Source organism: Cibotium barometz, chromosome 57 (genome assembly GCF_041138505.1).
Source record: "Cibotium barometz isolate CiBa-2024 chromosome 57, ASM4113850v1, whole genome shotgun sequence".
Classification (NCBI taxonomy): Eukaryota; Viridiplantae; Streptophyta; class Polypodiopsida; order Cyatheales; family Cibotiaceae; genus Cibotium; species Cibotium barometz.
This window is the reverse complement of record NC_141102.1, coordinates 9,843,475-9,915,563: the sequence shown is the minus strand read 5'-3', so window position 1 is coordinate 9,915,563 and position 72,089 is coordinate 9,843,475. Positions and strand designations below refer to the sequence as shown.

The window sequence follows — 72,089 nt, the reverse complement described above, 5'->3', positions numbered from 1 at the left end:
GCCATGGGCTTTAAAAGCCCTAACATGCCTTAGGCCAATGGTGCAAGGCGAATTGTTGTACGACATCAACAGCGCAGAAAAACGGACGCCGGCTTGCTCAGTGCTCATCAGTGATGCAGCTCAGAGAGATGAAAACCAGCAATTGCCTGTAGGAATCTGAGCGCCGCTCGGAGGTATTCTTCAACTTCCTAGTTGAAAGCATGCGAAGATACGGCCTCCACAAGCAATTGCCTGTACGAATCTGAGCGCCCGGAGGTATTCTTCAACTTCCTAGTTGAAAGCATGCGAAGATACGGCCTCCACAAGCAGCTGGAGGGCACTCAAAAACCACTTTTTTGACCTAGTCTACACCTTGCAAGTTGCCTAGCCCATAATACCATGTTAGAATTCGTGGTGCTCATGCTAGATTCAAACATGTGGAGGAGAGAAACCCCAAAATACAGAAGAGATCTTGCTTATTAAGTTGCTTAGAAATACAACTTGGATTTTTGCACTCACAAATGCCTTCTAGCTTTGCCTTTAAATAGGTGAGCTAGTGGACCATAAGTCCATTCACACACACACCCTTCTCCTACCCTTTTACATGACCTTAGTCTTTTAATAACATGACCTTTGTCTTTTAATAGTTGGGCGGTTGGCTAACCCATGGGACTAGATGGGGTTAGGCTGGACTGAAGGATCCCTAAAATGAGACTCAGTTCTATTATGGTACGATAGATGAAGTAAATCCTGGACAGTCATTGTTCTATGGAAAAGAATCAATGGCTATGCCTCTCTCGATGAGGAAAAAAGAGTTGGTCGCTATGATCCAAGTGCAAGTCTTTTCTTTGATCTTACCATGTGACTTACGGGTTTGGTCAGATCAGTTTGGTTAGTGATGACCTTAACTACGTTAGAATAAAAATATCCCATGGAGGAATCGCCCGTGCTTTATGGGCGAGGGAAGTTTTTCCAGGTTTGGTTTTGGAAGAACCGAGGGATTAGTTTCTTGTCCGGATATCCGTGGGCGAGGCCCTGAGTGAGAGGCTCTGTCCCGTGCTAGAAGTGCTACTTTTGCTGCTAGCACCCTCGAATTCATTGCGCGGAGGGGGCAAGGATCTTTCAACTGGTAGTATTAGAGTGAATTGGCTAAAGTGGAACAACCGAGAAGCCCAAAATGTCAAAAATTTATGGAGTACCAGTAAAAGATTATAATTGTGTGATGAAATTCATACAAATTGATATTCAGAATGTAGATTCATAAATTTGTAATTGGGTCTTCATATGGAAGTACCGCAATTGTATGGAATCCCTGACTTGCTTGAGGCCCAGACATGATGGTATTTACCTTATAATTCCAAGGATCGTGACTACCTGCATATACCGAGGGTGTAACTGCAGCTCTTTACTGGTAGTAAATACAAGTAAATCTAAGACCTTGAAATTATATGCAAAAATGCTATCGAGATGATGAATTTGAATGTAGATTGATATGATTTTAGAATTTTGGTTGAGAATTGATGAGTTGATTTGGATTCTGATTGAAAGATAATGATTCTTGAATTCTAGTTGAAAGAAGATAAGTTTAACAGACACAATGAGGATAAATGGGACGAATCCTAGTGATGATGATAATAACTGGAATGATGATTGTGACTTCAGCAAATCACTATGAGATCAATGGATTGTGCTGATAAATTGCTACTGTTGACCTTGACCTGTCTAGTTATGGGATGACAAATTGAAAACTTGCATAACTGAAATTCCCCTCGAGGAATGTTCAGATGAAATTCTCGGTCTAATGGACTATTATTGTGTTAAGAATATGAATGAACTATTTTCTGATAATGAGTTCTCTATGTTCTTCTATTAGAAGGGATTATTATCCCAGGATTTTGTGGGGGACTGACTAATCTAAAGAACCCCAGAATCAGTTGGATCTAAAGTCACATTTGAATTATAAATAAAGGGACTTAACAAGAAGTTTTGTATTGATAGGGTCATGGATGAAGGTCGTCGTGGTAGGAATGATAACCCCCAACTGGACGAGGAAGAGCTTGACTTGGATGTTCATAAAACTCTTCATAGATCGCAGCCTGGACCTTTTAAGGGTGAAGGAGAAAACTTGGGGTGAGGCTATGGAGAAGTGGATCGAAGCAATGGAAGAGTGCTTCGATGTCACCGGGTACAATGAAAAGAGCAAAATGGCTCTTGCAAGGCTGAAGATAGTAGAAACAGCCAGAGTGGTGTGGAGAAACCACTGCGAGACAAACCGTCTAGATCGGAATACTCAGACATGGAATGATCTCAAAATTTACCTAAGGAAGAGCTTCTGTCCTCCCAGCTTTTTGGAAACCAAGATGAACAAGTTCTTAGAGTTAACCCAGGGGAGTAGAACTATTGAAGTGTATCACCAAGCGTTTGCTCTTCTCCTCAAATACTCGCCACCCAATAGATGAAGAACAACTGATGGGCCAGGTTCATTTGGGGACTGAACAAACCTTTGAATATCCTAGTGAAGAATGCCAAGGCAGTTTCCATGGCCAAAGCAGTGCGGATGGCAAAGGATTTTGCCAAGGCCTTTGATGTCAAGGTCCCCCTGAAGCCAACACCATCATCTTTCAAAAGATTTCTATCTTAAGAAGGTGATTCCAACCTTCCACCACCTAAGAGACAACAAGGTCAAGCTCAGAATATGGAAAGTTCCAGAATGGAAGAAAGGTTCCTTTCCCGGAACTCAGTCCCCTGGAATTCAACTTTAGAAGTTCCACCCTTGAACAAGGAAGTGAAATGCTATAACTGTCAAGGATTTGGACATCGCAGTATGGATTTCCCAACTCCTTTTGGATCAAGGTTTTCAGGGTGGGAAAATCAGGGACCAAGATTCCAAACTCCAGCTCCTTCCTTCAAGAGTAATCAGGTTCCTTTCCGCCAAAATCAAGGAAATCCTAGAGGTAGATCCTCTAACTAACCCACAATTTCAATCCAAAGTAATGCAAGACCTCCGCCTTAGAATAGGGGAAGTCGAAGAGACATGTTCCCAAATCGGCCATCCACTTCCAAGGCAGTAACATTGGAAGCAATTGAAGAAGAAGAAGAAGATGAAAGAGATTATACTCCACCTGCGAGATGAGGACATCTCACGTTTTTCAAGTGGGAGAGGATGTAAGATTCCTCCTTAGCCTAAATAATGAATAAGCTTTACTTCAATCCCTTGTAATCATTCCCTATTTTTTTGAATACAAGAAAATATTATTTTTCCTTGTTTTTGCCTAGTGAGATAAAAATTTCTAGAGAGTGGTGATTCAATATTGAGATATTTTTGGATATATAAATTTTACAAATATCAAAAAATATTTTTCCCTGAAACATAAAATCAAAATAAATTTTTCAAGATGCATTAGGAATCAATTAAAAATGATTTAAAAGACCTTAGCCTAAGAGTCAAGATTTTCTAAAATTTTTGGATTATGGTCCAATTAAGGTTCCTATGGAGACCAATAAGATTAATCCAAGTGTTGGGATGAGATAAGTCTAATGAATAAAAGAAAATACCCAAAAATGAGTAAATGCCCACATAAGATGAAGAGTTAACTGAGTACAAGATTTATTAGTTAAAAATTATGAAATATTACTAAAAAAATGAGATATTTTGGAGTAATCATACAATTTTGACACCTTGGTAAGGAAAGGGGGAGCCTTCAAGGAGGTGCCTATTTCACACATGTGAATGAGTTTTAAACTCAAAAATATTAAGATATTTTTATCTCTCCTCTCTCTTGGATCAAACCAAATCAAAAAGCGAGCCAAATTGGTCCAAATCTTGTCCAAATTCAGCCAAACTGAAGCTGGAAAATTCTAGAACTTAGTTGGACTCAATTAGTGGGCCTCCCTCACCTATAAATAGACCCTCATTCTTTTGTATTCTCATTTGTGAACTAGACCATGATAGTATTACCTTAAAATAAGTATATTTTCTATTATCCCCTAAAAATCCTCTACATTTTGGAGAGATTGGAACTTCTCTCTCTCTTTAACCTTCCTTCGAGCTTTCCTGAACATACTAACCAATTGATTAGTTGGGGGCCTCTCCTAAGAATAGAGAATCAAGCAAAACAAGAGGTAAGGTGTGACTTTATAGTTTTTTCTTAATCTTCTAAATGTTTTTCACTTCTCAACCCCTCTCAAGCTTGAGAAGTATTCAATTGAATGGTTTTCAATGCAAATGAAGCTCTCTAATGAATTTTCATGATTAATCACATAAAGTTTACATTTATGCTTAATTTAGGATGTTTTTTTATGTATATCTCTCTCTCCCCCAAAGAATGGTCATTCCTATGACCAATTCTCAATTCAAATGATGCTTCTCATGGAGCGATTCCTAATTCTAAAATCAAACTCTATGCTAGTCAAGCTAGAGGCCAAAGAGATGGCTTTTTTTATGCTTTAATGTTACATAAATTATGCTAAACTTAGGAATTAAGTCCATAAATTGGATATTGTCCAAATGATAGTTACTCTATCATAATCCTATTACTAAGTCTTATTCTTTTAGAAAATATTAAAAATTATCAGTAATAGCACAGCGGAGCTATGGAAAATTTTTTAAAAATTAACACATAAATCATTTTTATGCATAATGTAAAAAGAGGACTTCCTACCATATTCTAGGATTAGTCATCCTATGTTAAATGAATAATTCTCGTCCTATCCATGGAAAAACTAATTTTTAATATTTATGTATAAATAGTTAATTAGAGAAAAAGAGAAATTTTTAGTAATTTAATTTTTATGATAAAAGAGGAATTCCCATGCTAATGGAGATCCATGTATTCCAATGGAGAAAGAAAAAAGTTGGAACATTAAAATAATGGATGTTTTATTTAAAAATTAAAGAAGAATTTTAGATAAATTATTTTATGCATGAATAAATTTAAATGATAAAAGAGAAATTTCCATCATATTTGGAATTCAATCATTTAAATGGGAAAAGTGGAATTCTTGTCATATTAGGATTAATGGATATTTTTATTTAATTTTTAAGAGAAATTTTAGTCAAAATTATTTAATGCATGTATAAATTTAAATGATGAAAGATGAATTTCCATCATATTTGGAATTCAATCATTTAAATGGAAAAAGAGGAATTCTTGGTATATTTGGAATATTGAATATTTTTATTAAAGAAAAGAGAAATTTTCGATAAATTTATTTGATGATAAAAGAGGAATTCCCATGACATTTAGATTTCAAGCAATTAAATGTAAAAAGAGGAACTCCCATGATAATTGAGATCCAAGAAATTAAATGTGAAAAAGAGGAATTTTTAGTATAATTTAATTTATGAATATTTATCAAAAGTGAAAATATGGGTAGAATTGATTTTTGTAAATCCCATGAAGTCTTTTATTTAAAAGAGGAATATTGAATATAATTCATTTGAGAAATTAAGAAAGAATATGGAAATAGTCATCGAGAAAAATAACCTTTATCTAAGCCAAACAATTGACAGAAATTTAGAAAAAGTCCCATTATCAGTATCGAAGTAGGAAAAGCTACTAAATGTGAATAAGATATGAATGGGATGCGATAGGATGTGAATGGATGTGATAAGATGTAAATGGGATGCGAATAGATGTGATAAGATGTAAATGGGATGTGATAAGATGTGAATGGGATGCGAATAGATGTGATAAGATGTGAATGGGATGTGAATGGATGTAAATGGGATGCGATAGGATGTGAATAGATGTGATAAGATGTGATAAGATGTAAATGGGATGCGATAGGATGTGAATGGATGTGATAAGATGTGAATGGGATGTGATAGGATGTGGTGTGATGAAAATGAATGTGGATGAGATGTGAAGTAAATGGATGTGGATGTGAATGATGAGATGAGAATGAGATGAGAGGATATGTGAAAGGGTGAGATGGGAAGTAAATGGATGTGGATGTGTATGTGAAAGAATGTGATGTGAATATATGTGGATGTGAAGTGATAGATGTGGATAGTCGTGCATGTGAATGATTGGATGGATGTGGATGAAGGAGATGGGATGTGTATGAATGAGATATGATGTGGATGTGATGTAAAGTGAATGGAATGAATGAGATATGATGTGGATAGATGTGGACGTGATGTAAGGTGGATAGAATGTATGTGATGGAATGGGGATACAATGAATGCGATGAATGTGAATGGATGATATGTGATGTGAGTCGGGATAAGTGTGAATGGGTGAGATTTGATGTGAAATGGATGTGATGTGATATGATGTAAATTGGGATACATACGAATGGATGTGATGTGATGTGATGTGATATGAATCGGGATAGATGTGAATGAATGAGATGTGATGTGAATGGATGAGATGTGAATCAAGATAGATGTGAATGGATGAGATGTGAATCAAGATAGATGTGAATGAATGAGATGTGAGATGTGAATCAGGACAGATGTGAATGAATGAGATGTGAGGTGAAATGGATGTGATGTGATGTGATGTGAAATGGATGAGATGTGAATGAATGTGATGTGATGAGATGTGGATATGGGTAGATGCGAGTGGATGAGATGTGATGAGTATAAATGTGGAAAGATGTGACGAGATGGAAAATGATGTGATTGGATGAGAATGGATCAAGGACGATAGGAATACATATGATTGGACTTGGATTAAGTAATGTGGATTGATGTGGAATAATGTGGAAAGAAGAGAGTTCGTTATAGAAACTGTATTTATGACCTGTTTTTAAATGACTGTTTTATGTCAAGAATGCTGGGGAAGCATTTTGACCGTCTTGTGAATGAGGTTGTGGAGACCTAAGTGATAAAGTTGCAATAGCTGATGGAGAGTCAACAGAGGACGTCTCGCATATCACGGTCAACCGAGGTCTTGACCAGTCTTGGTTTGATTTAAATGGTGAGCTTTCGGTACGGTGGATGAGGGACCAAGGAAGCGGTCTATGAGTGAAGTGCTAGGTGACCTGTGAAGGATCCTAGAGGGTGCTGACCATACGGTGCTCGGGCTTTGGGTCGTCGAAGATACCCACGCGTGCGTCGAGCAAGATATTGGAACAAGGAGTAAGAGTTGTTTTTTAAATTCGTGCATGGATCTAGTTGATTGACCTTGTTGGTCCTCAACAGATGAGTCCATAGCTCTTTTATATGGATCTGTTGGTTGATCTTGCTGATCTTCAACGGAGAGTCCATTTGGATTTTTATAAGAAGTGAATATATTTTCGAGTACTATGAGCTAGGAACTATTGAAAAGGCCCATGAGTGGACAGGTGGTGAGCGTTTTGGTTGCCAATGATTCCATAGGTACCCCGATGAAGGGATGATCGGAAACTAATCCAGTTGATTTCTAGTTTTCGATCATTTCTTCATCGGTGTACCTATTGCATCATTGGCAAACCAGAACGCTCACTACCTGTCCACTCAGGGGCTTTTTCAATAATTCCTAGCTCATAGTACCCGAAAATATATTCACTTATAAAAATCCAAAAGGACTCTCCATTGAAGATCAGCAAGATCAACCAAGAGATCCATATAAAAGAGCCATGGACTCATCCGTTGAGGACCAGCAAGGTCAATCAACCAGATCCATGCCCGAATTCAGAAAACAACTCTTACTCCTTGTTCCAATATCTTCCTCGATGCACACGTGGGTATCTTTGGTGACCCAGAGCCCGAGCACCGTATGGTCAGCACCCTCTAGGATCCTTCGCGCAGGTCACCTAGCGCTTCACTCATAGGCCGCTTCCTTGGTCCCTCATCCACCGTACCGGAAGCTCACCATTTTAATCGAACCAAGGTTAGTCAAGACCTCGGTCGACTTTGCTACACACGAGACGTCCTCCGTTGACTCTCCGTCAGCTCTTGCAACTTTATCACCTAGGTCTCCACACGACCTCATTCACAAGATGATCAAAATGCTTCCCTAGCATTCTTGACATAAAACAGTCATTTAAAAATAGGTCATAAATACAGTTTTTATAACGAACTCTCGTCTTTCCACATTGTTCCACATCAATCCACATTACTTAATCCAAGTCCAATCATATGTATTCCCATCGTCCTTCATCCATTCTCATCCAATCATATCATTTTCCAACTCATCACATCTTTCCACATTTATACTCATCACATCTCATCCACTCTTATCTACCCATATCCACATCTCATCACATCACATTCATTCACATCTCATCCATTCATATCTACCCCGATCCACATCACATCACATCCATTTCACCTCACATCTCATTCATTGACATCTATCCTGATTCACATCCCATCACATCTCATCCATTCACATCACATCTCATTCATTCACATCTATCCCGATTCACATCACATCACATCACATCACATCCATTCATATCACATATCATCCATTCACATCTATCCAATTTACATCATATCACATCACATCACATCAATTTCATATCACATCTCACCCATTCACACTTATCCTAACTCACATCACATATCATCCATTCACATTCATCATCACATTCATTGTATCCCCATTCCATCACATACATTCTATCCACATTACATCACATACATTTTGTCCACATCTATTCACATCATATATTATTCATTCCATTCACTTTACATCACATCCACATCATATCTCATTCATTCACATCCCATCTCATTCATCCACATCCATCGAATCATTCACATACACGACTATCCACATCTATCCATACATTCACATCTATCACTTCACATCCACATATATTCACATCACATTCTTTCACATAAACATCCACATCCATTTACTTCCCATCTCACCCTTTCACATATCCTCTCATCTCATTCTCATCTCATCATTCACATCGACATCCATTTACTTCACATCTCATCCACATTCATTTTCATCACACCACATCCAATCACATCCCATTCACATCCTATCGCATCCCATTTACATCTTCTTTTCATTAACAGTTTGAGTCTGTTCAACAAAGGGGCAAAAATTGTTGGAGCATTATAAATGGCCTCCACATCTTCTCATTCTTACAACACCTTCAAATCAAGATATATTACTTTTTACCTCATCTGTCCACACATGAATATCATAGTTACTTTCAATCCCTTCACCCTTACTCCCATGCAATTTAGGTGGAAGCTCCCATTATATCTAGAGGGAAGCTCATCCACTTGTTGGATTGTAGTGAGCAAATCAAATGCTTTTTGCAGTGAACTCTTACACGAAAATTGTTTTAAGAAAGGCACCACACTTAAGGAAGCCTTAGTAGATTAGTAGATTCCATATCTATTATTGTTTGGGTGTTGCTGGCATGTATCAATCTCACTCCCTCGACAATGAAGGTGTCTCCAAATTGCAATGTATTGTTCTCTCCATGGTATACACTAGGAACTTTAAAAGACACATCATTGTTGCACGAGTGGCCACAAATATAGTGTCAAAGAACTTTTTGAAATACCAAAGGTAGAACATTATTTCTCCTTAGTAATAGTTGCAACTCCATTCGTTGTAGCAAGATACTAATTCTTGTTGTGCGATCTTCATTACTCAAGGTTTCCAATTCCATTACTCCCTTTTGTATGTGGAGAGACAAGGGTGATGGTTCAAATGTTTGAGTAGTTAATATGAAAATGGGTGGAGTGAACGATGGAATAATTTTTGAGTAGGATCTGGATGATTATTTATATATTTAAGTTGTAAATTGGCTAGTATATATTTTCATGATAGATAGTGAAGAGATATGTTTTTATATAACTTAAAATGATTACACTTTATTTAAAAAAAATGTTTGCTTTCAATGAGGATGCATTGTGTGAACAAGACATGCGAGAATTGATTATAAATATTTTTTATGAACATTCTTTAAGAGCATCGATTTTAACATGTTTTAGGTAGCTAATATTATGTATCATTCCAAACATGAGGAGGAGCTCCTTAGGAGGAGCACACACAAGTCTACATAGAGAGCATTGCAAAGGAACATCTGAACAAGGTAAGCTTCCCCCCCCCCCCCTCTCTTAAAACTCCCCCCCTCTTCTTAGCATTTCACTAACAAATTAGGAATTATGAGTAGAATTTTCAATTTCTCGGCAAGCCATAGAACCAGGCCAACTACGTATTTCGTTGGCGAAATACATTTTGGAGCTATACATATGGGAAAAACTACTATTTTTCGCGGGCAAAATATACATTTGAGCAACTACTATTTTTCGTTGTAGAGGAACCCTTTAAAGAGGAGGTTTGGGTGGGGACTCAAGCTAAGTGGTATTCAATTTTGTAGGCAGGAGAGGGCTGGAAAAACCTGTAGTTTTCCTCCTTCCTCACCTACACATATACATATGAGTCATACACCTACATATGAGAGGTAGGTCCCCCACTCTATACATATGAATCATACACATACACCGTCACCACCCTCTTTGTTGCAAAACTATATATTTTGCTCTTGTTGTCACCGCAAGATGTCATCAACAATAATTAATTCATCTCGCCTACACCTGAAACTGAGGCTTAACGTGCAACGAGGCTACATTTGCTGAATCCAGGCTATCATGTGAGAGGTCCAAGACTACTAGATTTCTTGCAAGGTTGCTGAGACTGTGCGGAATGAGGCCCGTTAGCAAATTTTCCAGAAGCATGGAGTACAACAATGTCTGTTAAGAGCCGAGCTCATATAGAGTAGAGCCGATGAGCAAGTTGTTGTCCACCTTGAGACTTACCATCTATTGATCAAAGCAAAGAGTTAATGGTATCTCACCTCAGAACTGTTGGACGAAAGATGGAGGTACTTTAAACCCTTCAAGTTTCCTATCGAAGTCGGGATGGCTATGGTGTGCATGGGTTTACTATACGATGGGGTGTTGTGGCTATGGGGTGTGTGTGTTTTTGTGTGTGTGTTTGGGATCTAGATAGATTTTGGGATGTTGTCCAAAAATTTGGGAGATTTCGGGGCCAAAAATTATGTGTGTGATTCACCTTAACATCATATGAAACCCAAAATCTTTAAGAAGAGAGTAAACAAGTTTGGGGGGGGTACAATGTGCATGTGTGCATAGAATAACAAAAGATTTGGTGGATATGGGGTTGTGTGTGTGTTCAATTAAGGTATACCAAGTTCACAAGAAGATTTGGCTTTGTTGAGAGCATTCAAAACATTTCCCCTCTTGGGTCGGCTATCCCCTCCCCACTATAGTGTTTATGTATTTCGCCGGTGAAATATACATGGAGTGAGAGAGATCAATGAGAAGACTGAGGTGTTGCCTTTTGTGGATTTACCAACATTGTTCAAATTTTTCTCTTGGAACGGCTATCCTTATTAACCTAAATATACTACCGTGCACAAGAGAGGAAGAGAAAGAAACCATGCAAGGGTTGATTTGGAGAATAGCATTTAGCCAAACCTAATGAGGGTTAACTCCCCTATGTGAGGGCTTTAGGGGCTCACTCCACCACCACTTGTGTCACCCAAGTGGAGTTTTACAAGCTAGGTAAAGAGCAAAGAAGAAGGAAGCTATGGAAAGCTCTACCTCCACCCAATGCTAATGTGTATGCAAGGCGGACCTTGATAGAGAGTCAAGAGGAGGGAGAGAAGAAGAGAAGCTAGATTAACATCATCCACTCCATGCATACACAACAATCAAGCAAGCAAGCATATACAACACAAGCATGCGACCATAAGCGCGCGCGCGCACGCGAGAGAGAGAGAGAGAGAGAGAGAGAGAGAGAGAGAGAGAGAGAGAGAGAGAGAGCAAGAATCCATTGAGACAAATGGGATTGTCCCGTTTCATATTCCATAAAATGACTTATATACATGAGCTCACTTTTTACAATGGCCAGCCACCATTTTATAATTGGGGGACCAAAAATTAGCTTTCTAACTCTATGTACATCTAGCTCATTCCTATGACTGGCATTACACAAGCCGTAAGTTTGGTCATCCCATATATCTTTTATTATTAAGCAATTTGCATGGTTACAAAAATATAAGTTACAAGAAGCATGACCACACTTGAAAATTGAGTTAACCAGAGTGGTCAACACACCCCCCTCCCTAATTTAGGTTTGTCCTCAAAGGTGGCAAAGGATCTAATAGTAATAGATTGAATATGTCCAAACAAAGGCGGGAGGAGCAAACCATGGGAAATTGTAAAGGAGTTTTAGGTTCTTAGCATTCTCCTCATGGAAGAGATTCCATGCATCGGTGGGCAGATCGGCAAATACTCGGGGTTGATCCTGAGTTGGCGTTGTGCCTTTTAATATTTGTACCAGATATAAGGTTTGAGAAGGAATGGATGCCGCCAGATTGGCTGCTCGCCCATGAGATCGAACGTGATGGGATGAGTAGCGATGGCACTGGGTGTTCTGTGGTGGTAACCGCCGTCGCATTGTTGAGGTGGGTGGTCGTGTTTCCAACCACGATGCTTGTCGTCGAGATAGGGTCACAAGACATGGAGGTCCATGTGATCAGTGACTTTGGTGATAGGCATGCAAGCAAGATTCATATGGCCTACTGGAACTCTATGCAAATGAGTGGGCCATGCTAATTGAGGGGGTTTAGTAGAGGGTCAATCTCCTCCTACTCTCTTGGTGGTGGTAACAGGATTTCCCCGAGGGGATTTTGGGTGGAAGTTGTGACAAGGGTGGAGGGGTGGCTAATGTCAAGGTGTTCATGGGGCAAGGATTGTGGTAAGTAATGAGCGAGGCCTGGCCAATGTTGAGGGTAAATCGGTGATGGATTTGGCAAGGCCTAAGTTGAGGGTAAAAGTGGTAGGTGAGGGAGGAGTTGGCGAGCTAGGTGGAGTGTGGAGATGGGGGGGTGTAGAGGACCGTGAGGGGAAGAGAGTTAGTGTTGTGGTGATGGGTGGGGGTGGGGGTGGCTGTGTGCTTGTGCTAGGGTGAGAGGAGCTGGGAGGAGGAAGTTGATGTGGGGGAGATGAGGGTGGTCATTGTTGAGGGGGTTGGGTACTTAGGGCTCCTCCTTTGCTGTTGTGGTCGTCGTCCTCATCGAAGGAGGTGTAGTTGGGGACTTTAGAGTGGAAGAATTCCTTGGCATTTGTGGCTTATTTGGGGGTGAACTCCATGGGGAATGCCACTTGTGAGTCATCAAACTGCATGCTGCTGATGGCCTCTATAACCTCCATCTATAGATGGCATTGCTGGTAGAGTATGAGGAGGCCTACGTGCTGAGTATGGTGGGAGCTCATCACACGTCGGAGGGATCTGTAGTAGAGGCAGAGTGCACAATCTCCCAACTTGTGAGATGGAGGTAGTGGAGGGTGTCGATTGTTTGATCGAAGGGGTAGGGGTAATGTGGATTGATGTGGATTAATGTAGATGGATGAGTGGATAATGTGGATTGATGTGGATTAATGTAGATGGATGAGTGGATAATGTGGATTGATGTGTGGGTAATCTGGATTGATGTGGATGGATGTATGGATGATGTGGATTGATGTGTAGGTAATGTGGATTGATGTGAATGGATGTATGGATGATGTGGATTGATGTGTGGATAATGTGGATTGATGTAGATGGATGAGTGGATAATGTGGATTGATGTGGATGGATGTATGGATAATGTGGATTGATGTGCAGGTAATGTGGATTGACGTGAATGGATGTATGGATGATGTGGATTGATGTGTGGATAATGTGGATTGATGTGGATGATGTGGATTGACATGTGGATTGATGTGGATGGATGTATGAAAGATGTGGATGGATGTGTGGATAATGTGGATTGATGTGGATGGATGTATGGATGATGTGTTGGTGTGGATGATGTGGGATGTATGGATGATGTGGATTGATGTGTGGATGATGCGATTGGATGTGATTTGATGTGGGAATGATGTGATGTGATAGGGATCGATGAAGAAAAAAAATGGTAGGAAGATGAGAAAAGATGGGGACTAATGTGAAAGGATCTGGAGTGATGAGAAAAGATGGAAATATTATTGGAACTGTATTTGTATAAGAGATCTGTTTTTAAATGACTGTTTTATGCCAAGAATACTGGGGAAGCATTTTGACCGTCTTGTGAATGAGGTCGTGGAGACCTATCTGTTAAAGTTGCAAGTTGCAACTGCTGAGATGGAGAGTCAATGGAGGATGTCTCGCATAGCAAGGTTGGCCGAGGTATTGACTAGCCTCGGTTTGATTTAAATGGTGAGCTTCCGGTAGTGTGGATGAAGGACCAAGGAAGCGGCCTATGAGTGAAGCGCTAGGTGACCTGTGAAGGATCCTAGAGGGTGCTGACCATACGGTGCTCAGGCTCTGGGTCACCAAAGATACCCACACGTACATTGGGGAAGATATTGGAACAAGGAGTAAGAGTTGTTTTCTGAATTCGGGCATGGATCTGGTTGGTTGACCTTGCTCGTCCTCAACGGATGAGTCCATGGCTCTTTTATATGGGTCCGTTGGTTGATCTTGCTGATCTTCAACGGAGATTCCATTTTGATATGTGATTATATTATCCAAGATGGAGAGGTCTATGGTGTCGATTTGCTTAATGGGCTAGCCAAAGCAGAGGAGATGGGACCAGTTGATCAGGTTAGCTTGGAGGGGATGCCTAGCGAAGTCGAAGAAGACGGTGGGGTGGGTGAATAAAATCTTGCCCTGAAAGAAGAAAAATGCAAGGAGGGTGATGCTATGAAGTGGTAGTTTCATTAGGACATAAGAGTAGGTGGCTTGGGATAGGGGTTCGTCGAGCTATCTATCATGTTGGAGTAAATTAAGGCGTACGGTTTGGAAATGGAGCTTGAGGATTTGCTTTGGGCTCTAGGGAGGAATCGCAAGGAGAGGGAGCTCCGTGGAGATGGTGTGGCTCGTGCATCAGCATCTTCGAGCTGTGCTGTTTTGTGATGGAGAGCCTCCTTTGCGACCTCGTGGTAGTGTTGGAAGTCGACGGTGGTTTGGGTGAGGGCTTCTTCAACTCTTCTTGGCTGCTCTTTGTTGGAGGTCATGTGCTACAGCTTGGATGAGGGAGAGTTCATTAAGGGTCCAATGCTCTGCATCCTGTGTTGCCTGTAGGTAGCTGGCTTTGGAGCTCGGAAAGGGAGGCTAGGGTACTTTCCAGAACTTGCACTTTTTCATTCACAGCTTGTTGGAGGTGGATATTGTTGAGAGTGGTAGCATAGAGATCCTGTACATTTTACCTTTTGTGTGCCTTTGCAAGCAACATTTGTTGCTATGCCACTATTGCGATCTCCTATTGACAATAGATGCATTCTATCATTTGAGTGATAAGTTTGCAGGCCATGTGAGAGAACCCTGGGTGAAGTCTCACACTTCCCCATGTGATGCACGTATGCTCTCAAAGTAGGCTTCATGTGATCTAAAACTTCCAATATGTGTCGAGCAGAGGGTTTCCATAGTATTCTTGTGTGAAGAGGCATGAGAAGAGGGGCTAGCATTTGAGTGATGATGAGGAGGGTATGGAGAGGAGCCAGCCGGTGGTGGGATTTGGTACGGGCATACACTTTTTAATTGGTACGGGCATATGCTTTAAATGGTATGGGTGTGGCATTCGAGGTAGTGGGTGGTTGATACGATCATGGCTTCCTTCGATACGGCCGTGGCAGTGGAGGTAGGTTGGTACGGCCATGACAGTTGAGTTAGAGGTTGGTACAGTTGTGTTTTCTTTTGGTACTGGAAAAGTTAAATGAGAATGGTATGGCCATGGCAACTCCAAGGAATGTGTGTACGCTTCTAAAATGGTACATGCATAGCATTGGAGGTAGAGGTTGGTACGGCCGTGTCTTGTTTTGGTACGATCGTGGAAAAGCTGAATGAGAACGGTATGGCCATGGAAACTCCAAGGAACAAGCATACACTTGTGAAATGGTATGGCCGTGGGAAAGTTGAGGGGCAGAAGGGTACGATTGTGGCAAATTTGGATGAGAATGATATGACTGTGGCAAAGTTGAGGGGCAGAAGGGTATGATTATGGCAAATTCGGATGAGAATGGAGCAACTGTGGTAATTGTTTTTTGGGCACCCTATAAATAAGCTTTGTAACCTTGGGCTATGTAGCCATCACCCCATTGTGGGTTTTGTAATCAGTTTGTGCCTAATTTGCCAAATGGTGAAGACGATTCCAATTGGGTGATAGCGAGGATGGTATCTCCTTACGGAATTCAAAGGCTATTAATGAGGGAGTAGCTTAGAATGGAGAGGTTAAGGGCTGAATGGGAGGACTCCGAGGTAGCCTAATAATGACGGGTGGGGGCGTAGCCAAAGTCGAGGGTATATCCTTGTTATGGACCGTGGGTTTCTGTTGGGGGGACAAGGGGTTCATGAAGTTTTTGCTTCCCTTTCTCTTGTGTAGTATTAGTGGCAGAGGCCACTCGGTTTCCATGGGAGGGTTGGTAATTGTGAAATGACAAGGGTAGGGAGTTTTCACGTTGGTGATTTGGGGAGGCGATTGTCCTCATAGTAATGTTGAGCCTGCTGAAGAACAGGCTTTGGGTGAAAAGATGCACGGGAGAAGAGAGCTTGAGCTCTTGCAAGCACGCACACTCACAAAACCCTAAAAGAGAACACACAAGGTGAGATGTTGAAAATCTTCTTCTTCTTCACACAACAATCAACACACCATATACAAAGATAAGAGTACACACTATATGAAAAGGTACTCAACCAAATACATACTAAGGTTCTCTATAGTGTGAACCCAACTAAATGAGCTGGCGCTATAACTCTGCCAGTCTCTAGAATGGCTGTCACACAGCCTGTCATCCCATTAGCCGCATATCACCCATGATCTCACCAACCATGCAAGTGGTGTAAGTGTGGGGTCTATCCCCCATGCGGGTCATCAGTGTCCACCGCCTCACTAGATGAGCTCGATATCTTAACACCCCCCCAGGGGAACTCCATCTCATGTACACCAAGCGAAGCCCTGAATCTGTGGAGCTTCTTTGTACCCAACGCTTTGGTGAAGATGTCAGCGACCTAATCTTGTGTGCTAACATAAACAAGGTCAATGTCTCCTACCAAAACCTTCTCTCTGACAAAATGGTAGTGGACCTCTATCTGCTTCGTGCAAGCATGAAAAACTGGGTTCCTGGCTAACTGTATACTGCTAATGTTGTCACAGAAAAAGATAACTTCTCTATCCACTGATAGACCCAAATCTACAAGTAGCTTTCTCAACCAAGCTACCTCACATGCTACCACCATAGCAGCACCTCTGTACTCAGCCTCTGTACTGGATAGACCAACCGTTGGGTGCTTCTTGCTGCTCCAAGTCACAGCAGCACTCCCCAAAGAAAACATGAAGCCACTAGTAGATCTTCTATCTGAGATGCTACCAGCCCGGATTCTTGTTTCATTTCTTTGTGGTAATTTTTTCTTTTTTTAAAAAAAATCATGAAAGGCCTTGAGGGTTGTTTTGGTTAGTGGGCCATAGTAGCATTTAATTTTCTACCATTGAAATATCTTGTTCATCGACGTCGTTGAGTGTCTCTATGCACACTGCGCCTTCCGGGTTGATCTCAATGACTCGAAAATGTCCTAAGCCTCTAAACTTGAATTTGTTTTTATGGGTTTTTGTGTAAAAGATGAGGACCATGTCATCCTCGTTCATTTTTTTGTCCTTCAGTTGGTCATTAAACCTTTGTTTATGCCTCAGCTTTTCTACAAGGGTGGTTGCAAGATCAGGGTGCCCAGTTTTGTCCACTCAAGTATCCTGTAAACAGTAAAAAAACAGGCATTGGTTTGCCTTTAATGGCTAATCTCTCCTAGCTAACAAGGGAATTTCCTTTTAAGTTCTTTTGTTGGAACATCACATGCAAAGTTGGCAATATAGTTGCATAATTTGATTAATCATTAGATAGTCCAAAGTCCTCATTTCCTTAGGTACAAAGTCAATGTATACACCCTATCCCAAATTTGGACTGATTCCATAAGGTGCTAATATCTTTTACATATAAACTCATATGAGATTCCCACTTTGCACCTTAGATCTTCACATAATAAAGAGATTAACTTGATTTTTTGAGAAAACTTTAAGCTTATTTTCTATTTTAATTAAATATTTCAAGGTCTTTAAAGTGTTATAATATATACCACTTTTTGTACCCACAATAACTACCACTTAAAATGCCCAATCTTGTAGATCAAAAGAGTGGTAGATAGTGAGACATTAGTAGAATGTGGTGGTTAGTCAAAATTGCAAATCCAATGGTTGGATTTTTAATGATCTCTTTTCCAAAATTCTTCCAAGCTGTCGGAAGGCCTGCAAATATTAATAATCTAATTAGTAAAATTACATTTTTGATGTAAATCATCTAAAACCTATAGGGACTAGTGTACTTGTAATGGTGCATCGATGGAAACATTTAAGTTATATTGGGTTAATTTGAGTGCATGTGTATTTTCTATTAGCTTCTTGATCTCATTTGAAGTACCTGCCCCCCCCCCCCAAATTTACTCTCCAAGCATTGTCCCAGTCCACTAGCATAAACTGGACAAAACTGGACACCCTGATTTTGCAACAATCCACAATCATGTTATAGACAACGAGGAGGTGTGTTTCATCAAGCTTTTCAAGCTCAAATAGGCGATAGCCTAGGACATTTTCCATGAGTTTTTCTTGTACATCACTTCATAAATTACTCGAGACCAAGAACTCCATTGGCATAACCGCTTCAGTACCATAGGTCAAGCTGAAGGGTGTCACATTGGTAGTAGCCTCGTAGGATGTTCGATAGGTCCAGAGTGCTTCCGGCAACTTTTGTTCCCAATCGTTGCAGCTAGCTTCAAAACCATTTTGGTAAAAATGGCACATAGAACTTTATTTGTGCTTTCTACTTGGCCATTAGCTTGGAGCTAATATGTGGAAGATTTCATGTGAGTGATAAGGAATTCTTGTAAGAGGAACCAAATTACCTCCATTAATAAAGTGAGTGCCATTGTCACTCACAATCTCAAGGGGCCATCCAAAGCGTGTGACCTATATAAGAATTTTGCAGTAGATCGCGCATCAGCTTTATGGGTAGCCCTTGATTTTTGACCCATTTCGTACAATAGTCTGACTATGATGATATATCGAGCTTGAGTGTATCTAGCTAGCGAGACTAATGGGTCCAATGAAATTATTGCCCCATTTTTTGAATGGTTGTAAGGACACAACTGGGTTCAGGGGCATACTATCCGTAAAAGTGGGGAATTGATGCTTGTTGTTGGCATTCATCACACCACTTGTTGACATATTCTGCTACGTCGGCCATTAAGGTGGGCCACCATAACCCAGCTCTAAGGACTTTGCATGCAGTGATATCTGCCCGCGAAGTGCCCCCTAGCACAAGCAGATTGAGACTGTTCTAAAAGGAGACACATTCATCTCCTTGGACATAGTGTATGATGATTTTGTCTTTCCCCTGCTTGTAGAGTTTGCCTACAAATTATTAGGGGGGTCGCATGTTTAATGAGGTGCCGTGCACGGTCCTTGTTAAGGAGGGGGTCAACTGGTAAGCCATTTGTATAGAAAGTGTGCAACCTCCTCTCCCCTTTCCAGAATTAAACATAATTGGAACAAGGCAACGTCTGGTAAATCATCATCAACTCCCACCGATCGTCGTTGGGGATGCATGACTTATGGTTTGCGAAGACATGCTATGAGCTCTTCCACACTATGAGAGTGAATTCAAGCAAGATGAACAACCATCTAGTGATTCTTCTTATTGTGTAGAGCTTGTTTACCAGATATAGAAGATATTGATGGTCTATGAAGAAGATACATTTGGTTCTCGCCAAATGATAATGATGAAACTTCATAACTGTGTAAACCATGGCCAACCCTTCCCTCTCAGTTGTGGTGGTATAATTTTGTTCTGCCTCATTTAGTTGGTGGTGATCTTGTGTTCACCAGGTTGGTGGGCCAGTACACACCCAACAACAAAGGCAGTGGTGGTGTCGATGTGCACATGAAAGATAATGTTCTAGTTGGGGGACCTCAGAATAGGATCACTTGCCAAGGCTTTCTTGAGGGTCGTATAAGCATGTTGGCATTCTTCTGTCCACTCAAAGAGGATCAAGAGTTTCTAAATGGGGTGAACTATATTGGCATACATGAAAATGAAATGCAAATAATAGCCAACTTGTCAAATGAAGTGCCAGACTACCTTAAAGTTGGTTGGTGGGGGCAGCTTAAGGATGAGTCGTGAAAAGATGCAGGGGGGAAGAGAGCTTGAGCTCTTGCAAGCACACACACACACTCACAAAACCCTAATAGAGAACACACAAGGTGAGAGGCTGAAAATCTTCTTCTTCTCTACTCAACACTCAACACACCATATACAAGAATAAGAGTACACAATAATATGAAAGGTACTCAACCAAATACATACACGGGTTCTCTATAATGTGAACCCGACTAAATGAGCTGGCGCTATAACTATGCCAGTCTCTAGAGTGGCTGTCACACAGCCTGTCATCCCACTGGCCGCATATCACCCAAGATCTCACCAACCATGCCAGTGGTGTAAGTGTGGGGCCTATCCCCCAGGCGGGTCATCAGTGTCCACCGCCTCACTAGAGCTCGATATCTCAACACTCCCCCTCGAGCTCAACTCCATCTCATGTACACCAAGCAAAGCTCTGAATCTGCGGAGCTTCTCTGTACCCAATGCTTTGGTGAAGATGTCAGCTACCTGATCCTCTGTGCTGACATAAACAAGGTCAAGGTCTCCTGCCAAGACCTTCTCTCTGACGAAGTGGTAGTGGACCTCTATGTGCTTCGTACGAGCATGAAAGACTGGGTTCCTGGCCAACTGTATACTGCTAATGTTGTCACAGAAAATGACAACCGGTCTATCCACTGATAGACCCAAATCTGCAAGTAGCTTTCTCAACCAAGCTACCTCACATGCTGCCATAGCAGCTCCTCTGTACTCGGCCTCTGTACTCGATAGAGCAACCGTAGGCTGCTTCTTGCTGCTCCAAGTCACAGCAGCACTCCCCAAAGAAAACATGAATCCACTGGTAGATCTTCTATCTGAGATACTACCAGCCCAATCAGCATCTGTGTACCCATGTACACATATCTCTGTCCCAGTCTCATAGAATAGTCCACAATGCAAAGTAGACCTCACATACCTCAGTATGCGTCTCACTGCATCCAAATGCGGTTTCCGTGGAACCTGCATAAACTGACTCACCAACCCAACAGCATAGCTCAAATCTGGTCTGGTGATCGTCATGTAGATCAAACTTCCTACTATGCGTCTGTACATAGTAGGATCCTCCAAGATCTCTCCTGAATCTGCACTCAACTTGCCATTCTGATCCAATGGCACAGAAATAGGCTTACAGCCTGTCATACCATACTTGGACAACATGTCCAAGCCATACTGCCTCTGCAGTAATCCAATACCATGTGGTGACCTAATCACCTCAATGCCCAAGAAATATCTGAGCTCCCCCAGATCCTTCATCTCGAACTTCTGTCTAAGCAAGATCTTTACATCAAAGATCTCTGCATCATGGTCCCCCGTAATGATCAAGTCATCTACATAGATGACAACAAGCACAACTCCTCTATCACCATGTCTCACATACAATGAGAAATCTGCATTGGCTACATGAAAGCCAATAGTGACAAGATATTCAGAAATCTTGTCAGACCATGCTCTTGGTGCTTGCTTTAAGCCATACAAGGCTTTCTTCAACCTGCAAACATGCTCGGGGTGACCCACATCCTCATAACCAGGTGGCTGCAACATATACACCTCTTCTTGCAAATCCCCATGCAAGAATGCATTCTTTACATCCATCTGATGTAAAGACCATTGCTTTGATGCAGCCACTGCTATCACAACTCTCACCGTTGCCATCTTGGCAACTGGGCTGAAAGTTTCCTCATAATCAATCCCATATGTCTGCGCATATCCTTTGGCTACCAATCTAGCCTTGTACCTGTTTATGCTCCCATCACTGTTATGTTTAACTTTGTACACCCACTTGCATCCAATGGCTTTCTTGCCTTCTGGCAATTGCACTAAATCCCAAGTTTCATTTCCATATAGTGCATCCATCTCCTCATCCATAGCTTTCTCCCAATTCACATTTCCAACAGCCTCATCAATGCATGTGGGTTCAACAACCTGCACAACCTTTGCCATATATGCATAGTGATGTGCCACATAACCATCATATGTAAATCTCTGCACAGGGTTCTTCACTCTCCCTGATCTTCGCAGCTTTTCATTCATGGCTTCCATAGCCTTCTTTACACCAGGTGTTCTCATAGCTGGGATCCCAAGCTCCTCATCAAGGCTCATATCCGAGCCACTAGACTCTCCATCAACATGAGAATGCCCTGCAGAAATGTCAGGCATACCAAGGGGCTCAACCACTTTCTCTTTTCCTTTACGTGATGTACTAATCACATTTGCAGGACTGGTATTATGACGCAACCTGCCACTCCATGGTCTATCAACAGACCCACTGGATGAGGACTCTCCTGGTCCACTCAAAGATTGTGATTGCTGACCTGCATTCTGTGCAACCACACTTCCACTCACATCAGCCCCAATAGCTTCTTTTCCAGCAGCATACCAGCTGCTCATCTCATCAAAGACAACATCCCTGCTCACCCTCAACTCACGTGTAGCAGGGTTATAACACCTGTATCCCTTTTGCTCAAGGGAATATCCAATAAACACACATTTTTCAGCTTTCGGATCCAGCTTGGTTCTCAGCTCATCTGGCACATGCACATATGCAATGCATCCAAAAACTTTCAGATGAGATAAATCTGGTTTTCTGCCAGTAAACCTCTCCTCTGGAGTTACATCATGTATGGCTGCAGTTGGAGTCCTGTTCATGATGTATACTGCTGTAGAAACAGCCTCAGCCCAATAGCAATGCGGCATATTTTTCTCTTCCATCAATGCCCGCGCAATCTCTGCAATGTGCCTGTTTTTCCGCTCAGCAACTCCATTTTGCTGCGGAGTGTATCTGCATGTATACTGTCTCCGAATACCATTCTTCTTCAAATATTCAGAGAACTCATTGGAGAAGTACTCTCCCCCTCCATCTGACCTTAGGCACTTTACATATTTTCCTGTTTGCTTTTCAACCAAAAACCTGAAATTCTGAAAGTGAGTGAACACCTCACTCTTCTCCTTCATAAAATATACCCACACTTTCCTTGTGTGGTCATCAATGAAAGTTACATAGTACCTGCAGCCTCCCATAGATATGGTCTTCGTAGGGCCCCATACATCTGAATGCACAACATCTAGTGCATTTCTGCTCACATATCTGTTACGTGGAAACACATGCTTTGTTTGTTTCCCAAATTGGCATGCTTCACAGATTTTATGCATACCTTCCACTTTAAATTTTGGCAGCCCTGTCACAATTCCTTTTGTCTGCATAGACTTCAATCTCTGCACATTTACATGTCCTATTCTTTTATGCCATATGTCTGTGTCTGCAACAACTCCTGAACCATTTGCAAACATTGCAGCACTCATTTCAGGCATGTCTACATCCAACGTAAACATTCTGCCCACTCTGTTGCCTTTTGCAACCAACCTGCACTTGTCTTTGAAATCTTCAACATAACACCCATCAGGGTTAAACCGAACCTGCAACCCCTGCTCAATCATCTGGCCAACTGAAACCAGATTCTTTGTTATGTTCGGTACATGAAGTACATCTGCAAGGTACTTCACTTTGCCATCCTGCATAGATAATGGCACATCTCCAACGTGGGCAATTGGATGAGCAGTGTCATCCCCTGTTTCCACAAAACCTGGTCTTTCCGGGTTCTTCATCTCCTTGAACCACTCCCCATGACTCGTCATGTGGTTCGAAGCGCCTGAATCCACATACCATACATTATCCTTTTGTGCTGCATCAACATTTTCAGACATGGCATTTACAACATGCTGCATAACAAACAACCTTTCATTGTCCTCATTATTTCTGCTTGAGGATGCATAGTTGTTTTGCTGTACTTTCCCATTTTGCATGTCAGCCTGCTTCTTATAACATTCTGACTGCACATGTCCTGGCTTACCACAATAGTAGCATTCACGTGCATCATTATATTGCCTTTGCCAATTTCCACGGCCTCTTTGACTCCCCCTGCCTCTGAATTTGCCTCTTCCACCTGCGTGTTGTTGTTGTTGTTGTTGATTCTGGGACTGTTGTTGCTGCTGCTGCTGCTGACCATAATTCTGATTACCTGTTCGGCCACCTCCTTGACCGCGTCCACGGCCTCCTCTACCTCGTCCTCTTCCTGAACTCGTGTAGAAGGCCTGTTGCTCTGAACTGTTCTTGCTTTGTGAAGACTGTTGGTCTTCACCCAAGCTCTTCTCTTCGATAATCAGCATAGACACCAAATCTGTAAAGTTGGGAATGTTTTCCCGAGTCTGAATAGACGTCTTAAACGCCTTGTATTGTGGCCCGAGACCACGTAGACAGACTTCAACCTTGTCATCATCATCTACTGACACACCAATAGATGCAAGGGATTCCACAATACCCTTTATCTTCAGCGCATAGTCATTCACAGACATGCTCTTTTTCTCCACAGTATGAAGTTCATTCTTCAACTGTATCTTACGTGCCTTGGTATTTGTTTCATAAAGCTTTACCAAGGTGTCCCACGCCTCCTTGGGGGACTTGGCATCCTGAATATGTCCAATCATGGTGTCCTGTATACTAATGGATAGCCAATACATTACTTTCCTGGCTCCTTGGTTCCAGTCTTTGAACTCTTTCACATCTGCAGCAGTCGGATTTATATCCGGTATCTCCGGTGCCTCTTCATGCTCACCTTCTATGTAGTCCCAATAGCCTTTTCCCATCAGGAAATTAGTCAACCTGAACCTCCAAGCATGGAAGTTATTCTTGTCCAGCTTCTCAGCCACAATCTGTGTTATGCCATCATTAGACATCTTGCCAAACACACAACTTTACCAGAAACTGCACTCTGGTTTTTCTGCACAAATGCTGTATTTTCTGCACAGCGGTACTGCAGTACTCTCAAATGTCACAACCAGTGACTTTAATGCACATACATACACCCAATGGCAACTGTAGACCTCTTTGCAGCACCCACAGTGTCTGCACAGTCAATCTGTCTTCCTGCAGTTCTTAAAACAGAGTTCTGCAGAGAATCGATGACTTACCCGCAGTGCTCGAAATCGCCTGCTTTCTGAAAAACGGAGGTCCAGACGCGCCCGAAACGCGTTTCCGGCCCGAAAATTGAAGTCCAAAGGACTGTATAGTTGCCCTAGAGCTTCACTCCCGCGAAGAAAGCTCCTCAATCGGAGATCGTTTGCCGGTGCCTCCCGTAGAGCTCCCGACAAGGGTGTAGTCACCAACACAATAGGGAAGAGTAGTTGAAGCTCTTACCCTCGTACCGCTTCCTGTGGTTCTCTTGCTTGCAGCTCAGCCCTTAGCACGAACCAGGCTCTGATACCATGAAAAGATGCAGGGGGGAAGAGAGCTTGAGCTCTTGCAAGCACACACACACACTCACAAAACCCTAATAGAGAACACACAAGGTGAGAGGCTGAAAATCTTCTTCTTCTCTACTCAACACTCAACACACCATATACAAGAATAAGAGTACACAATAATATGAAAGGTACTCAACCAAATACATACACGGGTTCTCTATAATGTGAACCCGACTAAATGAGCTGGCGCTATAACTATGCCAGTCTCTAGAGTGGCTGTCACACAGCCTGTCATCCCACTGGCCGCATATCACCCAAGATCTCACCAACCATGCCAGTGGTGTAAGTGTGGGGCCTATCCCCCAGGCGGGTCATCAGTGTCCACCGCCTCACTAGAGCTCGATATCTCAACAAGTCGCACCTTGTTATCGTTAGTTGTGAGATTCCTTGTTTGGAGACAATGTGTCCCAGGATAACTCCATGCCTAATCCAAAATTGGCATTTGAGAGGGTTTAATGAAATACACTACAGCCCGCACCTTTCTAGCACCTTTTGTAAACATTCAAGGTGTGCTTTCCACATGGAATTGCCACAGAGGTCATCCATAAAGACCTCAAGGAATTTTTGAAGATGCTCGTTGTAGGCCATCATTGCACATCAGACACTGGAAGGTGCTACAAGCATTGGTCAGGCATGATGCAGTATGCATAAGTTCTCCATTCAGTAGGCAAAGGCCATTTTGTGTTGATCCTTGGGGTCGATTAATACCTCATTGTAGTAGCCAGAGAATCCATCTAGGGAGCTGTAGCCTTTCTTTCCTCTGACTCATTAGAGCATGTGCTCTGTGAAGGGTAAGGGATAGTGGTCTCATATGGTGACAGCTTGACCTTTTTGAGGTCAATGCACACACGTACCTTCCCGTTGTTTTTGTGTATTATCACTATGGGTGATACGCATTCTCTGTGCTCACTTTCATAGATGAATCCGATGTCAATGAGTTAATCGATTTCTTCCCGAAACATATTTGCATGCTTTGGATTCATAGGGTAAGCTCTTTGCTTGACCGGTATGACTCCATTGACATTAGGAATGGCGTGTTTGACTACTTCAAGAGGTACACCCTTCATACCTGTGTACTTCAAGAGGTACACCCTTCATACATATGTACTTTGAGGTGAAGCAATCCTCCGACTCATTAGAGCATGTGCTCTGTGAAGGGTAAGGGATAGTGGTCTCATATGGTGGCAGCTTGGCCTTTTTGAGGTCAATGCACACGCGTACCTTCCCATTGTTTTTGTGTATTATCACTATGGGTGATACGCATTCTTTGTGCTCAATTTCATAGATGAATCCGATGTCGATGAGTTAATCGATTTCTTCCGGGAACATATTTGCGTACTTTGGATTCATAGGGTAAGCTCTTTGCTTGACCGGTATGACTCCATTGACATTAGGAATGGCGTGTTTGACTACTTCAAGAGGTACACCCTTCATATCTATGTACTTCGAGGTGAAGCAATCCTCCGACTCATTAGAGCATGTGCTCTATGTAGGGTAAGGGATAGTGGTCTCATATGGTGGTAGCTTGGCCTTTTTGAGGTCAATGCACACGCATACCTTCCCATTGTTTTTGTGTATTACCACTATGGGTGATACACATTCTCTGTGCTCAATTTCATAGATGAATCCGACATCAATGAGTTAATCGATTTCTTCCCAGAACATATTTACGTACTTTGGATTCATAGGGTAAGCTCTTTGCTTGTCCAGTATGACTCCATTGACATTAGGAATGGCGTGTTTGACTACTTCAAGAGGTACACCCTTCATATCTGTGTACTTCGAGGTGAAGCAATCCTAGAATCTAGTGAGTAGAGCGATGATTTTGTTATCTTCCTCGGTGGGGAGGTCATCCCCAATTTATATTGGTCTCGGTTCTTTGCTCGGGCATGCCAGGTTAATTTCCTTCACTATGGCTGGACCGTCATATCAGATTCCTAGCTCTCCGTTGTGGAACCTTTGGGCCAAGTCATATTGTACAAATCTATCGGCCATTTAGAAGCTTTTGAGGTGTTTGGGTACTTGTTTAGTCTCTTCTACCCTAGATCTTTCCTCTTTTATCAATGTTTTGGCTTCTTTTTTTCGCTGGCGCTAACTTCTTGTTGCGTGCTTTTCATGCAGAGTAGTAAAGCTTTTGGGGTTTAGGTTGGGGGGGTCAATGAATTCCATTGTCTTGGGGGTGGTCGTGTGGCCCAAGAGGGAGTTATTGGTGAACTCCTTTTTCTATATTTAGTTGAAGTGTTCATGTGGTTCAACCACCCCTACGTATTTAAGCCAGTGGGTGCCTAAATTGGTAGGGAAAACATAGCGTTCTTACCTAGGGAATCCATCGGTTTTGCGAGCTCTACGCGAGCATGTTTCCCATGATGGTTCCGCATTATTGGCCTTTTCAGGTTCATGAGTGGTGACATTAGGCAAGTATGCATTGCTAAGCATGTAGAGAGATGTAATATCTTGCTCATCAACTATGTTGCAAACCTGGTTCCCTTGCACCTTGGAAGTATGTATTGAAATAAAGAAACACATAAATTTCCATTTATGCTTAATTTTAATGATTTTTAAGCATTTCTCTCTCTCTCTCCCCTCCCAAAGAAAGGTCATTCCTATGACCTATTCTCAATCCAAATAAAGCTTCTCATGAAGCATTTCTCTAATCCAAAAGTAATTTTTATACTTGTTCAATTGGAGGCCAAAATAATAGCTTTTTAATATTTTTATGATATTTATTTCATAGAGAAATTATGAATCAATCCATAATTGGATAATGATCCAAATAGTGGTCATTCTAATCATACTAATAATATTAAACTTCATTCTCTCAATTAAATTGAGAATTATTAGTAATAGTAGAGCGGAGCTATGGTAAAATTTCTGTAAAATAAACACTTAAAATATTTTCATTCATAATATGAAAATAGGACTTCCTACCATATTCTAGGAATTATCATCCTAGATTAATTGAATGATTCTCATTGTAATCATGAAGAAATTTATTTTTATGATTATGCATAATTAGTAAATTAGAAAAAAGAGAAATTTTTGGTAATTTATTTTTATGTTAAAAGAGTAATCCCCAAGACATTGGAAATCCATGTATTCCAATGATTTAGAGAATAAAATTGGAATACTAAAATAATGTATAATTTATGAAAGATTTTAGTTAAATTTATCTTTTTGTATAGATAAATTTTTATGATGAAAGAGGAATTCCCACCATATTGGAATCCAATTAATTAAATGAAGAAAGTGTAATTCCTACTGCAAAGGAATTAATGAAGATTTTTATTTAATTTTTAAGAGAAAATATAGTTAAATTTATCTTTTTGTATAGATAAATTTTTATGATGAAAAAGGAATTCCCACCATATTGGAATCCAATTAATTAAATGAAGAAAGTGTAATTCCTAGTGCAAAGTAATTAATGGAGATTTTTATTTAAATTTTAAGAGAAAAATTTAATTAAATTTATCTTTTTGCATAGATAAATTTAAATGATAAAAGAGGAATTCGTACTATATTGGAATTCAAATGTTTAGATGAGAAAAGTGGAATTTTGAGCTTAAAGGAATTAATGGTTATTTTTATGTAATTTTTAAGAAGAATATTAATAGATTTAATTTAGGAAAAAGAGAAATTCCCATGATAATTGGATTGCACTCATTGAAATGAGAAAAAGAAGGATTTCAAGTTTATTAAAAAAAATAGGTATTGATATTTTAGTTAAAAGATGAGTTTCGAGGATAATTGAGAAAAGATGGATTTGAATTAAATTCTAATGTCAAAAGATGGATTTGAATTAAATTCTAATGTCAAAAGATGAATTTCCATCATAATTCTACCTAATTAATTAAGGTTGAGAATTTATGTGGGAGAAAGAAAATCTTGGATAATTGAATTGGTAAAATCACTAAATGGATATTTACCCAAAAACTAGATGTTTAGTTGAAAGTAATCCTGGTAGAACTAAAGTAAATGAATTTAGTTACACTACGTGAGGTCGGACAGTAAACCTAATTGTCTTACTCTCGATCTGAATCAGACAAAAACTTCGTGACCAATTCCAGTTACTATTCCAAAGAATAGACTATCGGAACTAATCTAGATTCTCCCTGACCAATCTCACCAAGAATCTAGTTGGATAAATGGATAAAATGACGGGTAGATGAGCCTCAAGAGAGATCAAGGATCCTCATTATTGAAACTGGGAATTATTGGAAAAAGGGTCTTTGGAACCATTCTCAAACTGGAATCTCACTTGCATTGGAAACTCTGTTTTTCATTCAAAAGACTGGTTTACGCTAGAATGCTGGAAGAAGCATTTGGCTTATGTTTTTCTAAAGGAGGTTTGTTGGAATAGCTGGCGGGGAGTCGTCAAAGGACGCTGCCCGTGGCAAAGCCTGCCGAGGTTGTGACCAGCCTCGGTACGCGGGGGGGGGGGGGATTTTTTTTGCGAGCTTTTTTTGCCGAGCTTTTTGGAGCAATGAACAAGGAGTCCGAGCTTTGCAAAGGACCATGAACTTACTATGAGCTTTGTAAAGGACTAAGAACTTACTTACATATAAATAACAAGCTTTGAAAGATCAACAATATAAATTTCAATCTTTTGATCCACATCATACTTATTGATATAATTACATATATTCATATATGTAACTAAATTCATGCACCTCATACATATACACATACAAAATATACATATACATACATACATGCAAGAGCTACCTACATACATACATACATACATACTTTTTTACTTACTTAAATATAAAAAACAATCCTTTAAAGATCATAAAAAATATATATATCGATCTGTAAAGTTCCAAACCATGAAAATCTCGATTACAAAGTCTTTGATCCACATCATACTTATTGATATAATTATATATATACATATATCTACCTAAATTCATACACCTCATACATATACATATACATACATACATACATACAAGAGCCACCTACGCAGCACTAACATATATACATACATTGCATACATACATACTTTCTTACTTACCTAAATATAAAACACAATCTTTTAAAGATCAAAAATGTATATATCGATCTTTAAACTTCCAAACCATGACAATCTCGAATACAAAGTCTTTTGATCCACAAATTATAGCATTCTTCTAGATGTCATCCCGACCTAATAAGAAATCTCCTAGGCATGCTTTGGCTACCTCCATGTCATTCACTATCCCCATATAGTGCCTTTTTAACTCTTGGCATGCACGTCCCAAGCCTCCACATCCCGCAAAAACGTCCAAGACACTATCTCCTTCACTTGAGGTCTCCACTAGCCACCTACAATGAAATACAATCATAAACGTGCATCTAAGTATTTTGAAAAAGTAGCTATGAAAATGACCAGAATGAAAATTGTCTCACCTAAAGAACATAGGAGATCTTTCTGCACCACCTCAAATGTAGCGCTCCAAGACCATCGTGCGTTGGAATGGATACTTCTTATTCTTCTCAAAAATGAAATTTCGTTGAGCGTTGAATAACTTCTTTGAAACATTTTGCCCAGCCTCACGATCAATAATAGGGACATGGCAATTTACTCGATAGAACATACTAAGCGCCAATGTATCCACCTACCATAACGAGAAAACATTATGTTTGGATATCCATACCACATAACGTGTATACACAAAGGGAAATATTTCAGAGATTATGACTTACCCATTCTCCATTGTCATACAAATAACTTGATTCCACATGAACAGACATTGTTCGATGCATGACCAATCAAACTTTCTTTCCCATGGAATATATTTTAGGAAGTTGATCCATTAGACTCAAACACACAAACCAACCCTCATCAGCCACAAACATGTATCAATGATGAAGAAACTTGATTCCATGAGGGACACCCATCTGTATCTACATCAACAACCTGTAAACCTGTAGGAAAGTCAGCCCATACGAGGCGAGCCACTGTATCTGAGGGAGCACCTCTATGAGATAGAGCCTTGGGAATCTTCATCAAGAATTCTTCCACACTACATGAAAGATTTATGATGTTTGGTTTTGGTAAGTACAACTTGGAAAACTAATTATATGGTGAAATTATTCTTTTTACCTATCTGAGCCCTCCGAAAGAGTGTGGATGTCTACCAGCAATATGTGTGAAAAACATCTCTCACCTGCAAGTAAACAAGACAAAAAATGAGATGCATTTCGAAAGCACACACTTCTCAAAATAAATTTGCAATGGAAAGTATTCTTACTAGTCATGTCCATGATGTCACGTTGTCCTGACACCTCCCCCTCTTGAAGATGCTCTGGAGGGTCTCTCTCTTGATCTTCATTTGTGGGGTCTCCCTCTTGAACATCATGCATAATGTCAAGACGTCTCTTTGTTCGCCTCTCACGTTGCACTTGAGATGATGTAGATGTATGCTCTTGGTGTGATTGTGGCACTCGTGACAGTGATGTGGATGGTTTTGGGGCCACGCGCGAGGATCCAACTACTGGAGACTGATTGTTGGCTGCGGGGAAGGTATTCTAGCGTCTTCTTGAGTTGGGGGCTCTCTTTCAAGCTCAGATTGGTAGTTCTTAAATTCTTCAAGAAATAGATCAAGATAATTAGTAAAAAGGTAAAAATCCCCATACCTTTTTGTATATGTATATGTATGTAGATGTATATGTATCTATGTATATGTATATGTACATGTATGTGTATGTGTATATGCATATGTATATGTATATGTATGTAGGTATGTATCTATGTATATGTATAGGTATGTATATGTATGTAGGCATGTATCTATGTATATGTATGTGTATGTATATGTATGTAGGTATATGTATCTATTTATATGTATATGTATGTAGGTATGTATATATCAAAACTTAACAATGTTTCTTTAAAATCTAACATGCCAAATCTTAAATGTAACATGAACTTTGTATGTATGTAGGAATTTAGTGTATGTATGTAGGTATGTATTTATGTATGCATATGTATATATACATATACATATACATATGTATTTGTATATGTATATATCTGTATGTATATGTATCTAATATGTATATGCATATGGATAGTTTACATATGTATAGGTAGAAAGGTTTACATAAACATATACATTTACATTTACATGCATATAATTCAGTAGAAAGCAAAAAAGTACCTTTTTCTAGGAGCTCCTCACTTGGAGGCACATGATTTAGAGGATAGTCAAACCACCAAGGACATCTCTTAAATTCCCAATCAGAAACCCCTCTCTCAACCCATTCCTTCGGGTACATTGTTTCCGAGGAATTTGGATCTACCCATTCTTTGATTGCTTCCGTCTCTTCGTCCATTAGACCTTGGCCAATGAGTAGCTGCACCCACCTACATGTCCAAAATAAAATAAACAGCACTAAAATATTTTTTTAAAAGCGTATATGTATTTTCTACAAAAATGTAATGGCATTAGAAGATATATACCTATAGACAACCCTCTTTGCGGCATTCTCCACCTCAGGTTGCTTTTGGCCTTCCTTTACTTTTCCAATCTTTGCCCACACCTCATGGAAGGCCCATGGTATGTGTTTCAATCGCTCCTCTTGCACTCATTGCATAAACGGTGGGATGTAGATAACATCATCATATACCAATAAACCCTCCAAAATAGAGTCTGCCTCCCCTATTAGCTCTTCCCAATACAACTCTTTCTTCATATGCAGCGTCTTTTTGTTATCCCCAAACATCTCTGAAATTACCTTGTCCTTTGCCCTCCCGGTCATAAGCATTTGAAGCAATTCCGTCTTCCTATTTCAGCATCATACCAAAACCATAAGAGATTAGATGTTAAGGTTAGTTTATGTTAAGGGAGGTTTATTGACATGTGACATACCTTTGAGTTGAAATCCGAGATATGGCGACTGTGTAGAGCTTTTCTTTGGTCAGAGCAACCAATCCCTTCTTGGACCAATCATAGTTATATACGAGTTGAAAGAATGCATCACCATTGGATGGGTTTGCAATTATGAGCATCTTGTATGCTCTATCTCGAAATGTTTGCTCTACACCACGTCTGGCTTTCTCACATTTTGTCTCATATTCTTGCAACCCCATGGCATGTCTATCAATGCATGATATAGCTTGCTTCACCGCATTTTCAAACGGTGTCTACGTATAATGAAAAGGACTCATTATCACTCACACGATTAAAAAACATTGATAATCCGTTTATTAATAAAAGATGGAAAATGCAAACACTACCTTCCACACAAGCTATGCCAAGAGCATTGTACCATTGCTCTCCACTTCGTCGCTCCAAAATAAGCTCCATTAAAACCCACCTCCTTACGTCTTCACCAAGGTATTCCAATATGGATGATTTGTCCGCCATTCCAAATCGTTGAAACATGAAGATCTCATGTGACAATGTGGGTGTAACACTAGTGCGCACCAATCTGTGTTGTAAAGAGTCACAATGAGCCAAGAACTTAACTATGACTTCACAATGTCCATAATTAAGTAGAGAGAGATCACTTACTCATTTTGAGATCGCAAAGCCAATAGCAATTCTCCTTCTTGCTTTTGTCCACAACCAAAAATTGACATTTGACCCGGACATGGCGTGAGGGGCTATGAGACCAAGCTAGAGAAAGCAAAATAAAGATATTACAATATATTACTTTTAATGTTGCATAAAATCACTCTATGACATTCAAAAGAACATACCTTCGCGCACTCGAGACATCCATGCCTTCACACGATGATTGCCATCCCAAACAAGAAACTTCTTACCACTGAGATCCTCCCACTCAGTTCCTCTGATTTCATCCTCAAATCTGTCATGTTGTACCACCCAGTTTGGTCCCCATTCTTGCAAGTCTATTTGTGTGACCACGAAATACATAGAGCTTCCTGGACGTGTAAGTGAAACTAAAAAAGGAGGAGATGCTTTGACATAACCATGGCAGTCAAAAGAATCACGAAACACCTCAAGTTGGGTAGAAACTGTACGGATGGATTCATTTGGAATCAGCCTGCATAAAGGGACCAATAGGGTAGAGGACTTGCGTTGCACAAAAAACTTAGTGAATACATCACCAAGCAATCCCAATTCAATAGATTTTCCAAGAAGCCTTCTATGGGTCTCCCCTTGACCAGTACTAGATTCAGGAATCTCCGTGTGAGTTGGAGGAGGTGAACTCATTTCGTTCTCCAACACAAGCACCTCTTCCTCATGACCAAGAGAATTATGCGCTTTTGTTTCCTCTCTAACAGGAGATACATGTGAGGACACAGGTGTCCGTGATTGAGCTTCCTCGCTAAGAGTCAAACAAACACGCCCAGATCTTAGTGAGTATCCCCTGTTGTCTGTAAGACACACACACCAAGCCCAAGTAAGCATATCTAAAACAATAAAACACAATCTCAGTAGAATCTTGGCTATTCACATCATATACCTTTCTTAGTCTTTGCATGTTGTTTTCCTGCTTTTCTTGGAGCCATCTTCCTTTCTTTTGCCCTGAATATGAGTAGCAAAAAGTTTGCGCTGAATGACCGATAGAGATGATCAACCTCACACATAAACCCTACTTCATGTATATAGGAAAACATCAACCTCACACACAAACATCTCCTACTAGTGTGTGTATGTGTGGGGAGAGAGAATAGCATAGACATGAAGTGAAGCCACGGATTATATTGAAGAGCTAGAGTTGCAAAATGGGCTCTTCTAGTTAGAGTGCACATTTGAGGAGAAACCAATAAACCTGAGCTTCCTAGCTTAATATAAGAGCCATTGAAGGAGCTAATATATATTGGCTGTTCATGGCAATGATGCAAACCCATTGCAGTGTTTCGTCCGAGAGGACCATGATATAAGCGTAGAAGGGCGTGCAGGTGCAAGAACCATCATGCAAGCCTTACTAGTGAGAAATGCACCCGAACTCGTCTGCCCATTTCTTCATCATCATCATTACGATGATCCATAGCCAAATGTGAGCTCAAATTCATTGTGCCATATGTTCAAGCAATGCTAAATGCGTACAAGAAATGCATCATTCAAATGGGACTTACACGACTCTCTGTTGTGTGAGCTTGTGTATTAAAGTTTCCTATTCCTATTGGGAGAAGTAAAGGTAAGCCTAATGTATTAAAGTTTCCTATTCCTATTGGGAGAAGTAAAGGTAAGCCTAATGTATCTAATATTTGAATGGGAGTAAAGGTGCTAAGCCTAAGGTATCTAACATTTCAATGGACGTAAAGGTAAGCCTAAGGTATCTAACATTTGAATGGGAGTTAAAAAATTCTATGTTGTGTATAGATTCACATGACCTCTATGCTATGTATATATTATATGGCTAAAGGTTGTGGTAGAACTAAAGTACTTAATGTTTATAGGGAAAGGTAAACATAAGGTACCTAACATTTAGGTTCCTTAAGGTAAGGATTGTATCAGAAAGGTGCCCACCCACCCACCTCCCCTCTCCTATGTACATCTTGATGCGTCCACCCCAGGCAATGTGTGCCCTCTTTTTCTAGAGCGCCAACTCCTAAGCGCGTACCTTTAAGCACAATATTGGGCTCCAATAGCCCCTACACCTGCATTCGAGAGAGCAACCTTCCAAATGCAAGAGATAAGGAGAGTTCTCAACCATTGTTTTCCGCCTACGCTAGAGATAAGGAGAGATATCACTGTTTTCCGCCTACGCTAGAGATAAGGAAAAATATCACTGTTTTCCGCCTACGCTAGAGAAAGGTCTCGTTTTCCATTATTAGACTACTTCATTAGAAGCTTCACCATGGCCCGAGCTCCTTGTTACGTGTGTTTTCCGCAAATCCGTCCCACCAGATCCAATGGAAACCACGACACGCCTGCAACCTAATGCAGCACCACCTCTGAATTGTGGTAAGAATCTGCACACTTTTCTGTTTGAATTCCTGCTGAACTGGTTTTCTTCGCATCCTGGAAAAAACCATTGCTTGCTTTCTGCAGAGAACCTTCCAAATGCAAGGATAAGGCGAGATATCAATAGCCCTACACCTGCATTTCCACCCCCCGGCTCTGCCGGGGGGGTGGAAATGCACGAGCATAGGCAAAAAACAGTCGTCTTCTCCAGCGATTCCTCAAACTCCACCTCCTCAACGCCACGTCCAGCGACGCATGCGTCTTCGCCTCCACCTCCTACACCACCTCCACCTCCTCAAACGCCACCGGCTCCACCTCCCACCACCTCCTCCACCGGTTACATTCGCTCATACACGCCTCGACTGGGTCTCCTCTAGCATGTCCATTCCCCCGGCTCTTAGCGCAGACCATCCCCCGGCTCTGCCGGGGGAGTGGACATGCTGGAGGAGAGGCGATGGAGGCGTGGCGGCTAGGGTGGTTGCAAGATGAGGGTACTCACTTTCGTTCACTCTCTCTAAAATTGGGACATCCATGCATCTCGGGCGGAGTACCTCGATCGTGATAGTGCCGCGAATCAAAGGACGACACGTGCCTCTCGAGCCTAAATTGACATATCTCGATCGAGATGCCAACTAATGCCACGCTAGCAGGTCCGGGTTTCCAGGCGTCATCCATGTCACCAATACATGTCACCGCCACCACAATATCTCGATCGAGATATCTATGCCACTCGGATCCACATCAGGGCCACGCTGTATCCCCGTAGGCATATTTGACTAGCACATCTCCATCGTCCACGTATCTCGAACGAGAAATTTACATCCAATCGCGACCATTCATTGTTCGAGGTAATCGGATACAATCTCCACCGTCCCCATATCTCGATCGAGATACTGAGTTCAAATCTCAGCCGTCCAAATATCTCGATCTAGATACAGAGATTCAATCTGCACCGTCCAAATATCTCGATCGAGATACGTAGATGCAATATCCACCGTCCAATTATCTCGATCGAGATACTGAAACGCAATCTATACCGTCCATTCACGTACGCTGGAAGATGCGATCGTGGCCGTTTAAATATCTCGATTGAGGTATATAATGAATCTTGACCGTCGAGATACCTTGTCGTGGTAATGCCTTTAAATCGTGGCCGTCCATTTACCTCGAACGAGATAGTAATATCAAATCTCAGCTGTCGATCCTTCCCCAACCCTAGAATTAGGTGTGTATCTTGGCCGTATGTTGCACTAACCCTAATATCCAGAGCGTTAATCTTGCAAACCCTAAATTGCATGATGTTTCCGAACCTCGATCGAGGTTATAAAACCGGAAAACTTTTTTTTTTGCCTCATTTTCACAAGTCGTTTTCACTCTCTTGCTCTCTTGATTTGGATTAGTATTAGTGAGCCCATTAGCTTTGTTTTTAGCTTTATTAGTGCTACTTAGCACTAAGCATTAGACCCTTCACATTAGACCCTTCACATTGGACCCTTCACATTTGGCTTAGGTTTTAGCATGGAGGGCCACGAGGAGGGCCGCTCATCTATTGCGGACCTCATCGCGGAGATAGACCGCGAGTTAGCGGCTATCCGTAGGAGTGCTAGAGACACTCCGTCTACATTACATATCGTGGCAGACTTGGAGGCGATGCTTGCGTCCCTTCGTAGCCTTCACGATATTGTTTATGTAGATGAGTGGATAGCCCACCATCGCGCTGCTCCTGTGTCACATGGCCTGACATATCGTCAGGTCTGTGATCTTCCTCCTATTAGGGATGGGGCTTTCCTAGATCTTTTCCTCGATAGTCGTGGGATGAGGCCCGGGGCGGGCAAGCCCCTCACTATTTCGCGGTGTTCGCATCCTCGTATGGCGGCACATATCTATAGTCGATATGTTGCCGCATATGGGAGGATGCCGAATAACCACCAGATTCCCATATACTTCGCAAAGCAGTTATATGCGGAGTTTGTCTTAGGGGAGGAGGTCGATTACACCAGCCATCGTCCGGGTGGTGGTGCTGGCTGAGGCCGTCTCCAGGACCAAGGTAGGCGGCCTCCACCAGCCCTTCGTGTAGCACCTACCATAGATCCTTCATTTGTGCCATTGTCGACAGTAGAGGCTCTTGGCACGCAGGTCGGCATTGACGTACGGAGTACCACGGAGAGCATCCAGCACGTGGTGCGCCTATTCTCACGATCTATACCGACGAGACAGATGTGGAGTTTTACATATATATTACGTCTTAAGTTTTTTTGGTCATTTATCTTCATGTTTATATGTACTTTTCTATATTTTTACATGAGCAGCATGGTTGATTGTGTCACGCAGGTTCCCACACCTACCACTCAGAGGCTCACTCAGGAGTTGGTAGAGGCGAGAGCGGAGATAGACCGCCTCCGAGCTGCATTACAGATGGCAGAGGCAGCTACTGCAGAGGCACAGCATCTGAGAGAGTCCGACATCCAGCAGGTAGGTTTCTCTTGCACGTTAAAGAGTTATAATTAAGGTCCTAAGTTACAAATTTCTTTAAGTAATACCTAATGAGAGACTAATCAAATATTTTAATGCTTTACTTTTTTGCGTAGGCTCGGACCGAGGTAGAGAGCTCCAGAGCTGAGGCACAACATCATCAGATTATGGAGCAGATTGCCCAGCACAGGGCAGAGCAGCTGATGCTGCATGTTTGAGAGTATCGTAGATCATCGGACGTGACAGTGCCTTACCTACCGTTATATCCACGGCCTGTCTCACAGAGGTTTTTCGACGACCTCTCCCGCAGGATGCACCACCCTTCCTACGTGATGCGTGCTGCTGTTTATGTATCGAGGACATTGATAGTACAGGAGGATATGCCCTAGGATGTGGACATATTTTCCACTTGTCTTGCATCACCCAAGAGCTCGTCCGGTTCTCAGCATGCCCATCCTGCCGTGCACGCGTCGACTTAGCGACGTACAGGGTATTGGGCATCGATGATCTTCACCCAGGCCTTGTACGAGTAGATGCCAGGACTGGCAGGCCTGTCGACTTTACATCAGCTATGGACTTGGGACTCGACGCCTTCGACGATAGAGCCCAGGAGCCTGAGGTGCCTCCTGAGATAGAGTGGAGCTCACATGAGTTCGACGCTTACCAGAGAGTCCTACATGAGAGCCAGGTCATGCCATTTCTCATGATCATGAGAATGACCCTACCATTGAGGATGATGGTGATTTTGATGAGGATGATCAGGACATCGATACCATTATCAATGGAGTACAGAATATCGATAGTGGAATAAATTTAATCGTAGCCTTACCAATTGATCAAATGGATATTGATGTTGATCGTTTGACAAGGATGGATCTTATTGAAGATGAGATCGAACCCTAACCAATCCGTCACTGTATGTTCTAAATTGATGACATTTCTATCATCTCATATGCATGATTTATTTTTGAATATATTTCATTGTTGTAAATGCATGTAGTGGGATTGTGTAATGATGTATACTGTAATGTACTATGAGATGGTTTAAGGAAAATAGTTTTTAATTTTGTTAAGGAATTCAGTTTTTTTTCAGTTTTTCTCTGCCATGCGTGTATTAATCCGTGTGCAGTAGCGTGTATTTACCCGTGTATAATACCGAGTATCACCCCGTAAATATTACCGTGTATTTATGCGTGTATTACTGCGTGTATATAAACGCATTTATACACGCGTTTATAAATGCAAATATACACGCGAACTTAAATGCTAAAATACACGCGCCTGATTCTATTCAAATACAAGCGCGACCATACACGCGTTCGTAATTTATCGCGTGTATGAAGCGCGTGTATGGCAGCATTGTCTTGTAGTGTCTCAATACTATTGGGCAACCTAATATGTTAGAATGATTATAATTATAATAACCAATATGTGTTAGAATGATTGGATGCAATCAAAGAGGTTCTTGGCCAAAAATATACATTGGAGATTCTTGTTGGTCAAGACTTAGGGGTGTGTAACACTTCCACGCTAACCACTTTTTTGTTTTTAAAGGCCTTAGGATGTGTAACAAGAGTGTAGTCACATTCACCAGAACATTGGGTAGAAGAGTCTTTTTGTGAATTTGAACCACAACTCATGTGATCATAGCAAGAAGACTAACGGTGCTTCCACACCACTCATGTAGTAAGAGTGTGTTTAGTTCCACAAGAAAATTGGCTAGAATGTAGCTAAATCACCAGTGTTGACGTGTTTATACACGCGAACAGAGAGCAAAAAAAAAATCCAGAGAGTCCTATTTGGTGCCTGAATACTGTTCCAGCATTCCAGCACCCAATAGCACTCTCTGGTTTAGGGTTTTTGGTGCATTAGACCATCCCATTAGACCATCCACGAAGAACATATGCACGAGGGAGATTAAGACAAGAACGACATGAATGCATACTGCATTGTCATTACACGATTCAAGACAGCCATGAATGTAATACTATCGATCAATCAATTCAATATTACTATCAAAATTTCATACATGTATACAAGGGAGTCCATATCTCGAAGTAGCCCATGGCTTGAGTTTACAAAAAAATATATACAATCACATCCTAAATATGGAATGTGATACTACAAGTCTGAGTACTACTCAGACCCAGATGATGACTCGGTGCTCCCCCCATGCTCAGATGAGCTCGCATCGGTCGGAATGTCCGAGGAGTAGTGCTCACGTCCACCCTCTGCAGCGGCGGCCGGTGGATCATCAGCAGCTTGTGCCTGTTCAAGTAATATATAGTATATAAGTATATATATATGCAATTCAATAAACCAAAACCATTCGTTACGAATTTTCAAGTACCTGTCGACCGTATGGTCTCATGGCCAACTCAAACTGCGCGTCCGTAATACGTCCCTCGGCTCTGAAGATGGCCCACGTGTCACGTCTGCTATGCCGGCGAGCATACGCAGTATCGTGGGTTGTGGGCTTCCTCCCCGTAACCCGTCGCTGTATCATAATCAACACAATTTGTAAGATTAAAACAATTCATAGAATCAATGAATTAAGTAAACAATCAAATAAAGTGGCAGGATACTTACGAACTCTGCCTCCCATGACTCGACGCCGCCAGATCCGAAATGCGAAGATCCAACGGTCTCCATCTGGATCCGTCGTGCCTCCACATGCTGCCTGCTCTTCACGCCACCCTCTGCTCGTTTCTTTGCCTCCTTCCACTCGCGTTTGTGCGCAGTGGCAGGTTTCTCGGCAGGATAGCCACCCGCAGCTACATTTAGCCGGTCATCGTACGCGAGTTTTTTAAGGTGAGATCTTTTATTACTTAAGATCTCCCTTATTCGCGTCCTTCCCCATACATCCGAGAATGTAGCATGTGGGGGATTGGGGTACCGACTATGTACAGCCTCTATCACCTCCCCAACTAATCTGCTATTTTGATCTTTAAATTTAATAAAACAATTTCTATATGAGTTTGATACTACCCCACGCATGTATTCCATTACCTCCCTCCCCCTCGCATCCATCACTATCCCGCCCCTATCCGTCACATCATAGCAAACCACTCTCTCCATCTCTCTCATCTCCTCCTCTTCCGAACTGTCTCCTCTAACTCTTCTCCCTCTATCTCCTCTCTCACCCCGTGCCCTACTACCTCCCCCACCTCCCCCACCTCCCCCACCAAAGCACCCGCCGTATCCTCCACTCCCACTCTTCCTACTGCTGCGGGTGGAGTCACGACTGGGGGATTGTCTACGTGACGGTGGCTGTGAGCCCTGACGTGACGGTGGCTCTGAGGGAGCACGTGATGGTGGCTGTGAGGGTGTACGTGAGTGTGTCTGGGACGAGGTATGTCTCCTCGGTGGACGTGGAAGAGGAGAAGCTGCATGCCGTCTCGTCGGACTCGGAGGAATAGACGGCACTGGAGTGCCCTGGATACTCGCGATAGGGGTATAGACACCAGGCAGGGAAGGAGGGGGATGGGCATACATATACTCTGTAAGCTCAACCGGACCAGGTTGGCGCCCAAAGTGATTCATCATCTCCATCAACCAATTGATGTACGCAAATGGATCGGATGAAGAACCTGGAATATCCATAAAGAACCTGCAACAAACATCATCATGTACATCATGGGCTGTCTCTTTACTCACACATTGTCATTACACAAGTCAATTGCCTGCAAACCCTAAACCCTAAACGCCGCAGTTTTCTGTCTGCAGAAACGCGTGTATACACCCGGCCAAAAACGCGTGTATATGCGCGTGAAAAAACTCTGCAGACAGGTTACACGCGCTTCTACACGCGTTCGTACACGCGACCTGCGAAAAAATTTTCTCGAAAAGCCCGACCCCCCGACAAAGACAGAATGTCCTGATAAAAGGACCAGCCATTGTCGCCCCTGTCAGGATGCAGCAACCCAATCGTGTGCAAGAAGACAAACCCAAAGAGCAAAGAGCAAAGTAAACAAATCTGACAAAAAGAGACAAGGCACAGGACAAAGTGACTCACCTCTGGAAAAGTGAGTCCTCTCTGCTCCTTCTCTGCTCCCTCCTTCTCCCGTGTGTGTGCTCCTTTCTCTGCTCCCTCCTTGCTGTTGGAAGAGGCGAAAACAGGCGAAAACGCATGCACTGTTGATTTCTAAGTTCAAAATCTATATTTGGGGAAGGTGGGCTATTTTTAGTTTAAATATGCCGCCGCGTTTATGTTCGCGTTTATGAAGGCGGGTATATTCGCGTGTATATGCTTTTAGCTGCGTTGATACACGCGTTTTGCAGAAAATAACTGCGTGAATACACGCGTTTTTTAGGAATTAGCCGCGTTAATACACGCGAATTTTAGGAGATAGCCGCGTGAATAGACGCGATTTTGTGCTTTCATTAAAAATATATAGTGAGTTTGTGTTTTCTGATTTGTACACAGGATGTCATCAACCTCTTCAAGCAGTTCTGGGGAAGATGAGACAATGCGTCATCGTAATCGCGATGTGTGGTTGGGACAACGGATCAAATGTATGTGTAATCGATGTCAAGGATGCATTGTACGAGCACGTCGAATTACCTTGAATCACATCTCCATGTATGGAGAATGGAATCAAACAGGTTTAGAGGTGAGTAGATGTAAATTGATGGTATTCAAATGACTCATGGTATCCAAATTAAATTAATAGAGTTGTAACATATAATTTGATAAATTGAAGCAGGATGCAGTACCACACCCTAACATGGTACCCTACGCGCGACGAGAGCACGTAAAGCGTCGACGAGATGATGCTGGAGCTTCGGGATCTATTGTCAGAGATGAGTGGGAAAGGGACGACAATAGCCCTGCACCCCACGAAGTTGTGGAAGAGGAGGTGCTTGATGATATGGTGCGGAATCTTTTTAAGGATGATCCCAAAGGTATGGACGACGATGATATGGAACAAGAGCATCTTTATAAAGCTTCATCGACACCGGTGTTTGAAGGGTGCACATTCTCAGTTTTACGTGCTTCACTTGAACTACTTAATATACAAACAGTTTATGGATGGAGCAATGCAAGTCTTGACGCATTGTTGAAGTAAGCATTCTAACTTATAAATTTGAATTAGTGGTTTAAGGTTTAGGATTTAAGACTAATTATAATTGATGATATTGGATGCAGGCTATTGTCAAACATGCTTCCAAAGGAAAATAGACTACCCACCTCAAGAGACATAGCGAGGCGATATGTGACATCTCTTGGAGGACTGGATTATGATAAAATACATGCATGCGTCAATGATTGCATTCTCTTTCGTGGGACGCATAAGGAGGCTCTGACATGTCCCACTTGTGGTGAAGCAAGGTACAGAACAGATATGAAGAGTTTTGATGTACCTCGTAAAGTCTTGCGACACTTTCCTATAATTCCTCGCATCAAACACATGTTCAAGTGCAAATCCATAGCAGAGCTCATGTCATGGCATTCCTCACATCGATCGGATGATGGCATGTGGAGAATTCCCGCAGACACTCCTGCTTGGAAGCATATTGAAGATGAGTGGCCCAGCTTTAAAACAGAGCCCAGAAACTTGAGACTTGGCCTGGGTATGGATGGAGTGAATCCATTTGGTTTCAAAAGCACCGCATACAGCGTGTGGCCAGTTGTGCTGATGAATTACAACCTTCCACCATCAATGGCGATCAAGAAGGGACATCTTATGTTATCCCTTCTAATTCCAGGGAAACATAAAGTCAAGCATATGGATGTTTATCTTGAACCACTGATTGATGAGTTGGAGGAACTATGGAGAGGTGTTGCGGTGGTGGACATTAGTAGGCCTCCCTCCTCTCGACACTTCGACTTAAAAGCAGTGTTGATGTGGACAATGCATGACTTTCCAGGATACAGCGATTGTTCTGGTAAGAATTCTAATTACCTCCCTACTCTATTACTATTGGCTATATATATTAATTAGACGGTTTGACTTTATTATTCTAACTTTTATTTATATTTTAACAGGTTTGAAAACATCGGGTAAACATGCATGTCCTGTTTGTGGCCCCTCGTTAGTACATGAGTATGCTGATGGTTTGTGTAAGACTATATTCGATAATCATCATCGATTTCTCCCCTCAGATCATCCTAAATATGTAAAACCCATGCTCCTAAATATGGGCGAGCTTGTGAGGTATGTAAAACCCATGCTCAGATCACCCTTCATTATACCTTGCAAAATGAACGTGCATGAGGTATAACGTACTACTTATTTATTTTTCAGATATGTTAGTTCCAAAGCAATTGATCCAGCCACGTTGGATGATGCGCGTGTTATGGCAGTGGAGGTGGTTTGTTTGGTAGAGGAGACTTTTCCGCGAACCATTCTCACAAGTCAACTACATCTCATTGTGCATTTAGTGGACGAAATTGCTTTATGTGGTACTGTGCATGCACGTTGGATGTTCTTCCTAGAGCGCTTCATGAAGACCTTAAAAGACTTTGTGAGGCAAAGTGCAAGGCCTGAAGGAAGCATGGCCGAGGGTTGGTTGATACAAGAGTCTCTTGTATATATTTCAGAATTTCTTGGTCAGGTGGACAGCTCTTTGCCACGACTATGGAGCAATGAAGAGGACTTGAGGATGACCTCTATTGTGCCTCAAGGAAAAGGACAGAGTAAAGTAATTGACAGAACATTGATTGATGATCTCAATTTCACTTGTATCCTTAATAGTGATGTGATGAGCAGATGGGTTACAAGATATGAGGATGCAAAGACAAAAAGGCAAGCAGAAAGAGCTCTCTTTCGGAGGCAACATGGCTCTCGGAAGGCGTACCCTAAGCATCTAGCAACACTTCCGAATGATATCCATGTTGATTGGTTGCATGAGGAAATGGAGAGAGCAGAGAGCGACGAGGGGCTGCATATCACGGCGGAAGAATGGGAGTATGCACGAGGATGCATGTCAAAGGTACATAGAACTAATGTTTTGCATTAGTTGTAAGTGATTTGCTTTTAATATTTATTCACATTGCTTACACAAATATTGCTTCTATTTTGGTCCAGTGCACTATGTTCAATGCTATATGGTGTGAAGGCAAGCATTTTCGAACACAAAGAATTGATGAAAAGAGAAATACACAAGATTGCGGTGTCATTAGTAGCTTTGAGGGAGCTAATGGAAAAATGGATGATTATTGTGGCAAAATCCAAGACATATTTAGGCTTGACTTTCGTCGCTTCTTTGTGTATGTTTTGGATGTCAAATGGCAAATGAACGTGGTGGAAAAAGGGCCTGATGCAACGATAAAACGCCATGCAAGTGGATATGTAACTATTGACTCTACAAAGTTCTGGCAAACAAAGAAAGATAGGCTCGTATTGCCACAACAATGTGAGCAGGTATGCATTTTTTTTACTAATGTGTTTCATGTACATATATATCTAAGCTCGCGTACCCCTTGACTTTTGATATGCTAATTAATTACTGTACTGTGTGTATTTGAGTAGGTTATCTATCTACCAATGGTGCATGACATCAAATGGTGGTACGTCATCCCTATTGCACCACGTTCCAAAGTGATGTATAATACATTCACTGATATGGAGCATATGGAGGATGTAACAAGCCGCAATGAAGATGACGTCGAACATGCCATTGAAGATGTTGTGATCGATGATCAAGAAATAAGAGATGATCGTGATAATGAGGATGAGCATGCCATTTCTCATGATCATGAGAATGACCCTACCATTGAGGATGATGGTGATGTTGATGAGGATGATCAGGACATCGATACCATTATCAATGGAGTACAGAATATCGATAGTGGAATAAATTTAATCGTAGCCTTACCAATTGATCAAATGGATATTGATGTTGATCGTTTAACAAGGATGGATCTTATTGAAGATGAGATCGAACCCTAACCAATCCGTCACTGTATGTTCTAAATTGATGACATTTCTATCATCTCATATGCATGATTTATTTTTGAATATATTTCATTGTTGTAAATGCATGTAGTGGGATTGTGTAATGATGTATACTGTAATGTACTATGAGATGGTTTAAGGAAAATAGTTTTTAATTTTGTTAAGGAATTCAGTTTTTTTTCAGTTTTTCTCTGCCATGCGTGTATTAATCCGTGTGCAGTAGCGTGTATTTACCCGTGTATAATACCGAGTATCACCCCGTAAATATTACCGTGTATTTATGCGTGTATTACTGCGTGTATATAAACGCATTTATACACGCGTTTATAAATGCAAATATACACGCGAACTTAAATGCTAAAATACACGCGCCCGATTCTATTCAAATACAAGCGCGACCATACACGCGTTCGTAATTTATCGCGTGTATGAAGCGCGTGTATGGCAGCATTGTCTTGTAGTGTCTCAATACTATTGGGCAACCTAATATGTTAGAATGATTATAATTATAATAACCAATATGTGTTAGAATGATTGGATGCAATCAAAGAGGTTCTTGGCCAAAAATATACATTGGAGATTCTTGTTGGTCAAGACTTAGGGGTGTGTAACACTTCCACGCTAACCACTTTTTTGTTTTTAAAGGCCTTAGGATGTGTAACAAGAGTGTAGTCACATTCACCAGAACATTGGGTAGAAGAGTCTTTTTGTGATTTTGAACCACAACTCATGTGATCATAGCAAGAAGACTAACGGTGCTTCCACACCACTCATGTAGTAAGAGTGTGTTTAGTTCCACAAGAAAATTGGCTAGAATGTAGCTAAATCACCAGTGTTGACGCGTTTATACACGCGAACAGAGAGCAAAAAAAAAATCCAGAGAGTGCTATTTGGTGTCTGAATACTGTTCCAGCATTCCAGCACCCAATAGCACTCTCTGGTTTAGGGTTTTTGGTGCATTAGACCATCCCATTAGACCATCCACGAAGAACATATGCACGAGGGAGATTAAGACAAGAACGACATGAATGCATACTGCATTGTCATTACACGATTCAAGACAGCCATGAATGTAATACTATCGATCAATCAATTCAATATTACTATCAAAATTTCATACATGTATACAAGGGAGTCCATATCTCGAAGTAGCCCATGGCTTGAGTTTACAAAAAAATATATACAATCACATCCTAAATATGGAATGTGATACTACAAGTCTGAGTACTACTCAGACCCAGATGATGACTCGGTGCTCCCCCCATGCTCAGATGAGCTCGCATCGGTCGGAATGTCCGAGGAGTAGTGCTCACGTCCACCCTCTGCAGCGGCGGCCGGTGGATCATCAGCAGCTTGTGCCTGTTCAAGTAATATATAGTATATAAGTATATATATATGCAATTCAATAAACCAAAACCATTCGTTACGAATTTTCAAGTACCTGTCGACCGTATGGTCTCATGGCCAACTCAAACTGCGCGTCCGTAATACGTCCCTCGGCTCTGAAGATGGCCCACGTGTCACGTCTGCTATGCCGGCGAGCATACGCAGTATCGTGGGTTGTGGGCTTCCTCCCCGTAACCCGTCGCTGTATCATAATCAACACAATTTGTAAGATTAAAACAATTCATAGAATCAATGAATTAAGTAAACAATCAAATAAAGTGGCAGGATACTTACGAACTCTGCCTCCCATGACTCGACGCCGCCAGATCCGAAATGCGAAGATCCAACGGTCTCCATCTGGATCCGTCGTGCCTCCACATGCTGCCTGCTCTTCACGCCACCCTCTGCTCGTTTCTTTGCCTCCTTCCACTCGCGTTTGTGCGCAGTGGCAGGTTTCTCGGCAGGATAGCCACCCGCAGCTACATTTAGCCGGTCATCGTACGCGAGTTTTTTAAGGTGAGATCTTTTATTACTTAAGATCTCCCTTATTCGCGTCCTTCCCCATACATCCGAGAATGTAGCATGTGGGGGATTGGGGTACCGACTATGTACAGCCTCTATCACCTCCCCAACTAATCTGCTATTTTGATCTTTAAATTTAATAAAACAATTTCTATATGAGTTTGATACTACCCCACGCATGTATTCCATTACCTCCCTCCCCCTCGCATCCATCACTATCCCGCCCCTATCCGTCACATCATAGCAAACCACTCTCTCCATCTCTCTCATCTCCTCCTCTTCCGAACTGTCTCCTCTAACTCTTCTCCCTCTATCTCCTCTCTCACCCCGTGCCCTACTACCTCCCCCACCTCCCCCACCTCCCCCACCAAAGCACCCGCCGCATCCTCCACTCCCACTCTTCCTACTGCTGCGGGTGGAGTCACGACTGGGGGATTGTCTACGTGACGGTGGCTGTGAGCCCTGACGTGACGGTGGCTCTGAGGGAGCACGTGATGGTGGCTGTGAGGGTGTACGTGAGTGTGTCTGGGACGAGGTATGTCTCCTCGGTGGACGTGGAAGAGGAGAAGCTGCATGCCGTCTCGTCGGACTCGGAGGAATAGACGGCACTGGAGTGCCCTGGATACTCGCGATAGGGGTATAGACACCAGGCAGGGAAGGAGGGGGATGGGCATACATATACTCTGTAAGCTCAACCGGACCAGGTTGGCGCCCAAAGTGATTCATCATCTCCATCAACCAATTGCTGTACGCAAATGGATCGGATGAAGAACCTGGAATATCCATAAAGAACCTGCAACAAACATCATCATGTACATCATGGGCTGTCTCTTTACTCACACATTGTCATTACACAAGTCAATTGCCTGCAAACCCTAAACCCTAAACGCCGCAGTTTTCTGTCTGCAGAAACGCGTGTATACACCCGACCAAAAACGCGTGTATATGCGCGTGAAAAAACTCTGCAGACAGGTTACACGCGCTTCTACACGCGTTCGTACACGCGACCTGCGAAAAAATTTTCTCGAAAAGCCCGACCCCCCGACAAAGACAGAATGTCCTGATAAAAGGACCAGCCATTGTCGCCCCTGTCACGATGCAGCAACCCAATCGTGTGCAAGAAGACAAACCCAAAGAGCAAAGAGCAAAGTAAACAAATCTGACAAAAAGAGACAAGGCACAGGACAAAGTGACTCACCTCTGGAAAAGTGAGTCCTCTCTGCTCCTTCTCTGCTCCCTCCTTCTCCCGTGTGTGTGCTCCTTTCTCTGCTCCCTCCTTGCTGTTGGAAGAGGCGAAAACAGGCGAAAACGCATGCACTGTTGATTTCTAAGTTCAAAATCTATATTTGGGGAAGGTGGGCTATTTTTAGTTTAAATATGTCGCCGCGTTTATGTTCGCGTTTATGAAGGCGGGTATATTCGCGTGTATATGCTTTTAGCTGCGTTGATACACGCGTTTTGCAGAAAATAACTGCGTGAATACACGCGTTTTTTAGGAATTAGCCGCGTTAATACACGCGAATTTTAGGAGATAGCCGCGTGAATAGACGCGATTTTGTGCTTTCATTAAAAATATATAGTGAGTTTGTGTTTTCTGATTTGTACACAGGATGTCATCAACCTCTTCAAGCAGTTCTGGGGAAGATGAGACAATGCGTCATCGTAATCGCGATGTGTGGTTGGGACAACGGATCAAATGTATGTGTAATCGATGTCAAGGATGCATTGTACGAGCACGTCGAATTACCTTGAATCACATCTCCATGTATGGAGAATGGAATCAAACAGGTTTAGAGGTGAGTAGATGTAAATTGATGGTATTCAAATGACTCATGGTATCCAAATTAAATTAATAGAGTTGTAACATATAATTTGATAAATTGAAGCAGGATGCAGTACCACACCCTAACATGGTACCCTACGCGCGACGAGAGCACGTAAAGCGTCGACGAGATGATGCTGGAGCTTCGGGATCTATTGTCAGAGATGAGTGGGAAAGGGACGACAATAGCCCTGCACCCCACGAAGTTGTGGAAGAGGAGGTGCTTGATGATATGGTGCGGAATCTTTTTAAGGATGATCCCAAAGGTATGGACGACGATGATATGGAACAAGAGCATCTTTATAAAGCTTCATCGACACCGGTGTTTGAAGGGTGCACATTCTCAGTTTTACGTGCTTCACTTGAACTACTTAATATACAAACAGTTTATGGATGGAGCAATGCAAGTCTTGACGCATTGTTGAAGTAAGCATTCTAACTTATAAATTTGAATTAGTGGTTTAAGGTTTAGGATTTAAGACTAATTATAATTGATGATATTGGATGCAGGCTATTGTCAAACATGCTTCCAAAGGAAAATAGACTACCCACCTCAAGAGACATAGCGAGGCGATATGTGACATCTCTTGGAGGACTGGATTATGATAAAATACATGCATGCGTCAATGATTGCATTCTCTTTCGTGGGACGCATAAGGAGGCTCTGACATGTCCCACTTGTGGTGAAGCAAGGTACAGAACAGATATGAAGAGTTTTGATGTACCTCGTAAAGTCTTGCGACACTTTCCTATAATTCCTCGCATCAAACACATGTTCAAGTGCAAATCCATAGCAGAGCTCATGTCATGGCATTCCTCACATCGATCGGATGATGGCATGTGGAGAATTCCTGCAGACACTCCTGCTTGGAAGCATATTGAAGATGAGTGGCCCAGCTTTAAAACAGAGCCCAGAAACTTGAGACTTGGCCTGGGTATGGATGGAGTGAATCCATTTGGTTTCAAAAGCACCGCATACAGCGTGTGGCCAGTTGTGCTGGTGAATTACAACCTTCCACCATCAATGGCGATCAAGAAGGGACATCTTATGTTATCCCTTCTAATTCCAGGGAAACATAAAGTCAAGCATATGGATGTTTATCTTGAACCACTGATTGATGAGTTGGAGGAACTATGGAGAGGTGTTGCGGTGGTGGACATTAGTAGGCCTCCCTCCTCTCGACACTTCGACTTAAAAGCAGTGTTGATGTGGACAATGCATGACTTTCCAGGATACAGCGATTGTTCTGGTAAGAATTCTAATTACCTCCCTACTCTATTACTATTGGCTATATATATTAATTAGACGGTTTGACTTTATTATTCTAACTTTTATTTATATTTTAACAGGTTTGAAAACATCGGGTAAACATGCATGTCCTGTTTGTGGCCCCTCGTTAGTACATGAGTATGCTGATGGTTTGTGTAAGACTATATTCGATAATCATCATCGATTTCTCCCCTCAGATCATCCTAAATATGTAAAACCCATGCTCCTAAATATGGGCGAGCTTGTGAGGTATGTAAAACCCATGCTCAGATCACCCTTCATTATACCTTGCAAAATGAACGTGCATGAGGTATAACGTACTACTTATTTATTTTTCAGATATGTTAGTTCCAAAGCAATTGATCCAGCCACGTTGGATGATGCGCGTGTTATGGCAGTGGAGGTGGTTTGTTTGGTAGAGGAGACTTTTCCGCGAACCATTCTCACAAGTCAACTACATCTCATTGTGCATTTAGTGGACGAAATTGCTTTATGTGGTACTGTGCATGCACGTTGGATGTTCTTCCTAGAGCGCTTCATGAAGACCTTAAAAGACTTTGTGAGGCAAAGTGCAAGGCCTGAAGGAAGCATGGCCGAGGGTTGGTTGATACAAGAGTCTCTTGTATATATTTCAGAATTTCTTGGTCAGGTGGACAGCTCTTTGCCACGACTATGGAGCAATGAAGAGGACTTGAGGATGACCTCTATTGTGCCTCAAGGAAAAGGACAGAGTAAAGTAATTGACAGAACATTGATTGATGATCTCAATTTCACTTGTATCCTTAATAGTGATGTGATGAGCAGATGGGTTACAAGATATGAGGATGCAAAGACAAAAAGGCAAGCAGAAAGAGCTCTCTTTCGGAGGCAACATGGCTCTCGGAAGGCGTACCCTAAGCATCTAGCAACACTTCCGAATGATATCCATGTTGATTGGTTGCATGAGGAAATGGAGAGAGCAGAGAGCGACGAGGGGCTGCATATCACGGCGGAAGAATGGGAGTATGCACGAGGATGCATGTCAAAGGTACATAGAACTAATGTTTTGCATTAGTTGTAAGTGATTTGCTTTTAATATTTATTCACATTGCTTACACAAATATTGCTTCTATTTTGGTCCAGTGCACTATGTTCAATGCTATATGGTGTGAAGGCAAGCATTTTCGAACACAAAGAATTGATGAAAAGAGAAATACACAAGATTGCGGTGTCATTAGTAGCTTTGAGGGAGCTAATGGAAAAATGGATGATTATTGTGGCAAAATCCAAGACATATTTAGGCTTGACTTTCGTCGCTTCTTTGTGTATGTTTTGGATGTCAAATGGCAAATGAACGTGGTGGAAAAAGGGCCTGATGCAACGATAAAACGCCATGCAAGTGGATATGTAACTATTGACTCTACAAAGTTCTGGCAAACAAAGAAAGATAGGCTCGTATTGCCACAACAATGTGAGCAGGTAAGCATTTTTTTTACTAATGTGTTTCATGTACATATATATCTAAGCTCGCGTACCCCTTGACTTTTGATATGCTAATTAATTACTGTACTGTGTGTATTTGAGTAGGTTATCTATCTACCAATGGTGCATGACATCAAATGGTGGTACGTCATCCCTATTGCACCACGTTCCAAAGTGATGTATAATACATTCACTGATATGGAGCATATGGAGGATGTAACAAGCCGCAATGAAGATGACGTCGAACATGCCATTGAAGATGTTGTGATCGATGATCAAGAAATAAGAGATGATCGTGATAATGAGGATGAGCATGCCATTTCTCATGATCATGAGAATGACCCTACCATTGAGGATGATGGTGATGTTGATGAGGATGATCAGGACATCGATACCATTATCAATGGAGTACAGAATATCGATAGTGGAATAAATTTAATCGTAGCCTTACCAATTGATCAAATGGATATTGATGTTGATCGTTTGACAAGGATGGATCTTATTGAAGATGAGATCGAACCCTAACCAATCCGTCACTGTATGTTCTAAATTGATGACATTTCTATCATCTCATATGCATGATTTATTTTTGAATATATTTCATTGTTGTAAATGCATGTAGTGGGATTGTGTAATGATGTATACTGTAATGTACTATGAGATGGTTTAAGGAAAATAGTTTTTAATTTTGTTAAGGAATTCAGTTTTTTTTCAGTTTTTCTCTGCCATGCGTGTATTAATCCGTGTGCAGTAGCGTGTATTTACCCGTGTATAATACCGAGTATCACTCCGTAAATATTACCGTGTATTTATGCGTGTATTACTGCGTGTATATAAACGCATTTATATACGCGTTTATAAATGCAAATATACACGCGAACTTAAATGCTAAAATACACGCGCCCGATTCTATTCAAATACAAGCGCGACCATACACGCGTTCGTAATTTATCGCGTGTATGAAGCGCGTGTATGGCAGCATTGTCTTGTAGTGTCTCAATACTATTGGGCAACCTAATATGTTAGAATGATTATAATTATAATAACCAATATGTGTTAGAATGATTGGATGCAATCAAAGAGGTTCTTGGCCAAAAATATACATTGGAGATTCTTGTTGGTCAAGACTTAGGGGTGTGTAACACTTCCACGCTAACCACTTTTTTGTTTTTAAAGGCCTTAGGATGTGTAACAAGAGTGTAGTCACATTCACCAGAACATTGGGTAGAAGAGTCTTTTTGTGATTTTGAACCACAACTCATGTGATCATAGCAAGAAGACTAACGGTGCTTCCACACCACTCATGTAGTAAGAGTGTGTTTAGTTCCACAAGAAAATTGGCTAGAATGTAGCTAAATCACCAGTGTTGACGCGTTTATACACGCGAACAGAGAGCAAAAAAAAAATCCAGAGAGTGCTATTTGGTGCCTGAATACTGTTCCAGCATTCCAGCACCCAATAGCACTCTCTGGTTTAGGGTTTTTGGTGCATTAGACCATCCCATTAGACCATCCACGAAGAACATATGCACGAGGGAGATTAAGACAAGAACGACATGAATGCATACTGCATTGTCATTACACGATTCAAGACAGCCATGAATGTAATACTATCGATCAATCAATTCAATATTACTATCAAAATTTCATACATGTATACAAGGGAGTCCATATCTCGAAGTAGCCCATGGCTTGAGTTTACAAAAAAATATATACAATCACATCCTAAATATGGAATGTGATACTACAAGTCTGAGTACTACTCAGACCCAGATGATGACTCAGTGCTCCCCCCATGCTCAGATGAGCTCGCATCGGTCGGAATGTCCGAGGAGTAGTGCTCACGTCCACCCTCTGCAGCGGCGGCCGGTGGATCATCAGCAGCTTGTGCCTGTTCAAGTAATATATAGTATATAAGTATATATATATGCAATTCAATAAACCAAAACCATTCGTTACGAATTTTCAAGTACCTGTCGACCGTATGGTCTCATGGCCAACTCAAACTGCGCGTCCGTAATACGTCCCTCGGCTCTGAAGATGGCCCACGTGTCACGTCTGCTATGCCGACGAGCATACGCAGTATCGTGGGTTGTGGGCTTCCTCCCCGTAACCCGTCGCTGTATCATAATCAACACAATTTGTAAGATTAAAACAATTCATAGAATCAATGAATTAAGTAAACAATCAAATAAAGTGGCAGGATACTTACGAACTCTGCCTCCCATGACTCGACGCCGCCAGATCCGAAATGCGAAGATCCAACGGTCTCCATCTGGATCCGTCGTGCCTCCACATGCTGCCTGCTCTTCACGCCACCCTCTGCTCGTTTCTTTGCCTCCTTCCACTCGCGTTTGTGCGCAGTGGCAGGTTTCTCGGCAGGATAGCCACCCGCAGCTACATTTAGCCGGTCATCGTACGCGAGTTTTTTAAGGTGAGATCTTTTATTACTTAAGATCTCCCTTATTCGCGTCCTTCCCCATACATCCGAGAATGTAGCATGTGGGGGATTGGGGTACCGACTATGTACAGCCTCTATCACCTCCCCAACTAATCTGCTATTTTGATCTTTAAATTTAATAAAACAATTTCTATATGAGTTTGATACTACCCCACGCATGTATTCCATTACCTCCCTCCCCCTCGCATCCATCACTATCCCGCCCCTATCCGTCACATCATAGCAAACCACTCTCTCCATCTCTCTCATCTCCTCCTCTTCCGAACTGTCTCCTCTAACTCTTCTCCCTCTATCTCCTCTCTCACCCCGTGCCCTACTACCTCCCCCACCTCCCCCACCTCCCCCACCAAAGCACCCGCCGCATCCTCCACTCCCACTCTTCCTACTGCTGCGGGTGGAGTCACGACTGGGGGATTGTCTACGTGACGGTGGCTGTGAGCCCTGACGTGACGGTGGCTCTGAGGGAGCACGTGATGGTGGCTGTGAGGGTGTATGTGAGTGTGTCTGGGACGAGGTATGTCTCCTCGGTGGACGTGGAAGAGGAGAAGCTGCATGCCGTCTCGTCGGACTCGGAGGAATAGACGGCACTGGAGTGCCCTGGATACTCGCGATAGGGGTATAGACACCAGGCAGGGAAGGAGGGGGATGGGCATACATATACTCTGTAAGCTCAACCGGACCAGGTTGGCGCCCAAAGTGATTCATCATCTCCATCAACCAATTGCTGTACGCAAATGGATCGGATGAAGAACTTGGAATATCCATAAAGAACCTGCAACAAACATCATCATGTACATCATGGGCTGTCTCTTTACTCACACATTGTCATTACACAAGTCAATTGCCTGCAAACCCTAAACCCTAAACGCCGCAGTTTTCTGTCTGCAGAAACGCGTGTATACACCCGGCCAAAAACGCGTGTATATGCGCGTGAAAAAACTCTGCAGACAGGTTACACGCGCTTCTACACGCGTTCGTACACGCGACCTGCGAAAAAATTTTCTCGAAAAGCCCGACCCCCCGACAAAGACAGAATGTCCTGATAAAAGGACCAGCCATTGTCGCCCCTGTCAGGATGCAGCAACCCAATCGTGTGCAAGAAGACAAACCCAAAGAGCAAAGAGCAAAGTAAACAAATCTGACAAAAAGAGACAAGGCACAGGACAAAGTGACTCACCTCTGGAAAAGTGAGTCCTCTCTGCTCCTTCTCTGCTCCCTCCTTCTCCCGTGTGTGTGCTCCTTTCTCTGCTCCCTCCTTGCTGTTGGAAGAGGCGAAAACAGGCGAAAACGCATGCACTGTTGATTTCTAAGTTCAAAATCTATATTTGGGGAAGGCGGGCTATTTTTAGTTTAAATATGCCGTCGCGTTTATGTTCGCGTTTATGAAGGCGGGTATATTCGCGTGTATATGCTTTTAGCTGCGTTGATACACGCGTTTTGCAGAAAATAACTGCGTGAATACACGCGTTTTTTAGGAATTAGCCGCGTTAATACACGCGAATTTTAGGAGATAGCCGCGTGAATAGACGCGATTTTGTGCTTTCATTAAAAATATATAGTGAGTTTGTGTTTTCTGATTTGTACACAGGATGTCATCAACCTCTTCAAGCAGTTCTGGGGAAGATGAGACAATGCGTCATCGTAATCGCGATGTGTGGTTGGGACAACGGATCAAATGTATGTGTAATCGATGTCAAGGATGCATTGTACGAGCACGTCGAATTACCTTGAATCACATCTCCATGTATGGAGAATGGAATCAAACAGGTTTAGAGGTGAGTAGATGTAAATTGATGGTATTCAAATGACTCATGGTATCCAAATTAAATTAATAGAGTTGTAACATATAATTTGATAAATTGAAGCAGGATGCAGTACCACACCCTAACATGGTACCCTACGCGCGACGAGAGCACGTAAAGCGTCGACGAGATGATGCTGGAGCTTCGGGATCTATTGTCAGAGATGAGTGGGAAAGGGACGACAATAGCCCTGCACCCCACGAAGTTGTGGAAGAGGAGGTGCTTGATGATATGGTGCGGAATCTTTTTAAGGATGATCCCAAAGGTATGGACGACGATGATATGGAACAAGAGCATCTTTATAAAGCTTCATCGACACCGGTGTTTGAAGGGTGCACATTCTCAGTTTTACGTGCTTCACTTGAACTACTTAATATACAAACAGTTTATGGATGGAGCAATGCAAGTCTTGACGCATTGTTGAAGTAAGCATTCTAACTTATAAATTTGAATTAGTGGTTTAAGGTTTAGGATTTAAGACTAATTATAATTGATGATATTGGATGCAGGCTATTGTCAAACATGCTTCCAAAGGAAAATAGACTACCCACCTCAAGAGACATAGCGAGGCGATATGTGACATCTCTTGGAGGACTGGATTATGATAAAATACATGCATGCGTCAATGATTGCATTCTCTTTCGTGGGACGCATAAGGAGGCTCTGACATGTCCCACTTGTGGTGAAGCAAGGTACAGAACAGATATGAAGAGTTTTGATGTACCTCGTAAAGTCTTGCGACACTTTCCTATAATTCCTCGCATCAAACACATGTTCAAGTGCAAATCCATAGCAGAGCTCATGTCATGGCATTCCTCACATCGATCGGATGATGGCATGTGGAGAATTCCCGCAGACACTCCTGCTTGGAAGCATATTGAAGATGAGTGGCCCAGCTTTAAAACAGAGCCCAGAAACTTGAGACTTGGCCTGGGTATGGATGGAGTGAATCCATTTGGTTTCAAAAGCACCGCATACAGCGTGTGGCCAGTTGTGCTGGTGAATTACAACCTTCCACCATCAATGGCGATCAAGAAGGGACATCTTATGTTATCCCTTCTAATTCCAGGGAAACATAAAGTCAAGCATATGGATGTTTATCTTGAACCACTGATTGATGAGTTGGAGGAACTATGGAGAGGTGTTGCGGTGGTGGACATTAGTAGGCCTCCCTCCTCTCGACACTTCGACTTAAAAGCAGTGTTGATGTGGACAATGCATGACTTTCCAGGATACAGCGATTGTTCTGGTAAGAATTCTAATTACCTCCCTACTCTATTACTATTGGCTATATATATTAATTAGACGGTTTGACTTTATTATTCTAACTTTTATTTATATTTTAACAGGTTTGAAAACATCGGGTAAACATGCATGTCCTGTTTGTGGCCCCTCGTTAGTACATGAGTATGCTGATGGTTTGTGTAAGACTATATTCGATAATCATCATCGATTTCTCCCCTCAGATCATCCTAAATATGTAAAACCCATGCTCCTAAATATGGGCGAGCTTGTGAGGTATGTAAAACCCATGCTCAGATCACCCTTCATTATACCTTGCAAAATGAACGTGCATGAGGTATAACGTACTACTTATTTATTTTTCAGATATGTTAGTTCCAAAGCAATTGATCCAGCCACGTTGGATGATGCGCGTGTTATGGCAGTGGAGGTGGTTTGTTTGGTAGAGGAGACTTTTCCGCGAACCATTCTCACAAGTCAACTACATCTCATTGTGCATTTAGTGGACGAAATTGCTTTATGTGGTACTGTGCATGCACGTTGGATGTTCTTCCTAGAGCGCTTCATGAAGACCTTAAAAGACTTTGTGAGGCAAAGTGCAAGGCCTGAAGGAAGCATGGCCGAGGGTTGGTTGATACAAGAGTCTCTTGTATATATTTCAGAATTTCTTGGTCAGGTGGACAGCTCTTTGCCACGACTATGGAGCAATGAAGAGGACTTGAGGATGACCTCTATTGTGCCTCAAGGAAAAGGACAGAGTAAAGTAATTGACAGAACATTGATTGATGATCTCAATTTCACTTGTATCCTTAATAGTGATGTGATGAGCAGATGGGTTACAAGATATGAGGATGCAAAGACAAAAAGGCAAGCAGAAAGAGCTCTCTTTCGGAGGCAACATGGCTCTCGGAAGGCGTACCCTAAGCATCTAGCAACACTTCCGAATGATATCCATGTTGATTGGTTGCATGAGGAAATGGAGAGAGCAGAGAGCGACGAGGGGCTGCATATCACGGCGGAAGAATGGGAGTATGCACGAGGATGCATGTCAAAGGTACATAGAACTAATGTTTTGCATTAGTTGTAAGTGATTTGCTTTTAATATTTATTCACATTGCTTACACAAATATTGCTTCTATTTTGGTCCAGTGCACTATGTTCAATGCTATATGGTGTGAAGGCAAGCATTTTCGAACACAAAGAATTGATGAAAAGAGAAATACACAAGATTGCGGTGTCATTAGTAGCTTTGAGGGAGCTAATGGAAAAATGGATGATTATTGTGGCATAATCCAAGACATATTTAGGCTTGACTTTCGTCGCTTCTTTGTGTATGTTTTGGATGTCAAATGGCAAATGAACGTGGTGGAAAAAGGGCCTGATGCAACGATAAAACGCCATGCAAGTGGATATGTAACTATTGACTCTACAAAGTTCTGGCAAACAAAGAAAGATAGGCTCGTATTGCCACAACAATGTGAGCAGGTATGCATTTTTTTTACTAATGTGTTTCATGTACATATATATCTAAGCTCGCGTACCCCTTGACTTTTGATATGCTAATTAATTACTGTACTGTGTGTATTTGAGTAGGTTATCTATCTACCAATGGTGCATGACATCAAATGGTGGTACGTCATCCCTATTGCACCACGTTCCAAAGTGATGTATAATACATTCACTGATATGGAGCATATGGAGGATGTAACAAGCCGCAATGAAGATGACGTCGAACATGCCATTGAAGATGTTGTGATCGATGATCAAGAAATAAGAGATGATCGTGATAATGAGGATGAGCATGCCATTTCTCATGATCATGAGAATGACCCTACCATTGAGGATGATGGTGATGTTGATGAGGATGATCAGGACATCGATACCATTATCAATGGAGTACAGAATATCGATAGTGGAATAAATTTAATCGTAGCCTTACCAATTGATCAAATGGATATTGATGTTGATCGTTTGACAAGGATGGATCTTATTGAAGATGAGATCGAACCCTAACCAATCCGTCACTGTATGTTCTAAATTGATGACATTTCTATCATCTCATATGCATGATTTATTTTTGAATATATTTCATTGTTGTAAATGCATGTAGTGGGATTGTGTAATGATGTATACTGTAATGTACTATGAGATGGTTTAAGGAAAATAGTTTTTAATTTTGTTAAGGAATTCAGTTTTTTTTCAGTTTTTCTCTGCCATGCGTGTATTAATCCGTGTGCAGTAGCGTGTATTTACCCGTGTATAATACCGAGTATCACCCCGTAAATATTACCGTGTATTTATGCGTGTATTACTGCGTGTATATAAACGCATTTATACACGCGTTTATAAATGCAAATATACACGCGAACTTAAATGCTAAAATACACGCGCCCGATTCTATTCAAATACAAGCGCGACCATACACGCGTTCGTAATTTATCGCGTGTATGAAGCGCGTGTATGGCAGCATTGTCTTGTAGTGTCTCAATACTATTGGGCAACCTAATATGTTAGAATGATTATAATTATAATAACCAATATGTGTTAGAATGATTGGATGCAATCAAAGAGGTTCTTGGCCAAAAATATACATTGGAGATTCTTGTTGGTCAAGACTTAGGGGTGTGTAACACTTCCACGCTAACCACTTTTTTGTTTTTAAAGGCCTTAGGATGTGTAACAAGAGTGTAGTCACATTCACCAGAACATTGGGTAGAAGAGTCTTTTTGTGATTTTGAACCACAACTCATGTGATCATAGCAAGAAGACTAACGGTGCTTCCACACCACTCATGTAGTAAGAGTGTGTTTAGTTCCACAAGAAAATTGGCTAGAATGTAGCTAAATCACTATTGATTTGCTAGCTAAATCCACAACTGTTTGATTAGTAGAAAAAAAGCACTAGCTTATTGCTCGAGTAGTTTATCACTTATAAGCTAAAAAAGATGACGTTTTTTGTAAAAGCAGTAAACTTTCTCAATGCTCTCATACTCGTGAGCAAGTAGTATAGTTGTTCAAGGCTGCTAAAGCCCTTTATAGACAGACTATCCGTCCATCCTTCACTTTTTGAATAGATGAGAGTGCTCACTAAGCATGGTGTGTGCTTTCCCCATTACACACAGCCCAAGTGTTGTTGAGATGGGTGCCACCTTGTGCCCACCATGAATTAAAAAAGAATGGGCAACCAATTTCCCCTGGAGCACGGAAATCTTCAACCAATGAGGAGTGTGGTAAGGTCCACTTTCCAATGAGATACTTGCACTTTCCACAAAAAGCTTTGGATGATTGTGTGTAAAGGGAGTGACTAGTGCCCATCCTAATGCATTGAATGTCGAAGTAATGGGCATTACTTTTGGGTGCCCTAGTAGCACATAAAGGTCCAATCTCATCCCATTACGCATACTACCTATCTCAAAATGCATCTCTAGTGCTCTAGAGATTTAGAGGAGATTTCATACTTTTTTAATGTCATAAATTTTCTTGTAAATTTAGCCCTGCCCATTTTGGAGGACCTTGTAAAAAATCCATTGTGCTAAAAAATAGCCTCTAGTTCTCTCCCTGAACGTAATCGTTATTAATATGTTTAGTTCTAATCTTGTGGTTGCAAGTATTAATCAAATTTTCACCATTATCAAAATTATGGAGGCTATCTTTTGAATGCATTACAATTAAAACAAATGCTAGAGAGGGACTGCACAGAGTTCACTAGAAGATTGGTCAGAATAGTAAAAGTAGAGGTCAATTGTGCAAAGGGTTGAACAAAGTTTTAGGAGGCCTTTATAGAGAATCAAAATTGAGGTAGATATATAATTGAATTTGTTTTGTCGTCGTCCTCATGGAGATATATAAAATAACTTCTAGATGTCAAGTTTAATGATAGATTTTTCTTTATTTGAAATGTAGAGTTTTGATCCATTAGATAGATGAGGAGATCATATCCATAAAAGGGTGTACAAGTAAATTTGTTTTGTTCTATATCACCCTTTCCTATTGAGGTAAAACTGTTCAAAGTTTGGGACACAAATGATTTGTGGGTAGGGATGTGAAAAAAAATGGATAAAGAATGGACTATGCTTGGGAAGATAACATGGTTAATTGTTATGTGTGCATAAGGGTTCTTGCAAAGGTGAAATGTGCTTGTGAGTTGTGCAAAATGACTTAAGTAGTTGCCATTTCTTACATATTTATTATGTCTTATTATTGTAAATAATATAACTTTTATGTTCAATAATACAAGGGTTGTGTCCTATGTAAGGCCCAAGGGGTAGCAAAGAGCCACTCTCACATTACTCAACATAGTCTAGTGTTGGAGGATCGGGTATTTAGTCTTAGAGAATGAAATGCTTCAAAGCTCTCAAAATTCTTAGTGTAAAGGGAAACCTTCATAGATTTAGTTGAAATAATCTATAAAACATAAGTGCAAGCTATTGTGGTATGTATAAATGAGAAAATGTTTACTTTGATGTATTGCCTTCATCTTTCTTTCTTTTTTCTTTTTGATGCATCTTTACATTGATGAAACACATGTAGCATAGACTATGAATTTTAAATGACATGAGGTTCACCCTTAGCTATAAGTGCTAATTATCAATAATGTCCTTAATGAATTATTTGATGAAGAATATGGATCCCGCTTACTAGTGTTCCTTTTTCAGCTTAGTGGAGAATGAACAAGGGAACAAAATATTCTATGAAATTTGATAGAGATGAAAGACATTTCACTAAAATAACTCTCCATATTATTATATGTACATAGATGTAACGCCAGTGGTGATCTGTTGAAGGTAAGGAAGTTGCAAGAAAGTCAAGAAGTCATACAATGTCATAAGATAAAGAAGAAAATGCAGGTCCCTTTTGTAAATGTAGAACCAAATCTATAGAAACCATCTATAGAGATTTAAGGTCCAAAATAGTCGAAATAGTTCTATCATGTTTGTTATGGAGATAAGTAGCTGAACTACCAAAATCTTAGCTTTGGTACTACATAGATGCATTTTTCTCGACCCAAAGAGGTAGATGAAGTGCTTGAATGCCATCCAAAGGTAGTGACCAAGCATGGCCATTTAATGATAATTTTTTTGTTTGTTTTCTCTATGGGACGAGAATGGTTGAGAAGTGATCCATCCAGTAGACAAGGATGTTATCATGTTAACTTAAGAAAATCATAAAACTCTAGAATGGTAGAGGTGCACACATTGACAAATTTGTTAAGAGAAAGGGGGAAATAGTGTTTGTAGGTCTGTACTACCATGAAGGGCATGTGATAGCTTTTTGTATTGCACTTTCCTATTGAGGAAAAGCCCATTTCAACCTTCAAATTTGGGACATGCAATGTTTTGAAAATAGGTGCCTCACCTTGAAAAAATGCCAAATGAAAATAGCTGGTTGAGATTGTAGTGTAAAATTTTGAAAGTTTGGGACATGCAGGTGTTTTGAAAATAGGTGCCTCACCTTGAAAAAATCCAGATGAAAATAGCTGGTTGAGATTGTAGTGTAAAATTTTGAAAGTATGGCTATTTTTTTCCACTTTCTTGGCTTCATCAAAAGCAAAAGTGTGAAAACATGTTTTTGGGACGCACACGGGAGACATGAATGATGGAAGGATGTGTGGTGGAGAAATTGTAGGGGTGTAAGGCAAGCACGGTGGATTGAAATCTAGCTTGTAGAGGATGACATGGTGGAATGTGGGAGTGTGCATATATATGGGTACTTGTAAAGGTGAAAGGCTCTCATGACTCGTGAGTTGTGCAATAAGACCTTAGGCCCAGGCTCAAGCACAACGAGTCTACAATATTTAATATTTCGTTATTTGGGTGTATATAGTATTTTGTGGGTTTTAATATTAAAAGAGGAGGCCAGGGATTACCCACAGCCATGAGAAGGAAATCCAAGGTGATGTGGCTGATGAGACGTGGGGGGGTGGGGTCACGCGTGTCTCAGGGCGGGTTCAGATAAGGCGGCAGCCAAGCTGCCGCCAGCCTGCGCTGCAATCGCAGAGTGCCCCATGGCACCTTTCATTCACAGTCGGCGGTGGAAATCCACCCCCCCCTTGCCACGTGATGGAAGAAGGGCGTTGATGTTGTGCCGACCCCCCCCCCCTCGCCCAAAACGTATTCCACCCTCCACGTGCAGGAGGAGCCCACCTGAAATTCCCAACGTCCATTTTTCCCAACGTTCATTTTCCAACGTTCATTTTCCAACGTACAAACCCCCCCCAACACCCTTCAATTTCCTATAAATTAAAGGGTTTAGGGTGAGATTTTGTACCCTCTAGAATTTCTAGAGAACATTATAAGCTTCACAAGTTCCATTCTCCAAGGTGCTTTTACATGCACTTCAATCATGCTTTCTTTTTAGATCCACCCATTTACCTTTCTTTTAATGTTTTTGTGGTACACTTGCCATGCCTTTGACATTGTGTGCTTTTGTTTTTCTTTTAGGGGTGTGCGAAAAGGGCGGGAGGCAACGTGAAGCGAGCGCATAAGGTGACCCCTCACAAACCGCATTTCCATTATCATGACTTATCTATGTGTTTTTAATTTATGTGGTGCTAATATTCTCTTCGTGTTTGATGTAGGTACTATGGATTCCAACACGAGCCATGAATTTGATTCATCGCAACAACGAGGCGACGATGATCCTATTTTCTCCCAAACTTCTCTCCCGCACTCTAATTTCTATTCATTTCCCCATCCTCCTTTTCATGTGCCACCTCATGGCTTCCAAGCCATGCTCAATTCTCCTTCCTTTTCTCCAAACTCTCCCTTCATGTTTCGCCCCCCCCATTCACCTATGGTAGCGCAACCTCCTAATCGATCATCCCCCCTAGGTATCCCAAACATGGGTTCCATTCCCAATTCCCCAGGAAGCCAACCATCACCCAACTCGCTCAATAACCCCCCTTTATCTTCTCAACCAAAGCGAGTTCGTGGCATGAGGAAGGAGCCTAGCGATGAGGAGATTGTGTCAGAGACCCAACCTGCGCCAAAGAAACCCAGGAACTCCAAAAAGAAGGTGGTGGTGGACTTGGGGGAAGATGATGACAACGACAATAAGAAAAGCAAGCGGCAAGACTTTTGGGTTGACCAACTCATTCATGTCAGGGGGGGCATGAGTGAGGAGTTCAACAATCCTGGGAAACAAGGGGTCAACTTGTGGGCAAAGGTGGCCACAAAGCTAGCCGGCATTTACCCTGATTTCAATAAGGATAGTGAAAGTTGTCGCAAGAAGTGGCAAGCGGTGCTAGCAAAATATAGAGTGGACAAAGCTCACAACTCGGTATCTGGCAATGACAGGAGGCACACATGTAAATGGTTCGATGTAGTGGATGAGTATTACCACGATAGAGCCACGGTCACTCCTCTTAGCCACGCTTCTTCATCAACAATGGATGATGCTACTTTCCCCGGCGGTGACAAGGATGAAGTAACTATAGCACTAGATGACGAGAAGCCACAAGCACCCATCTCCTCAAGTCGTCGAGTGACTCCCAAGTATGAGGAATCTTTGGCCACAATGGCCGATACTGGGAAACATCTATTGGACCATCTCAAGGAGACCTCTAGCCAAAATGTTGCCTTGGAGAGGGAGCGACTGAAGATATTGGCAGGATTGCATGCCACAATGAATGAATTCCTTAAGGAAGGAAGGGGGGGCAACAAGTAGCCTTGGCGGAGGAAATTCTTGTTATTATTCTTGTATGAGTTTATAAAGTTTGGGATCTCGACGTTGCTTTGTTCCTATGCGTTGTATGGATTTATGAATGTTTCTAAGCTCCTAAGAAGCCATATAAGCTGAGAATTTAATATGTATCAACTTGTTTTGGATTTGCAGGTGACAATGGGCATGTCCAAAGACATTGCACTCTATTGTGCGTGGTTGTGTTCTATAGCGATCTATGAATTGCTTAAAGAACCAAGCATGCACAATGATGAGTGCATAGTGCAGACTTGGTTGCATGTTACCGAATGCATGGCACGATCTGTGAGGTTGAGGAAGATTGCGAACCGTAGGAGGCGTCATGAACACAGACAAGCGTGGGCATATCCACGGCCTCAAGGCTTTGTAAAATGCTATCTCCTAAGTGCTTATAGTGCTACCATGTTCAAGCGGCGTCTTAGGGTTAGCAAAGAAACCTTTCATTACCTTTGTGGGAGTCTAGCACCATTCATGCAAAAGAAAACCACAAACTTCCGTGTGCCTGTGTCTATTCAAGATAGGGTAGCCATTGCTCTAAGCAGACTTGCTACAGGAGATGGACTACTGGGCCTTGGTGACACCTATGGTTGCGCTAGCACATGTTGTGAAATAATCCTTGCATTTTCCAAGGCAATTGTGAAATCGGGTCTCCGGAATATGTACATAAGATGGCCTTCAAGATCTCGGCTTGCAACTTTAGCACGAGAGTTTGAGGCACTTAGGGGAATTCCCTACGTCGTTGGTGCGATAGATGGTTCTCACATCCCCATCATTGCACCCCGAGACAACCATGTTGACTACTTCAATCGGAAAGGGTTCCACTCTATTTTGCTACAACTAACAGTAGCCGCCAATTGCTCAGTATGGAATTATGATGTCAGTTGGGCCGGATCAGCGCATGACTCCTTGAACTTCTCCAGAAGTGATATAGGGCAAGCATGTGCAAGGGGCGAGCTGGGTAACTATTGTTTGGTTGGCGACTGTGCTTACCCCGCACGGCCATACATGTTAGTGCCTTTCAAAGGATGCAAGGAAGGGTTGACACGTCTAAAGTACCATTGGAATTTCATTCAATCGAGCACAAGGATGCCAGTTGAGAGAGCGTTTGGTATGCTCAAGGCAAGGTTTCGCATCTTGCTAAAAAGATGTGACATGAATCTACGTCATGTCCCAGATCTTGTTGCGGCTTGTCTTGTGCTACACAACATTTGTATCCAACATGGAGAGTCTTTTGATATGGAGTGGGTACGTGAGGCGGAAGCAGAATTGTCAGCATGCTCTGGACGTGTAGAAGAGGATCGAAGAGCAATAGCTACCTCCATGAGGGAGCTTCAAGCAATACGTGAAGTTGACATAGAGGATGCAATGGAGCGCGCTCAAGGAGGCAATGAAGGGGATGCGAGTGACCTTGGAGTTGGCTCGGAGCGGCGAGATAGTCTTGCCCGAACAATGTATAGAGAGCAAGCAAGGATGAATGTCCTACAAGTTTTTGGAAGGGCGGCTTTAGAGGAGCTGGACTCACCTACCAACTCCGATTAAGCCTTTGTAATACAAGTCTTTTGTCTGGCTTATTGTGGTTTGTAGTGTGGCTTCTTTATTTTTGTAGTTACACTATGCTTTGTGGACATAATATAGCTTTGTTCTATGGTTTTTGGTATGGTGTTTACTCTTTCTTCCGCCGCCCCCCAGTGTTCACAGTGGGCGGCGGAAGAAGTCAGGCTCCCTTTTACTTCCCCCTCCCTATGTGAACACTTGGACGGCGGAAGTGTGCATTTTGTAAGAGTTCCACCTGGAAAAGTGTGTTTGAGAGTATGTTTTCCGCCGCTCCAATGTGAACCCGCCCTCAAAGGGGGCAGAAAAGAGAGAGAATCTCTGAAATGTGATCGGGAATCCGCATGCTTGGTTGGCCATGCATGCATCTCGATCGTTGGATTTCCTCGTCGATTGATCCTAATTATTGTTGTTTGCCCAAGGTTAAAAAGCCCTGGAGTTACCACGTGCTGGCAAAGTGCCCAGGCAGCACAGCACGGACTGGAGCTCTGCAGGCGAGATGAAGCCGTTCCGGTCCTTGTCGAACACGTGGAAGGCGGCCCGGAGGTCCCGGTCCACGCCCGCGTGCAGATCATACTTGCTGCCTTCTCCGTCGAACTGCTCCACGCAGCCGCAAGCAGCCTCGTACAGCAGTACGAACTCCTCGTCGTCCACGTGGCCCTCGGATTGATGGTAGAATCTGCCAGCAGGGACTCGATGGATTCCTGGGTCTTCGAGATACCCAGCCGCTCGAAGATTCTCCCCAGCTCCTGGATGCTCACTCTCCCGTCGCCGAACGTGTTGAACACTCTCTGCAGGGCTTGCCTCTCAGCTACCTCGACTCTATAGGAAGCTTCTTGGATGCTGCCCTTCACCGCACCCTCGCTATGCGCAGAGCCATGGCCGGTGCTAGAGCTGGGTGAATCCTGCCGTTTGCATCGGAGCGAGGGGGGCCAAGGCTAGATATCGCCACGTCGGCCTTCTCTCGATAGCCAGCCGCTTCGCGTACGCACTCCGCTGGGGGTTTTTTATATTAAGTTAGTTAATTAATAACTAATTAATTATGTTTTTTTTTCTATTTGGATTTAATCTCTTTTTTTAAAATAAAAAAGTGATTTATCCCTTTTCAATTAAAAAAGGAGGAAAGTTTTAATTAAATAATAATAAATCAATAAATAAGAAAAAAGAAAAAGACAAAGGGTTTTTTAAAATTTTTAAAAAAGGAAAAAAGAGTGGGAAAAAGAAAACATTTTTTGTTGTTTTGTTTTGTTTTGTTGTTTTTATCTTTATAAATAAATATATTCATAAATATAAAGGGAGAAAAAGAGAATGAGAAGAGGGGCCTGTTTTCTTTTCTTTTCGTTTCTTTGCTTTTTTTATTTTTTATTTTTTAAAATAAATAAAAGGAGAAAAACAAAATACTATGGGATCTTTTAAAATATTATATATATATATATATATATATATAGAATTAATGAAGATTAAAAAATAAACAAAGAGAAAAAATAAAAAGAAGATGGAGAAAAATGTTTTTGTAAAATCTTTTAAGGTTGGGGGGGGGATTTTAAGGGAAAGAGAGAGGCGAAATTTTAAAGGGGATATTTTTTTTGTAAAATTCTTTAAGGTGGGGGGGATTTAAAGAGAAAGAGAGAGAGGCCAAAATTTAACAAGGGGGGAGGGCAATAAATTTTTTGGGGGGGGGATTAAAAATAAAAGGAGGTGTGAGGGGTGGATAGCAACGCCAATTTATTATAAAATGTACACCATACTTCCAAAATTTTAAAATACACATAAAAAAATTACACTATGGAGTCTTTGGTAGTTCTCTTTCCATATTAGAGATTCTTATGCTTTCTTCTATAGCTAAAAACTGTTCTTCTATGGTGAGAGTTTTTTCTTGTTCTTCAATCTCTTTAAAGCACATTTCTAAAGCCCTGGGTGCATCAATGAAAATTTTCCTTGCTTCAATATCAAGTTCTCAAAATTCATCAACCTCATTGGGAACAATAAAGTCTGGAATCCATCTCCTATTAATCCAAGGCAATAGTCTTCTCTTAAATTCAAGAGCTTTTTTCCTTGAGTGGAAAGGATGGTAGGCATTGGAGAGTGATCTCCTTCTCTAAAACCTCTATAGAAACATCTTTTTCCTCTAGCACAATTAAGCTAGCCTTGAAATCAGTAGCATCAAAATCCTTGCTCAATGTTTCTTCTTGTGCCTTATCCAAGACCATTTCTATGTTATTTATCTCTTCTTAATTTTGAATACCCCCTAAAAAGTGTCAGAACTACTCTTTCCAGCATCCTCAATGCCTGCATGTGCATGCAAATAAAAAAGCAAGGCTACATGATGTTGAAGAAGCCGGTACTTTCTATTATGTAACCTGCACTGGTCCATAGTGATTTCTCGGAGGGTGTACTACTAAGAAACTCTATGTATTACGTGCATTCAAAGGATATTTCAAAAACCAAACCTGTAATTTTTTCATTAAAAAAATAACCCCTTTTTCTTTATAGACTTATGGGTTTTTTTCCAAAATCGATTCAAAAACCCCTTTTGTAAATGTATTTCTGTAGATTTATTTTAAAATTTTGAGTTAAAAAACCCATTCATTTCAACTCAAGTCCTATACTTACATATTTTTAGGTGAACCGCCCGAGAGTGATTTTCACATGCTTGGGAAGTGCATCTCTTCCTATGCAACCTGGCCTTTTCTAAAGCACTCTTGGCCAAACTATTAAGATCATGAAACCTTATACCTTCAAAATCTAAAGCACCATCATCTGTCAAGCAAAGAAAGATTCCATTTCTTCTTCATAGTACTCTTTGAAATAATTAATGAGTGAACACAAGTCAAAACCCAGATTGAAGCATTCCCTATAGGACACAAACATATCCTATGTACGTGCTACTTGCAGAAAGTGAAAGAGCTTCTTTGTAGGTGTTTCATCTACCATATGTATACCTTCATCACTTGAAACCATTTGAGCAGACTAGGAAGATACCTAGATGCTATTAGAAATCACCAGGAATATCTTTGTAAGGTATGGAGGAAGGACAATTCAATAAGATGTTTCCAATGATATCCGCTGCCTTATTTCGTGCTTTCTTTCCACCACTGAACTGGCAAAACAATAACTTATCTAAAGACACCTGAACATTGAGGATTAGATGTGAATCATGCACTGAAAGGAAAATGTGAAACATGTGACTTAGATATCCTCCCACACTCAAATTTTCCTCATCTTTCTACCACAATTGGTGAGTGATCTGAGTGGAAAACAAGTGCAGAATTAGTGAGCTGGTGTCAGGAAGTGTAGAATCAGAGGATGGGGGTGGGTAGCAAGATAAAAGATCTAGCTGGGGTTGTTTAGCAAAATGAGTGCAGAATCTATGTGGGTAGCAAAATAAAAGATCTGGTTGGGGTGGGCATCATAAAAATGTGTGTAAAATTTGTGTGGGGGTTGGAGTTGGGGCTTGGAAGTGGGTATAATGAAATTTTTTAAAAATTACCCGAATCATTTATATAGATCTGTATGCATGCCACATGGCAATACATCCTCATGTGCGAGCCATGTGCATCCACGGTCAGATCACTTCAGTTAATTAAGGCTTTTGACTATGTTAGAAAAAAGTTATCCTGGTGGAATCGCTCGTGCTTTCCGAGCATTTTGAGCACTTTTATGTTGACACAGTCTGAGAATATTTAGGAACTTTTAAATAAACCAACGTTCTTGGCTCAAAAGATCGAGGTGAGCGTCCACTATCAGCATAAAACCGTGCTCTATCTTGTGCACTTTTGATAGAATCTTGAGTTTCGGTTAGCATTTCCTACATATCACGCAAGAAATCCCTCGATGCATCAATGCCAATGAGATTACACCCATAAAAACATGTAGGCTATAGATAAAAGAAGTTTATCTAAAGAATGCCTACACAACTTCAAGTGAAGTCAAAAAATGAGATTGTCTTTGAATGTTGGGGTGGTCAACATGCCAAGTGATGTAAGCAAGGCAATAATCATGAGCCCAAATTATCAAATAAGATAATATATGTGAGGGATCGGTAACATCCCATACCACCATGGTACCACCCATACATACCTTATCAATTTAGAACTCCCTAATATGCCGTCTAGGAAATATGAACAAAATCCTGCATAAAAGGAATGTGATGGCCTTATCCTAGAC

At 41.6% G+C, this 72,089-nt stretch overlaps 1 protein-coding gene and 1 long non-coding RNA gene across 2 annotated transcripts; one reads left to right on the top strand and one right to left on the bottom strand.

Moving 5' to 3' along the window:
• Positions 1-26,409: 26,409 nt before the first annotated feature.
• On the bottom strand, positions 26,410-33,464 carry LOC147606404 (uncharacterized). The gene is made up of 5 exons (XM_086791835.1): positions 33,325-33,464; positions 33,191-33,239; positions 32,916-33,040; positions 32,730-32,819; positions 26,410-26,563 (listed from the first exon to the last, which is right to left on the bottom strand). Exons 1-5 carry the CDS (start codon positions 33,462-33,464, stop codon positions 26,410-26,412), a joined length of 558 nt encoding a protein of 185 aa, XP_086647961.1.
• A 5,159-nt stretch (positions 33,465-38,623) lies between these two features.
• LOC147606403 (uncharacterized) lies at positions 38,624-39,026 on the top strand. Its single transcript, XR_015264952.1, has 2 exons — positions 38,624-38,808; positions 38,925-39,026. It is a non-coding gene; the product is annotated as an uncharacterized LOC147606403 (long non-coding RNA).
• Positions 39,027-72,089: the final 33,063 nt, after the last annotated feature.

Bases quoted from the DNA above. Each gene is read 5' to 3' on its own strand.
- LOC147606404 (XM_086791835.1), bottom strand. From the start codon at position 33,464: ATGCTCATAATTGCAAACCCATCCAATGGTGATGCATTCTTTCAACTC. The intron at 32,820-32,915 runs GTATATATCTTC...TTGGACATGTAG, and splicing joins GCAAAGAGGGTTGTCTATAG to GTGGGTGCAGCTACTCATTG. The intron at 26,564-32,729 runs GTACCCGAAGGA...ATATGTATGAAG, and splicing joins CCAAATTCCTCGGAAACAAT to GGTGTACCTCTTGAAGTACA.